The 71,810-nt window shown below is 35.1% G+C and overlaps 7 protein-coding genes and 3 pseudogenes across 8 annotated transcripts in view; 4 read left to right on the forward strand and 6 right to left on the reverse strand.

Annotated features, from left to right (window-relative positions):
* The window catches only part of LOC120206424, a 2,955-nt gene extending 2,784 nt beyond the window's left edge, over positions 1–171 (forward strand). Inside the window, exon 4 of the mRNA XM_039206075.1 lies at positions 1–171. This exon is cut by the window's left edge and continues 134 nt beyond it. The gene's annotated coding sequence lies outside the window, so the exon portion shown is untranslated.
* Positions 172–2,308: 2,137 nt separating this feature from the next.
* Positions 2,309–11,192, forward strand: LOC120206425 (annotated as a pseudogene).
* An 80-nt stretch (positions 11,193–11,272) lies between these two features.
* On the forward strand, positions 11,273–14,981 carry LOC120206412 (annotated as a pseudogene).
* A 614-nt stretch (positions 14,982–15,595) lies between these two features.
* Positions 15,596–17,098, reverse strand: LOC120206429 (transcription factor SPEECHLESS-like). The gene is made up of 3 exons (XM_039206080.1): positions 16,786–17,098; positions 16,153–16,680; positions 15,596–15,768 (listed from the first exon to the last, which is right to left on the reverse strand). Exons 1-3 carry the CDS (start codon positions 17,074–17,076, stop codon positions 15,697–15,699), a joined length of 891 nt encoding a protein of 296 aa, XP_039062011.1. The 5' UTR covers positions 17,077–17,098; the 3' UTR covers positions 15,596–15,696.
* Positions 17,099–26,551: 9,453 nt separating this feature from the next.
* On the reverse strand, positions 26,552–28,752 carry LOC120206413 (mitochondrial carrier protein MTM1-like). Its single transcript, XM_039206071.1, has 5 exons — positions 28,537–28,752; positions 28,275–28,424; positions 27,974–28,032; positions 27,431–27,548; positions 26,552–26,608 (listed from the first exon to the last, which is right to left on the reverse strand). Exons 1-5 carry the CDS (start codon positions 28,693–28,695, stop codon positions 26,552–26,554), a joined length of 543 nt encoding a protein of 180 aa, XP_039062002.1. The 5' UTR covers positions 28,696–28,752.
* An 891-nt stretch (positions 28,753–29,643) lies between these two features.
* Positions 29,644–32,350, forward strand: LOC120206428 (plastid division protein PDV1-like). 2 transcript variants are annotated; one of them, XM_039206079.1, is made up of 3 exons: positions 29,644–30,086; positions 31,407–31,923; positions 32,098–32,350. In XM_039206079.1, the coding sequence occupies exons 1-2, from the start codon at positions 29,679–29,681 to the stop codon at positions 31,920–31,922; spliced, it is 924 nt and encodes a 307-aa protein (XP_039062010.1). In that variant the 5' UTR covers positions 29,644–29,678; the 3' UTR covers position 31,923; positions 32,098–32,350. The 2 variants fall into 2 exon arrangements, with proteins under 2 accessions (XP_039062010.1, XP_039062009.1); XM_039206078.1 differs by lacking the exon at positions 32,098–32,350 and having other exon boundaries at positions 29,645–30,086; positions 31,407–31,934.
* Positions 32,351–36,934: 4,584 nt separating this feature from the next.
* Positions 36,935–38,508, reverse strand: LOC120206427 (ethylene-responsive transcription factor CRF4-like). Its single transcript, XM_039206077.1, has one exon. The coding sequence runs from the start codon at positions 38,206–38,208 to the stop codon at positions 37,174–37,176; it is 1,035 nt and encodes a 344-aa protein (XP_039062008.1). The 5' UTR covers positions 38,209–38,508; the 3' UTR covers positions 36,935–37,173.
* Positions 38,509–40,688: 2,180 nt separating this feature from the next.
* LOC120206430 (ubiquitin-conjugating enzyme E2-17 kDa-like) lies at positions 40,689–43,506 on the reverse strand. The gene is made up of 5 exons (XM_039206081.1): positions 43,426–43,506; positions 43,265–43,342; positions 41,824–41,951; positions 41,276–41,380; positions 40,689–41,116 (listed from the first exon to the last, which is right to left on the reverse strand). The coding sequence occupies exons 2-5, from the start codon at positions 43,332–43,334 to the stop codon at positions 40,973–40,975; spliced, it is 447 nt and encodes a 148-aa protein (XP_039062012.1). The 5' UTR covers positions 43,335–43,342; positions 43,426–43,506; the 3' UTR covers positions 40,689–40,972.
* A 4,987-nt stretch (positions 43,507–48,493) lies between these two features.
* Positions 48,494–51,011, reverse strand: LOC120206414 (annotated as a pseudogene).
* A 2,724-nt stretch (positions 51,012–53,735) lies between these two features.
* Positions 53,736–55,903, reverse strand: LOC120206431 (probable inactive receptor kinase At4g23740). The gene is made up of 2 exons (XM_039206082.1): positions 54,566–55,903; positions 53,736–54,456 (listed from the first exon to the last, which is right to left on the reverse strand). The coding sequence occupies exons 1-2, from the start codon at positions 55,779–55,781 to the stop codon at positions 53,789–53,791; spliced, it is 1,884 nt and encodes a 627-aa protein (XP_039062013.1). The 5' UTR covers positions 55,782–55,903; the 3' UTR covers positions 53,736–53,788.
* Between the last annotated feature and the right edge of the window lie 15,907 nt (positions 55,904–71,810).

Genomic DNA, 71,810 nt, shown 5'->3' on the forward strand with positions numbered 1-71,810 from the left:
AGTTGCTAGGTCCAACGAGGTGACGGAAAACGAGTAGTGGCGGAAATCGTAGACAGGTAATTTTGAAATAAGCCATAAACCAGCTCTCGAGTAATAGTTTCACGTTTTTATCTGTATTTGCTGCTGTAATAAGTTCCTTTGTAAGGATGCATGTAGTGTTTGTTGAAATAGACTGGCAAAGCTGAAATCTGTACTTCTTCATATGTAGTAAAAAAACGGTGTTTGCAAATATTTTTCCATTCTGCAATGAGTTCATCTGACAATCTTATAGCACAAGTGGAAAGTGTGTGTATATAATATACATATTCCTATCAAGTGGCCGTTTTCTTTTTGATTAGGTCTTTGATGTCTCATTGCCAAAGCTTTTAGTAGTTTATTCAATGAAAATATTATTACTTTTTTTTGTTTGGAAAAATATTCATCATTAATGTCCCACTATTCTTTGATACCATAATTCTTACTTTGGACAAACACAGTACAACTTGATAGCAGGTTGACGAATGGCTCAGTGTCGGGTATATTTTAAGGCTCGACTAGATAGATGCCATTGAAAAACATGACACAAATACACCATATTCAATAAATAGAAAAATGATATGTGAGAAAATAATAACCCTTTTTGGCATATCTCTTGAATATATATGCCCACCAAAAGGATGATATTTTATCCCACGTTATCATTCACACGTGGATTATCATATTTTTTTTTTAATTTAAGGTGATTATAAGCGATAGTATTTGTTCTAAAGTTTCTCGATCAATTAAAATTGAAAGTTTAAAAATCCTACATTTGTTAGTGTTCGAACTCGAGACTTCTAGGAACAACAATTATTCTTTTAATCACTGAGATCACTTGATTTGTACACATGAGAATTATCGTATTAACATAATTATTTGTAATATTTTAACTGTAAATGATGATTTTTATCGATCAAAAGATAATATTAATACAATTAAAAAAATTTGGAAGGTTAAATCTACAGTTAAAGCAGTAGAACATTGTTGATGCTTTTGATCAAAAGTTTGGGTTTCTACTAATACAATCCCTGTTATGGTGTTGAGGCCCAAAGAGGCAAATAGAGTAATACATGCCCATGCCCATGTCATGAGATTAGTAGCCATAGAAAGGGTTTTGCAGACAGAATATAAGCTTTGATCTGAATATTCTACGAAACTGAAATCTTAAACTTTGTCATTCTGTAAGAAATCACACAAAATAGCCTTTGTTAGGTTAAGTTTTGACATGAAAACGGATCAAAAACCAACCAAAAAGGAGTTTGGATCATTTCTTGAACTGACTTTTGTGTTATAAAGTAGGGATATGTCTTTGCCTTCGGGTCATGGATGCCTACATGAGCATCAAAGTCTCTCTCCTTTAGGCAAGTCATTTAAAATTGATTGACAGAGAATTCCAAATTATGTACACCAAAAAAGGAAAGCCCTAAATATCTTAGATCCTTGCAAGTTTAACAAGCTTTTGTAAGGCATCGTAAGGACCCAATAAAAAGTCTCCTCTTTTTCCTCTTTCAACTCGAACTGCTGACAGTATCCATTTCATTTTGCCACCCAAGTTTCTTGTTAGATAACATGTTATTCTTACACGACATTGATGATTTCTGAATAACTTGTTTGTTGGCCGTCATGTCCTTCGAATTCTGGTAAAAAAAAAAAAAGATTGAGAAAGACGCGAGAAGCAGCAGCCCATATATCAGTCATTCCAAGAATATGGGGCTAAAATTCAAGAAAAACAGAATAAAACACCCGACCATGGAAGATCGGCCAAGGTGCCTTCGTTTCATTTGCAGACAGGTCAACGACATCATCTCGGCTATTTACTCGTCTATGATCAAACTAAACAAAATTTCCACGCATGATTCGAACGCTTGAATGAAACCCATGGCATCGAATTACCATTCCAAGCAAAATCCTGGAGTTCAGAAGGTGCCACAATTTATCAGACATAATTTCAAACCCCTTGGAAAATAAAGACCCAAATTCCGTTGCAACAAAATATACATACATAAAACCAATTTCAGGCATGGTGGAAGTCTAGAACTACAAATTTGACACCAACTAAAAACCCAATCTAAAAATAGATTCCCAGTTTCTTGGAATCATCATCACCGTGCTGAGAAAATCAAAGGAAAAAGAAGAAGAAGAAAGCTTTGAACTTTTTGATGTTACTTGTTGTTACAGCCATAACCAGATTGGTGAGTGAGTAATACGAATCGGAAGGAAGGAGAAAATCGAACCCACCAAACATTATAAGAAATGGCCCGATGCACAAATGATCTAATCCCCCCTTCCACATTGTACGCAAAATCACCCAACCCACGTATTCACGAGCTCAATACAATAACACAAATATTACTGCTCTTTCTCTCTCTTCTCTCTCTTTCTATTCTGCCTTTGCTTTCGCAAGTTATATAACGCCGACCCTTTCCTTTTTCTTCCTTCTCTCTGTCTCTCAACTCTCTCAACACAACGAAATTCCCAGAAAGTCTTTCAATCTCGGCACCATCGTCTTCAATGAAAAAATAAAGCTTTGATTACGTTTGTAATTCAGGAATTTGTAGGAAGTTTTATGGTTTTGGGTGTTTGACCCCTTTTTTTAAATAATGTTTTGGGAAATTTAATTCAATGGTATTGTCTTATCTTTCCTTCTCCATGCTCTGAAACAGTTTTAGAGTGAGAAAGCTCAATCTGAAACGAATCTCTGTTCCATTGCATTCAATCCACCCCACCCAATTTTTCTCTTCTTCTTCCGATTCGTCATCGATCTCTCTTCGATTCCTCTGTTTGTCTCGGAGAAGGAAAACTCGGAGATAGAAAGTATAGGTGCTAGTCCAATTTCTTTTTTTTTGGGTGGGGAATTGGGTTTGCAATTAGGGTTTATGGGTGTTTTGGGAATTGGGTTTCCACTTTAAGATCGATGCTGATTCGAAGTTTTCCCCTTTATGTCTATTAGGAGGGATTGATTAATTAGAGCAGATATGATAATCAAGCGCAACCTCAAATCGCAAATGCCGAGTCTGAAACGGTGCAAACTCGGTGATTCAGTAGGTGAAGATGAAGATAACTTGGGTAGAACTCGCAAGAAGCGGAAAATCAATGACTATTATCCTCTGGCTCTTCTCGGGGAGGTCGCCACTGGCATAATTCCGTTCGGCCTCCATCGTATCATTGCCTCTGAGGCTGATAAAGGTTTCTCTGCTTCATGGTGCGCCGATGTGTCGTACTCCCCTGATGAAGTTGAATCCAAAACCAAGGGCTTAGATTCATCCAATGGCAAGAACCGTACTGTGGAGATTTCTCGGCCACCACTTGTGAGGACCTCCAGAGGGCGAGTTCAGGTACTTCCTTCGCGATTCAATGATTCTGTAATTGAGAATTGGAAGAAAGAAAGTAAAACTAGCTTGCCCGATTGTAGCTTAGATGATGGTGATGACGATGAGGATTATGACTTTGAATGCAAAAAGGATAAATCTAGTTTTAAGAAACCTAAGAATTGTAAGCAGAACATGAAAAATTGTCGAAGTGAAGAGAAGAATGGTTATAAAGGGAAAAAATATACTAATTTGTGTGAGGAAGATGAAGGAGAAGCAGGGTATGGTAAGACTTTTAATAATAGGAAGTACTTGAGTTCCCGAACCTCGTTAATACGTGAGCAGTTCGTCAAGGAGAATGAGAAATATGTCAGTGGGGTTGACATTGTTGATTTAACAACAGTGAAGCAGGCTTCACTTGAGAATGGTGTGAGGAAAGATGGGTTGTATGGGCCGGAGGATTTTTATGCAGGGGATATAGTTTGGGCAAGGCCAGGGAAGAGGGAACCATTTTGGCCTGCTATTGTTATCGATCCAATGACGCAAGCACCTGAGCTGGTTTTGAGGTCTTGTATGCCTGAGGCAGCTTGTGTAATGTTCTTCGGACATTCTAGGAATGAGGGCCAAAGGGTATGGATACATTCTTTATTGAATTTATGTTTGTGAACTTGTTTGTTGTGCGATGGAAGTTATAATTTAGTCATTAATTACGTTACTTTCAATGATTATGGGCAGGATTATGCCTGGGTTCGGCGGGGCATGATTTTCCCATTCATGGACTTTCTAGACAGGTGTTGTTTGTTTTGTTCAAAAGCTAAATGAACTTTCATTCGGAAATGTTAAGTGCTTAGGTAGTCTTCTTTATGTATAGGTTCCACGAGCAGCCAGAATTGCATAGGTGCAAGCCTAGCGATTTCCAGTTGGCAATGGAAGAGGCTTTTCTAGCAGAACAGGGTTTTACAGAGAAGTTGATACAGGATATAAACATCGCAGCTGGAAATACAACTTATGAAGAATCTGTTCTTAGATGGGTTCAGGAGGCTCCTGGTCCAAACCAGGATCACGATCATCGCCTTCTTAATCAGGCAAGTTGATGTAGAATTCACCATCTTGTTCACTCCTCTCTTGTTTCTTTGGATCCATGTTTATTGAATTTTCAAGTCTTCTCCTACCCCCACATTTTGAATCCCATCCACTAGCAGGGACGGGTGATTTTACTTTTTGTCTTTGTGTAATCTATGTGCCTTATCTTTACTGTAACCCGGGTTTCTTTTACCGGGGAGGGAGGGATGGGGGATTAGAAAGAATTTGAGCCTTCGATGCTTTAGAGAGATTTTGAGCTTTAAATGTTTTGCCCGGATTGTGTAAGATAGCATTTTCCGTATCTGTTTTGTATGCTTATCTAAAACAATAGGAACACAATGGTAATGTTCCCGATTTAAGTATATTTGCAGGGCTTCTTTGGAAAATATAAGGACACAAGACCTTGTGAAGGCTGTGGCATGAACCTCCAATTTAAAATGGGAAAGAAAATGAAAGCATCTGCTCCTGAAGGCCAATTTTTGTGTAAAACATGTGCTAGGGTCTGTTATAATGTCTTTTCTGTATCTTAAACTATTATTCCAATGTTTTATGTTTTTCTTGCTTTTCATAACAGCTTGCTTTTTTTTTATTGCAGTTAACTAAATCAAAACACTATTGTGGAATCTGTAAGAAGATTTGGAATCATTCAGATAGTGGAAGTTGGGTGAGGCGACCTAGAAGCTTTGGCTTTGTTTTGTTATCTTTCTGCTAAGGTGCAGCTTTTTCTTTTTACTAATTTATTGCTTCATTATATTCACGGAGTCAGGTGCGATGTGACGGTTGTAAAGTTTGGGTGCATGCAGAGTGTGACAAGATTCCCAGACATCATTTTAAGGTCTGTGCCATGTTGTCCGTCTCAATTCATTATTTTGTTCAACCTTCTAAATGAAGCCAATGATTCAAATTTTGGATTTCCCTGATCAAATCCTATTTGCTTCTCCAGGCTCTGGGGGCCACCGACTATTACTGTCCTACGTGCAAGGCAAAGTTTAATTTTGAATTATCGGATTCAGAGAAGTGGCGGCCAAAAATTAAGTCTGTTCTATTCTGAAATTGATAGTTTTGTCTTCAATGTGTATATTATGATTTACTTTGTTTTACAAAATTATTATGGCTGATTCTTTGTTCTTCACTTCAGTATTTCTAATGCTTGTAAAACCTTTTATGCAGATCAAAAACTAACAACTGTGAACTAGTTTTGCCTAAGAAGGTTACTGTTCTCTGCTGTGGTGTTGAAGGCTTATATTACCCAAGCCTCCACTTGTAAGGAATTTTTTTATTCGTGAATAAGTTTTTCTCCCCACTTGATACTTCTTAAAACATCTTCACTTCTTCAGTGTAGTTTGACTTCTGTCTGTTTTCCACATTTAAGCATATATATTTTTCATTCAAGAAAATTTGAGGCTACTTCATGTAAAATTTACATCTGCTAAGCAAGCAACGTTATAGTCTTCTTGCTGGGATTTATCTAAATCTATAAAAATAAAGTTTAATTTTCTCTAACAGACAATTAATCTTATGGTGCCTTCAGTGAATTATATTTTGAGTGGCATAACTATTCCCATCTGGGAAAAAGAATTTAGCTTTCTGTATTTTGACTGGGAATCTATTCATTATGACATCGTCTATCTATTCCAGAGTTGTTTGCAAGTGCGGGTCCTGTGGGTCTGAGAAGCAAGCACTTAGCGAGTGGGAAAGACACTGGTTCCAGAGAACGAAATTGGAGGATTAGCGTGAAGGTGAAAGGTTCCTTGCTGCCATTAGAACAATGGGTTTGTACAACTTTTGGACCTTTTTCTTTTCAGTTCTATATTTCTTATTTTTGCTCATAGTTTGCGTCTTTGAATGTAAAAGATGTTCTGTTAAAAAACTTATAGAATATGACGTGCTATTCTTTTTTTGTGTTTCTCATCTTCCTTTTCCTAATTGTTCGACTTTAAGTTGAACTTTAGCATGGAGGGGGATTATGTGAACCAAATTCTTAAACCCTTGTATCTGTTTCCCATTCTTTATATTAGTAAGGAGTCAACTTCTCAGAAGATACGACATTACTTCCTTTCATTAACCGTTTTGGCATTGTTTTGCTTCTAAGGATTTTTTTTCACTTGGTTCATGTCTAACCTTGCAGATGCTTCAGTTAGCAGAGTACCATGCAAATGCTATCACCTCTACCAAACCTCCTAAACGACCACCCATAAGAGAGAGGAAACAGAAGTTGCTTGCTTTTTGCAGGGTATTCTTCTAGGCATCAGATTAGAAATTTCATGATTCTGCCTTTCTTTTATTTTTTCCTTTTTCTCCATCACCTCTGGGTTATGCTAATTATTACACTTGTTGTAACAGAAAGATATGAACCAGTTCATGTGAAGTGGACAACCGAACGCTGTGCTGTATGTAGATGGGTCGAAGATTGGGACTACAATAAAATTATTATATGCAATAGGTAACTTTTTCAGTGTTTTCTTTATGAAAGACGAGATTTTTATGGATCCATCATTGGATGCACTTTCATCCACTGTTGTATATAAGCATTGAGTTTAGGTTATCTTGTTAACTTATACTTTTAAAGTCATCTTCTGGGTTTTGAATAACATTGATCTTTAAGGTAATTAAGTTTTAAGTGTATAAGGATTTTTTTTTCTTTTATATCTCTTTTGTATGGCCATGTGAGGTCTGCACTAGTTCTTTGTTGTCCATTCTCGACTTCATTTTTGGCAATGAATGTCATTTGATTCAAGAGTTATGAGCATGCTTGATAGGAAAAGTATGATCTTATTGTTGGTTATTATACTAGAACAAATCATATTTTTTATGATGTTGGTCTTTTCTTAATCAGGTGTCAAATTGCTGTGCATCAAGAATGTTATGGAGCAAGAAATGTTAAGGATTTCACTTCATGGGTTTGTAAAGCTTGTGAAACACCTGAAATTACAAGAGAATGTTGTCTTTGTCCTGTCAAAGGTATAGTCAGTTAATCATTTCTATTTCTTCTTGTTTGGTTAAAGCTTGTTCTTTGATTATCTTACTATGGGCGGTATATTTTCAATCTGGAAGTTAGTTTCGACATCTGTAATTATTCAATTCAGTTTATTTTTTTATAGTAACTTACATGGTTTCCCCCCACTTCAGGAGGTGCTTTGAAGCCAACTGATGTTGAGACATTGTGGGTTCATGTTACTTGTGCTTGGTTTCAACCGGAAGTATCTTTTGCAAGTGACGAAAAGATGGAACCTGCTCTTGGAATCTTGAGTATACCATCAAATTCCTTTGTGAAGGTAGAATTGCTCTTAGTCATCATTCAATCGTGAAGAGCTCTCCACTCTCCAGTCCTTGTAATCATGAAAATTTTATGATATCATTTCCTTAACTAAGATTCTGAGTAACACTGATTCTTGTTATTTTTGAGTGTCTGATTCCACTCATCTGCACATCATTTAACAATTCTTGTGGTGGACAATGGCTGTTGCATTGTGAGAAACTCAAGTATTTCTTGTCATGGAGAAATTATAGTTGATGCTCGATTAAATAGTCACCAGACTGGAACTTGGGGTTTTCCTTTTGGCATGGAGATTTAAGTGTAACGATTGATCAATAATATCAGTAGCGTGCTCTTTTATGAAATGACTAGTTCCTACTATGTTATCTTTGGGATAACAATTCTGCTAAAATATCCAAACTTTATTTGTGATTGTGCTAATTGTGGTTCTGTTTGTGTTTTGGGCCTGAAGATTCTTTATAGTTGGTTCCTATTGGTTATTTATGTGCTTATAACTGTGGCTTGTTTACATGAACTATAGATATGTGTTATTTGCAAACAATTTCACGGTTCTTGCACACAGGCTGCAAGTGTTCAACATATTACCATGCCATGTGTGCTTCAAGAGCTGGCTACCGCATGGAGGTAAGCTACTTTTAGCTAATCTTTCTACCTAATACTTGCATCACCATTTTATAACCAAAAAGATTCTCCCTCTTGGGCATCAACCTTCAATTTCCTTTTAATAATATGACGTCATTCAATTGAGTAAATATGAAATATTTAGTAAATTAAAATTTGATACTTGATCAACTCTGTACCTAAATGAGAGTGAAGCATGACTCACAGTTTTGAAGAGTGCAGGTGAGCATAGGAAAGTGATGGGCAGTGTACCCTATGCTAATGAAGCTCTTCAGTTTATTTGCACATTTATGGGATAGATCCAATCACATTAGAATTTAGAATGTTATATCATGGGTGGAAATAAAATAAACCTCAAGAGAGACTTGGAAATATTATGTGAGTTCTATATTCAGGCATGTCAAATGCTCTGCCCAAGTAGTATACTAATTTTGATTTACTTAGGATTTTACTTGCGAGGATCATCCAGTTGATCTCTGTTACCACTTAATTGCTTGATCTGTTCTGTTTAAATTGCAGTTGCATTGCTTGGAGAAAAATGGCAGACAAATGACAAAAATGGTTCATATTGTGCTTATCATCGGTATGCTTAATTATATCTGCTGTATTTCTGTTTCCGATCGATTTCATATGTGCTATTCTTTGGTTCTTGTTTGATTCCTATTTCAATCTTGTCCAGCACTCCAAATCCAGATACTGTTTTAATCATACAGACCCCTCTAGGGGTCTTCTCAGCCAAAAGCCTTGGTCAAAAGAAGAAGAAGACTGGGTCAAGGCTAATTTCATCAAGCAGACTGAAAATTGAAGAGGCTCCAACTGTGGAAACTACCGAGGTTGAGCCATTTTCTGCTGCTAGGTGCCGAGTCTTCAAAAGATCAAATAATAATAGAAAGGTAAGCTTACATGAAGTCTGAAATGTTTTTACATATTCTTTCAGGGTATTTGTTTGCCTAAATTTGTTCCTGGTATAAGTTTTTGCCAGATGATTCTTGGCTCCTTTTCCTTTACCCAGTGAGATGAGCTGAAAATCTGTTGGTTTATGAGTTAAAAACTTTAAAGCTGCATTCTGTTTTTAATGTAAAGGGAAAAGGGGAAGGTGGAAGGAAAGAAAAACATCGGATTTGGCTTCCTTTCCTTGTCAACTCTTCTCCTTCATGTATCTTTTCTTTCTGAATCATGAGAAATGATTCAAGCCTCTGTCTCTCCAAATTATTTTATTCTCAGTAATATTCTTTCTTTACCTAGAGAACTGAAGATGAGGCCATGCCCCACCGGTTAATAAGACCTTGCCATCATCCTTTAAGCACTATACAAAGTTTGAATGCATTCAGAGTAAATTTCTCTCCTTTCTACAATCTGAGTTTTTTTAAGTTTTTGTCCTCTGAATTGAATTCCAATAGAAAATAATCCTTTTCTTGCATCCATGATTGATTTCGTTCAATCTAACAGATAGTAGAGGAGCCTAAAGATTTTTCATCTTTCAAAGAACGACTCCAGCACTTACAGGCAAATCTCCATCCCTTTTCCCTTTTGAGAACTTGATTTTCGCATCAGTTTGCTAAACAATATTTACGTACATACCAAATGCAGAGAACTGAACATGACCGAGTTTGCTTCGGTAGATCTGGAATACATGGGTGGGGCCTCTTTGCCCGAAAAAACATCCAAGAAGGAGATATGGTATTTTTGTGTTTAAGTTCTTTCGACTTAGAATACTATTTTCTCAGATTTCCCTTGAACAGGGATGTTGGATAAACTTGGTGTAGGGCATTGACATTTTGCAAACTTTGTGTTTCTGAATGATGGAATATCAACCTTTTCTGATTCACGACAACTTGAATAAGTTTTTACATGGAGTGAGAAGCTTTTGTTTGTCTTCAGGTTCTTGAATACCGCGGGGAACAAGTGAGGGGAAGTATTGCTGATCTAAGAGAAGCACGCTACCGACAAGAAGGAAAAGACTGCTATGTAAGCGATTTATTTCTTTTAAGTCATATAAATTTGCCAATGTTTAGATTGAGCAGAATTGTTAAAGTCGTTGTATTTTGAAGCATTTGAAAGTGCACTTCCTTCGGTCCTTGCATGTTCCTTTCCCTCTCTCTCTCTCTTTGTTAATTGGTTTTATGGATGGATAAGACAGATCACAAATCAACAACCTATTTCTTCATTCGGCCAAAAGTTTCAGTTAGCAACATATTTTGTTTGCAGCTGTTCAAGATCAGTGAAGAAGTCGTGGTGGACGCCACCGACAAAGGGAATATAGCGCGCTTAATCAATCATTCGGTAAGCAAGCATCTTGTTGACGAGAAAAATTATGACAGGATTAACCGTGCTGAATATCACTCATAATTAATGTTCTCGTCTTGGTCTCATTCAGTGCATGCCCAACTGTTATGCGAGGATTATGAGCGTTGCGGATGATGAGAGTCGGATTGTTCTTATTGCCAAGACTAACGTCTCTGCTGGAGATGAGCTAACGTACCTCTCCATCTCTCTTGCTCTCTGTTATTGATGTTGGTCAAACTTCGTAATGCTGATTTGATGATCGGTTGCCAGGTATGACTACTTGTTCGATCCCGATGAGCCGGAGGAGTTCAAAGTCCCGTGTTTATGTAAAGCTCCAAATTGTCGGCAATTCATGAATTAGGAATTATACGCACAGAGCATAGCCATTGCTTCTCTGCAAGGAAGGTGACCAACCCAATTGCCCTGTGCAAGAGGTGGAATCTCAAAGTCGATCTACGCACCCTGATTTGTATTTCCCCCCCCCCCCCCAGAAAAGAAGAAATGAAAATGCATCTTCCCTCCCTTTTATTTTTTTCTTTTTCTTCTTTTTTCGACGAACTTGATGGTTAATAAAATGATTAGGATTTCCCAGTTGCTCTTGGAGCATTCGTGTATGTATATCTGTTAACAATCACGTTCATGATCTTTTACTTGAATGCTAACCCATTCTTTGTTAAACATGAACACTGATATTGTGAACTTGAATTTTCCGTTGATCTAAGCCATCCATTTGGACATTAAGTACCAATTTAAATCTAACAATTTGTGGTGGAACTTGGAGATAAGTTCGGGGTCTATTTAAAACTTTAAAAAAAATAAAAAAAAATTCAGAAGTTCAAATTAAAATTTTCAAACATTTTGAATGGTTTAATTTATTTATATATTTTTTCCAAAAAAGTATGATTTACTAAATTTTTTGAAATTTTGAGACTTGATAATAATTTTTTAATCATGGGAGTGGATTTAACTAAGAACATTAAAAAAATTTAAAACTTAATTTGAATTTCTAAAAGTTTTGGGGATTCAAATTAATTTTTTTTTTAAAAATTTAAAGAATCTAAACTATAATTTTTCTAAATTTTAGGAGGACCATGACCCATTAGCCCTTTCTATATTCCGCCGTTGGTTACACTTACACAACATAGTAAAAACACATTGGATTTAACGTCAAGTACTATAAATTAGAATTAATGTTTAAAGTAGTTAATTAAATAGAATAAATATCTGATTTTCGAAAATATATGGACTAAATTTCAAAGTTCAAGAAGTAAGGAGACCGAAGGCAAAATTAGAGCGAAACACAATTAACAAACAAAAGCCAAAATCATAAGGGAGAGTATTGGATAAGACACATATGTCAACCAATCACAAGCAGAGAAGGGAATTGAAAAAAGGTGACGTGGCGAGCAGCAAGATGATCAACCGGATATAATGTAAAATAATTTAGGGTAAAATATAATAGAGGACATTGAACTAATTAAAAACAATCTTTATGGTAAGTGATCTTTCAAATATTACAAAATAGTCATTATACTTCCTAAATGGTTTCAAAAATATCCCTGTAATGTTAAAATATAAATAAAATTTTTACAAGTTTAAATAAGATCACTTTATTATAATATTTAAAAGATTACTAGTTAATAAGATCATTTTTACTCACGTCGCCATCCGCAAGACACTGCAAATTACTAGTTAATAAGACCATTTTTACTATATGGATTCGCTTTGAATCCGTGTTTAGAAAGGGTTGAAGTTTGTCAATTCAATGCCAATTTGTCGACTACACTGATTAGGCCCAGGTGTTTGCGGTTAAATCAGAAGCCAGCTTGTTCCGTCAGGAGAAAGTTACATGGAGTCAGATGTTCATCCGTAAGTAAACCAGCTTCGTCCAAGGAATCACAAGGGAATTATTCGGTTTCTAAAACGACTTCTCCCGGTGAAGAAGAACCGAGGCATGTCACGAGGTTTGAGATGTCGGATTTTATGGTTCTCGATCGTGTTAGCGTTGGACTAGCTGGCCGGGTATGTGAAGCACATATGGCTGTTGGTTTTGTTTTTGAATTTCCTTTTTGTAGTACTAGTTTGAATTAGTTATCTTTAACTTCGTATAGGCAGATGAGGTCATTTTTGAAGCTATAGTGAAGGATTAGAGCAGGTTTGTCTTTTTTATTTAGTAATGATCTTAATACGATGATATTAGCTTAACATTTGGCGTTAATGAAATTGCAGTCCTTTGTATAACTAGAGAGTTGTGCTTCGACAACTTTCTAGTGTTCAAGCTCAACGCAGAGGAAGGCGTGCGATTGAGGTCTGTGGACCGTGTGCAGCAATCGGTGTGACTTTTTACCCCAAAGCTCAGTCACTTTTTGTGTTGAAAGTTGACGCCTTGTGTTTGAATATACTGCAGGTGTTGAAAAAGCTTGTTGGTCGCAGAATCCTCTACCATTCTTACTCCATGCAAGTTTATGGTTATGTCACATCACATGAAAGTGGTAGTCATAACTCATTCACTCTGGTCCATGGGGTATGCCCTTTATATCCATTTAATTCTTTGGTACTATTCTTTTTCATATGTACTGCATCATCTATCCACGCTTCCTCCTTGACTCTGTACTCCTTCTGAGTGGATTAAAACTACTTTTTTTATGTTTTTATATATACATGTTTTGCAGTACCATGGTAGCTTTTCATTAAGACATGGGCTTCAGCAACCCAATTGGCTTCCAACTTTAGAAGCAACTCTTGCATTGGATGAAGAGTCTGTCAGGAGGGTAGGAGGTGACTCAGTTGGGAACCAGCAGTTTCTCGTCAGTTGAGGCTTATTAGAATATTAATGAGAGACCTTTTAATTGGAGTATGTTTCTTTCTTCTTTAATCCTAATTATTGCATCTGACAATTCTCAATGTTTGTCGTAAACTTGTGATCCATGTTTCTCAAAGAGTGGAGTTTGCTTTTGATATTTATCTTTTTCAGGTAAACTACTTGCATTGCCATGGGATTGCGCATACGGGGTTAAATGTGCATATAAGTCCTGTTGATATAGACATGTCAAGGTATTTATAAATCTTTTTAATGATAATTGAGGAGGATTGTGTAAGGGATGTACAGAATTCTAATCTTGCTTAGCACAATGCCACGGTTCAAATGATCATTTTGGTCCCTGAACTTTCAAAAGTTGTAAAATGGTCATTAACTTTTATCAAACTTTCTACATTTATTATAACGTTGCAATGACTATTTTGTAACAGTTCGATAAAATTTAATGATCATTTTGTAACTTTTGAAAGTTTGCTGACCAAAACGATCTACATAGTTTAGTGACCTGACCTCTGGTGTACTTTACCCTAACTTTTTTCCCCCTGATAACATAGAATCCAAAATGAAAAGTTCATATAAAGGTCTGTAGCTTTCTGAGTTTCTTAATGCATAGTGAGTTTCTTTATTTGTTGCCGTTGCTTAGATGCTCTTAGGCATCCATTTTTATGTGGACCGAGATGGCGTGTGGTCCCATCCATGGATATTATCAGATGGGGTCTCGGGTCAACTGCAGTGAGAATTGCAGAAGAGTATATCTATCGCAAAAGCTCAGGTAATTATAATATACTTCTGTAGTTTCATCAAAGGTTAAATAATTCGCCGTATTTCTTCTGAAACCAAAGCACATGATACGGAAGGTTTCATATCATAATATGCTGTGTCCTTATTACACTATTTTAATCCATGTTTCAAATTTGGATAGGTGAGCTAACTTGTTATTTTTCATATTACAGCGTCGCAGGCTTGCCCATTTTATTGAATTAATGGAGATGTTGAATCCCCATTCAAGGCCCAATGTGAAACCTTGGTTCTCTCTCTTTTCGAGTTGTGTAGGTTTTCTTGTCCCGAAAGCTACTCGAGTTCGATTCGAAATAACTTCGGCTCATATATCGTCGACTTGAACTCGAGTTATTGCAGCGAGCTGAAATTCAAACATGAGCTTCTTCCAGTTTGAGCTCGGTTACACTTGATTCCACCCTACTGCTTCTTCTGCTAATTAGCTGTTTTATTTGTCTTTATTTGGAACATGCAGAACTGGTTGGAATTTCTGCCTGGGAAATGGCGTCTGTTATACTCTACCGGAAGGCACATAGGTTTAACTCTTTGACAACCTCCCGTTCGTGTGCTCATCGGCAACACATACCTAACGATTGAAAGAACTTCCAAGTCGAACACGAGCCTTCCGGTAACATCTGAAATTGGATTCACAATCCGTGACAAAAGTGGGATCAAGGGGAAACTGCAAGTGAACTCTTCATCTCGTTTAAGATCCGTGAAGCGACTATATCTTAATGAGGCGGCAATGGAAGAATTCACTTTGGTACAGCCCAGACCGATTAACATTGTGTGATGAGCCGCCACCATTTATCATATGCTTTTATTTTACTTTAATAGGAGCAGCCCACTTCCAATCTGAACCATGGGTTCAGAAACCATAATTAATTTCTGATTCCTTTCTTCTGAATTTGAGCAGCTGAGAAAATGATTTTATTAGGTGGTCCAAACCTCGAGTAGAAATATGAGACAAAAGTTTAAAAATAAATAGATAAATTGAAACTTTAATATTTTTTCCAGTGGTCCCTAATATATTAATACTAAGCCTCTTTAAGGCATTCATGCAAATGTTTGGGCCTCCCTGCCTGCTACGATACTGATGAAAGATCATGTTTAGATTGCATGCATGGGACCACTGTCATCCCATAACAAATCATATATAGTATTGATTTAAATTATATTATAAATCTTTTGTTTACATTAATATAAATTTAGATAATATATTAGAAAAGAAAGGCAAGAGCCAAAGAAAAGAGATCGATTGAACTCAAAACAAATGGATATTAATAATGGTATGTTCCCTACATGCAAATATGCAAAAAAAAAAGTAATTAAACTTTGACCTAAGTGACTACAAAAATTACAAGGATGTGTTACACGTACTCTTAACACTGTACTACTATCAGCTAATGCATGCAAGCCATGATAATTAACATTACTAATCTACAATTACTCGTAAGTTATCAAACCTAAATGAAAAAGTAAATGCCATTTTTCCCGGAGAGTAAACCCTAGCAATGGCTGAATGTTTGCTGGATTTGGTGGGCGAGTTCTTCAGCACTCAACTGGCATTCAACCCCAATCTGCTCATCCAAAAAAACACAAGAAAATTAGTGCATAACATAAATTTGTGCATTAAAATGACGGTAAAGATGCCATTGCTTTCAGGGTTAGGCTTATACGGTTGTGTTTTCTGAGAGTTGTAAGTAAATTTGTTTGCTTCTTTTACAGTAAGTACCGTTGCAGTACTCCGATGTCAGTTTTACTGTCCATCAAAAACCCTCAGTGAAAGTTAACGATGGATTTTACTTCCCTAAATGCTCTGATGTTGTCAATGATGAAAGAAATCATTCATAATCAAAGTGCAGTTATGAGAAAAACAACAAAATCAAGGGACATTGTTGAGTCCGATGATGTTTTGCTTTTTAAAAAAAATATGTAGGGTAGAGAGTTTTCAGGTTTTTTACCTTGATTGTGAAGGAATTAAGCATGATTTCATCAACGGTGTTAATGTTGACATTGAGGATTTCGAGTGGGAGTTCCTCAAGAGCCGAGATTATTTTCAGAGCTTGACCGGGAATCCGAGGAGATACCGTCTTCAAAACGAGGTTCGGGCCTGAAAATTTCACTTCGACGTCGGCGATCGGGGAGTTTGAGTTCGCTACGAGCTCGATGTTGTCGACCGAGGAAGCGGAGGAAGCCGGTGACGGTTCAAGCGAAGTACTAGCCACAGTCGCAGACAGATAACCCTTTTGCAACCTCGGTTTGTAAGGGCTACCGGGCGGTGGGGTTCTCGGGCTTATCGGCAAGTTTAGCCTCGGACTTAGAGGCGTCTTCTGAGGGCTGAGAGCCGACTGTCTCGGACTCAAAACCAACCTCGGACTCAACACTTCACTGTAAACTTTCCTTTGTTTCTTGGCCTCTAGAGATTGTAGAACTTGTTGCAGCTCATTGATGTAATCCACCACGCCCCCAATAATCGACGCTTGATCCCCCTAAGACATAAAACACACGATATTATTTACATATAAACTATAGACGTAATTGTTCGAATCCGACTCTTTAAAAAATAACGATAAGTAAAGAAAAAAAAAACTTACTCTTTTGACGTAGAAGTAAGGCATCAACGATCTGAGCACGGCTAAATGCTCGTTCATCTGCTTCCTCCGGTTGCGTTCGACGTTAATATGCGACACCCTTTGAGGACCATCGAGGTTCGTCGTTGTTTCCTCGAAGGAAACCACCTTCTGCCTCTTGCTTTTGGGTGAAGTTTCCTCGGTCTCGGACTCCATTTGAGCACTCGATGAAGCAGATTTTTTGTGTCCAATTACCAGCACCACCCATTCCTTCAAACGGAGTGGAAGGAAACTGAAACGACTCAGTGAGTCCATCTAAGCTCTCAAAATTACCGAACAAATCATCATCCCCGACTAACTCAGGTTCTTCCCAAAACCCACACAGATTATCATCCATTGGGGGGAAAAGGGTTCAGAAAACTCGGTATTTTCTCGGGAAAAAGCAGTGGAAAAAAGAAAGGGTTTGCTACGAAAAGGAGTAAATACAATATGAAACTATCACCATCAAGTGATCTTCCTTTTAGGATGGGAATCTAAAAACAGAAAAACTCTCGAGCCTTGTATATTTGCCGTAGTTGGATGCTGCTACTGTTTTACAGGGAATCGAAAGTGAAGGAAACAGTTGGAATAAAAACTGTTGAGGGAGAACGTAGAAGCGAACTTTGAACTCAAAAATGGAAAATGGGAAGGAGCTGATAGATGGTAATAAATAAGGTAGATAAATGGGGAATTAAATGATACTCGACTCGGATCGATATATGATGGAGTTTTCCTCAGCATTATTAATATTAGTATTTCTTTACGTACTATAATGTGATGAAATTTAAATAAATTAAAAATATTTTTGGTTATTTATTTATTATCCATTTAATTTTTTTAATTAATTGTCTCAAAAAATGATGATAAAATAAATCTTAAATTTTAATATATATATATATATGAGTTAAAATCCATTTACACCGTGTAAAACTCTTTTAGTTTTATATATTTTTAAGATCATTGCATTGAGGGAAATCAAATACTGATATTAACTCTTTCTTTTTTTCAGTGAATATCTTTGTATTTTTTACTGGTAATGTGTGTGAGTCATTTTAAACCTTTTAAAATTTCAAAATTTTTACCTAAAAAGGTGAAATTACATTTTGGCCCCCAAAAGAATAATAAACTTTTAATTTTAATCTCTAAAATCTTACAAAGTTATGAACTAATTCTAAAACTGCATTTTAACTCTTCATCCCTAAATATTACCAGACTTGTTAACAATAATAACATCTGAGGATAGAGGAAATTCGTTCTTTCTCTTTGATTTTATAATGATGTTTCAATCGTTGTTATTTTTCTATATTATTCTCGGATTAAGGTGATTTTTCTAACAAATATCTCCTTCCAGTCGTCCATATCTTATTATTATATATATAATTGCTCAAAAAAAGATTTGAAACTGCTAACGATCATGTTGCATGACGTGTGTTATTAACAATTAAGAACGATTTTGAACATATATACTATATTATAATCACCTAGACTAATAAAAAAAGATTGGACTAATATGATTTTTAAATAGAAAGTATTAAATTTATTAGATCGTTTTAAATTGTAATCAAATTGATAGAATATATAAGTTTTAGAAACTAAATTATCCTTATATCACGCCACATTGTTATTCTCTGTGTGTGTAATCAAACATGGGTATACAGAAGAGAGTAGTAAATAACAGTGTGATTTATTACAGCATTGATAACACGACAAAGAGAAGATAACTGTGGGTAAACTTTGAGAGAGAGAGAGAGAGAGTTAATGAGGATGAGAAGGGAGAGTAGTAGCCATGGCCATGGGGCAAAAGCCTGCAACTTGTGTCTGTCTGTGTTTTAAATATCTTTTTTCCTCGTGTTATAAAGAAGCTAAGGGGGCTAAGTATATAGGGTTTAAGTCTAGCTTTCAATGTCCACACACGGCATCTTCGTGTCTACGATTATGCTCTTTTCATGTCATCCCTGTTCTTGTCTACCTGTTTAGTTTATATATATATATATATCTATATCTATATATATACACACTTGATGATATTCATCTTGGTTTTCTGTTTATTTATGTACAAAGATAGACGTGGAATTTATACCATATTGCAGAGATGGGGATTTAAAGTGCAGGCCGGCTGCAGGGATCTTGTTGGCAGTCCAGCGTTTAATTGTTTAAGTCATTCGTTTTATTTAATTTTCTTAAATTTTGATAAATATTAAGATTTAATTTCAATTAATAATTACATTTACAAAATGGTAACTTGAGATACAATAAAATATAATCCAAAATCGTTTGAATTGTATTTTATGGATCAGTTCCCCATTGACATTATGTCGTCGATCTAGTGCTTAAAACATTATGTTGTCTCCCTAGTGCTTGAAAGCAACGATGGTACCGGTAGATATCATTAAAATATAAATTTTTTACATATCCTAATTAGTAAGTTAACGTCCAGCTTAGACGACCAATAATTTTTATAACACAAAATGACAAGTTTTGAACATATGAATAGTTGAGTGACTTAACAAAACAACACCCTATATTCGAGATACCATCTTATAATTTTCAATAATTGAAAGACTCAACGAAATAACACTCTATAATTTTCTATCTATTCATGTTTATCCAATAACTATTTCAATCACCATCAATTCTCACATCTACCATCCTCAATAACCACCCATCCCTCTCTTACATGACAAAAACCAATCAACTTTCAGTTACATTTAATTCCTCTTTCAAATTTGATAATTATTTTTCTTAGTACAACGTGAAAAAAGCATTTTTGAAATCATTGGAACCATCATGAGAACACTTTGATTCCCTTGCTTTTCATGTCTACCTTCTCTCTCTCTCTCTATAAGCCAAAGTATAACAATATATCATTAGTGGATCAATAAATTAAAATATCGATGGTTAAATAAAATTATATATCGAACATCGACCCTTATATGTATGTATATATATATATATATATATGCGTGCATGAAACTATTTTAGGTATGTATATAAATATCTTTTTTGTAACACAATAACGTATAGGCATGGTTTTTAGAACCGGACCGGTTAGCGAATTGATCATGCTACCGGTTTACTTGTTCAACCGGACGATGTCATAATTATTTAAAAAAATTAAATAAAAATACCAAAAATATTTAATAAAAAATAATTTTTTAAATCACAAGTCATATTCAAAGCAAGTCATAACATATATATATAAGTTAAAAACCATAAAATCAAGTGAAACAAAATGATTCAAATTAACTACAACATAATATTTAAGGTAAAACATATTAAATAATAAATATAATTATAATTAAAAAATAAATTTGGGGTTAAAAAATCATAACAAAATGATATTGTTTGGTTTAATTTAAAAAAAAAAACAATCTCACATGGCTAAGAAACATAGAAGAGCATCCCAAAAGTCTAAAGAGTAAAAATATGAGAACAAAACAATCTCACATTGCTAAGAAACATAGAAGAGCATCACAACTAACTTCTATAAATAATAGAGATAATTTGACATTTAAAATCATTGAGCCTTTTGGTGAGCATTGAGTGAACTATTCTTTCACTTCAATCAAGCTCGAATTTTAGGCTTCAATCGAGCTTCTAAATTTTTTTTTTAGTTCAAGCCTTTTTGAGTTCAAGTTTCAATATTTATATTTTGAGTTTGAGTTGAACTTGATAATTATTAGCTTGTGAGTTTGAGTCGAGTTGAGCTTACTTTTAAAGTTTTCAAGTTTGAGTCGAGCTCAGCAATACTCGAGTTCGACTTGGCTCGTTTAACAAACGACGTTGTTTGGTTTAATTTTTTTTAAAAAAAATAAAATTTCCGATTTTTCCGGGGTTTTTTTTTATTTTTTAGCCGATCCGGTTCGAACGGTTCAGCGGTTCTAATCGGTTCACTAGTAGTGGTTCAACAGATTTAAATTGAACCGGACTAACACACGGTTCCCGATTGAACCGGCCGATCCGATCCGGTTTTTAAAACAATGCGTACAGGGACAAACATTAGATGAAGATCTAATCGATTGTTTGACATCACATGTCACATTGATGCACAAATTCTATGAGCATAACCCTAATGTATCACACGATAATAATATATCAAAATTGATTTAATTTTTTATTTAATGATTAAAGTAATTTAATTTATCGGCTTAAAATTTTAATTGAATTATAAAGAAAATTTTAATTCAAAATATGATCATCATTTTAAATTAGTCTCTAAACTTTTAAATGTTTTATTTCATCCATAAGATATGTTTATCATTCTAAAAAAATCCTCAAACTTTTGAACATTTCAATTTCATTCCAAACTATGACCTTCATTCTAAATCAGTCCCCAAATTTTTTAACATTCCAATTTCATACCAAACTACATGCATATACTAATCACGCCCCTTGTTAATAAAATCGTTAGGCCAAGTCATATTATTATATGTATGAGAAAAAAAATTTAGGTTAAACCATGGTGAAACTAATTACATATTTGGATGAATTCAAGGATGAAATTGGAATATTCAAAAGTTTGGGGCCCAATTTACAAAGATGGTCATAGTTAAGAAATGTTCAAAAGTTCAAGGACTGATTTAGAATGAGAGTCATAGCTTGGGATCAAATTGGAATATTCAAAAGTTTAAGGACTAATTCAAATAAATATTATAATTTGAGGACATGTGATGCAATTAACTCTTAATAAAATGCTCTTAATTATAAATTAAAAGGCATGGAACTAAGTTATCTTTTTTTATAATTTATGAGCCCAATGCAGAGATAAAAAGAGACAAAATGGGACAAAATTTGAAATCAAAACTGCAAATAAAAATGGAGTAAATGAGAGAGGGGGCCTCTACTCAGCTTCATTTACTTCCCAATCTGAAACACATCATTTGTTAGCACACACGAAATATACGCGCTCAACATTACTCCATTCCTCCCCCTCCCCTCTCTCTCTTCTACAAATATAATAAGGGTAAATTATTACTAACTGAACTTTATTCTCTTTCATATTTTTTCGCTGTACTTTAAATATTTTCAATTTCCTCACTGAACTTAACATAAACTTAACACAATGGATTTTTTGGTCACTCGACCGTTAAATAGTTAAAATCGTTAAAATGTGTTGTTATATTATTATATGATGTAGAACTACATTGTTTTGGTGAAAATTTTGTTTTTTAAAATGGTGTCGTTTTTAATTTCGTTAACTATTTAACGGTAGAGTGACAAAAAATAGGATAAAGAGTAAAGTCCAATGACCAAAAAACCTAATGTATTAAGTTCAATGAGGAAATTGAAAGCTTTTAAAGTTCAGTGAGTAAAATAAGAGAGAGTAAAATTAGGTGATGCAATTTGTAGTTTACCCATATAATAAAGGTTCTCCTTAACGAATTTTAGAGGGGGAAAAAGATAGATAAACTATTATGGATTTACTTCATTTGCATCGATAGACCTTATTTAAACTTTAAATATTATTTATTATCTAAAAAAATGTATGAAATTGTAAGTGTGGGATCTTGCGGTTGAGATTGGATTGAGGAGCGACAATGGATCCCGCAAGCCAATCATATCTTAATTTCAATTTCGTTTCCTTTTTAATGTTATGTCCACATCCCCAACACCTATAAACATTAGGACTAAGTTTTGGGGGGGGGGGGAAGCATAATAATAAAATTATTCTTTAACATTTATATAAATTATTACTTTGTCTTTTATCTCTTTTTTAGAGTATTTTAGGCCTAACGTTTTATTTTGGAGTACAATGTTGGATAAAAATTGTTAGTTTGACTAATTGTCAATATTTCATTATGAACGTGATAAGTCTATGTGTGATGTCACTTCAGTAAAAAAATATTTTTTAAATAAATAATAATAATAATAATTAATTACACATACACTTATAAAAATATATTTAAATATAATTTTAAAATATTTTTGATGACGTGATATCACAAATTGACATGCCACATCAATAGGAAGTTGTGACCATTAGTCAACTAACGATTTACATTTATCAAATAATATTCTACTCTAAAATAAACATTGATGGTGAAAATGCTAAAAAAAAGATAGATAACAAAATGATTATTTATTTGAAACATTGGGTAACACTGTTATTATGCCCAAAAAAATAAACATTAAGACGGTTTCCTCGCCAATGTAGGGCGTTGGAAAAAAAAAATTTCCCATATAGGACTCTACCTAAATTATTTATTGAATTAAGGTGTTTGCCACAGTGATCTCATTGGTCGCCAAATGCTCCATAAGTCGCCAAGTGCTCCTTGCGACAAAGCCTCATATATTGCAGTAACTCTTTTCTCTTCCCTCGCTGTTGCAGCTCCATAGGTCGCCAAGTGCTTCATAGGTCGTCGTGTGCTCTTGGAGACCTATGGTGGTCACTATAACAATCACTCTACTTAAACAAATAATTGTTCGACTGCACTATATGAAGAATTTTTTTTATTGTATTATTCAAACACTTTTGCCGTTCTTGTTATGTTATTTATGTTTATGTTATTTTCTAAAATTTATAGATTTCGAAAATCGAACAAATTTAATGATTGAATTGAATTCAAGTACAGTTGTAGTTAACCGAGTAAATTAGAAAGGGATAAAGTATGTTGTAGTCATTGGATTTGATAACGTTTCTTAATTTAACCTATTGAACTTTCTCATTTGTGTACATTAGTCCTTGAATTTGACAATTTTTCTCATTTTTCGTCTTTGGGAATTGTGATGATATGACACGCCATCACATCGTAATGATCGAAAATCTAAGTTTAGGGATTAATGTGAACAACAAATGTTAAGGGTTAAATTAGAAAAACTTACTGAGTTGAGGGACCAAAAGTCTTTTATCCCATTTGGAAACTTAATTCATCATAGTTCAAATAAATCTAATAAAATATGGTAATATAAATATTCAAATATTAATTCAAAAATTTTAAATACGAACGATATAATTATAAATTTGATCTATTTATTTTACGGAAATTCAAGAGTTAATCTATTTTCTAAAAATGATAAAACGATATAATGCTAAAGTGTTATATCATCATCTACTCAATAACGTTATAGAAAAGGTTAATGTGTTCGACGGAATACAAGTTCGATGTTAAAGGCTTAATGTGAGATAAAAAAAAAAAAACTAAGGGACCAATGTGAGAGGAGGGTAGAATTTCATGGCCAAACATAGAATTAAGCCAAATGAAAAATACCCCATTGTTTAATTGAACCGGCGGACAAATAAGCGGCGACCGGGGTGTTGGAAAAAAAATTCTCAATATAGGGTTCTACCCAAATTATTTCTTGAACTGGGGTGTTTGCTACAGTGACCTCGCCAAGTGCTCTTTGCGACAAAGCCTCTTCTGTTGCAGCAATTCTTCTCTCTTCCTTCGCTGTTGCAGCTCCATAGGTTGTCAAGTGCTCCATAGGTCGTCGTGTGCTCTTGGAAACCTATGGAGGTCGTCATGTGTTCTTAGAGACCTATGGTGGTTACTGTAGCAATCACCCTACTTAAGCAAATAATTGTTCGAATGCACTATGTGAAGAATTTTTTTTTCCATTGCATCATTCAAACACTTTTGGGGCACAAGGTTCTTAACCTTGAGGTCGTGGGATCGAGTCCCACGGAGGGCATTTCATAATTCGAAGGTCTCTTATGGAAACTGCTCTTAACCTGGTGTTGGGGCAGTCTACTATCTTACCTCCCCCTTACCCCATACATATGGGAAAAAGGGACAGCCATTTTATTCCCTAAAACTGTCTATAAGCACCAATTTTTTTTGTCGCCGATGAAAATTTAATTTAATAATAATTTATGCATATCTCTGCCACTTAATTAATAGATTTTTTTTAATAAAAATGATGGAATTTGTCAATAATGAGGTCACTATAACAAACACCTTAGTTCAAGAAATAATGTGGATAGAGCCCTATATGGGAAAATTGTTTTTCCAACGCCCTACATAGGTGAGGAAGCCCCGTAAGAACATGTCTACATGCATACAAAATATAGGATAACATACACTAGAGGTCATCACATTATGGCCAAATAATACTTTTAGCTACTAAACTTTTAAAATTATAAAACAATTATTAACTTTTTGAACATTAATAAAATAGTCATTAAATTTATCAAATTATTAGAGAATGGAAATTAAATTTATCAATCTGTTACAAAATAGTTGTTAAATTTTATCAAAATGTTTACAATTAATTATAACATAGTAGTGACCATTTTGTAATAATTCGATAAAAAAATATTATTTTGTAACTTTTAAAAATTTAGTAAAAAATGATTTTTTAAAAAAAATATTTCAATGACCTCTGATGTACTTTATCCTAAAAATAAAAACAAAACAAAAAGAACAGAGAAAGGTATTGAACAAACAGTGAAGTTTGAAAGAAAAAAAGAAGAAGCAAACTACAATACAAATGCGAGCAGCGTAATTTCCCTATCACAATTCACTCTGATACGTCGGGGAACTGTTGGGGGATGTAATGTCAGTGTCACCATAAGCTCAATATTGAGACTAAAATTCTTAAGTTTATTCGAGAAATAAAATTAAATTTATTCGAAAAATGGAGTAATTATACGGACTGGCCACTTAAATTTCTTTCTTTTTTATTTTGTCTAATATAAGTAAAAGGTAATACCTATTCGGAGATAACTTTCAACCATTTGACATTGAATACTAACACCCCTTTTGACATTGAACACTAACACCCCTATCATTCTTAGCGCTCGAATTCAGGACCTCAAGAAATAACAACAATTTATTTACCACAGGGGTCGTTTGGTTCGTGCAACCGCTTAAATTCTGAGTATCGGAAAATGGGGTTCCAAGGTTTAAAGAAGTGGAGCCTATATTTCTGGTTGTTGTCTCCTTTTGCCTTTTCCACGCATGTTTTTAGTTAGCTTGAAGAGCTTTCATGGAGATTACGTAAAATTATGGGATTGAGATGTCTCGAGAAACCAGGCTTTAATGCCATGGCTGGCGCGCCCTTTCGGCCTGTTTGTATGCACTTGAAGACCTAAAAACAAAAAGTAGATGCACCCTTGGAGTTTGGTTTTTCGTATAGGGTGATGGTGACCCATGCAATCGATCTTAATGATGGGTTGTGGGCAGGGAAAGGCCCACATGAGGTCTTTGATCCTTTGGTCGTTGCTAATTGTAATGTAGAAAACGATCATAATAGGTGGAAATGACATAAACATAACATTAATTGAGTGATCTTTGCTCTTTGCGAGTAAATAAAATGCTATTCTATCTTAAGGTCCTAATTTTAAGAAACTGAGTGTGTGCACTATGACTATAAATATATAATATCATATAATCATCTTTAACTATTAAAATTTCCATCCTAAATTATTAATTTATATTAATCATATCCCTATTGATAAAACCATTATAAAAAATACTACTAACATGTAAACATTTTTTTTGGATAATCAAGATTTTATTACCCAAAAATAGCAGCAAGCTGCTAACAATACAGTCTAATCAATATAACAAGAACTGGGATCAATTTACAGCAAAATTAGATTATACCCCAGTGGTTACAAAGAGTTGAATTTATACTATCTAATCTATTAATATTCCTATTACTTAGAATAGATCTAACTATCTCCTTAATAGTATTAATAATTCTCTCTTCGGTTCTGCAAGTTTCTTTGAATATCCTGCGATTCCTTTCCTCCCAAATGGTGTAATTAAAGGCGCACCATGATAGCTTCAGGATGCAAGTGATCAATGAATTACCTTTCCATGTAAATGTCGCCCAATCCAGCAGGTTTGGCCAAGTCGATAATTGTCTGCTCAAACCAGAAAGTTGAATGATTGATCTCCAAATGGGAACTGTCTTCGAGCACTCGGCGAAGAGATGGTTTTTAGTTTCTTTTGCTTCCGAACAGAAGATGCAGAGATCGTTGGTAATAAGGCCAAAGCGTTGTAGTCTGTCCTTAGTGGGTAACCGATCCAGAATAACAAACCAGGAAATTAAGCTATGCTTCGGTACATGAAGGGAAAACTATATTAATTTATGCCATGGGACTTTAATATCTTTAGGACGAATATCGTTCAAAATATCCTTTATGGTTTTTGCTGCTGTTATAAGCATTGTTTGGGCAACTCTTTTGATTTTTAGCATAATTGTTTGGGCAACTCTTCTGATTTTCAGCATACGCTTGAAGCTCCAGCTTGCGCTTTGATATGTATTATGTTAGTAATTAAAATAAAAGAAATTAAACAAACTAATAAAATAAAAAAATAAAAGTCAATTTTTTTATTTTGTTTTAAATAATGATTTTGGAGATGTAATGTTATATTAATTATAATCCATATCACGTTATATCATATACAACACACATCAATATTAAGGTAAGGGTAAACTACATTATATACCACAAATCTTTAGACGTTATATCGTTTATACTACCGAACTTTCAATTTTGTCAATTATAGCATTTAACTTTAATTTTCGTTTCAATTATACAACAAAACTGTTAAATCGTTAACAATCAGATAAAAACAACGTCGTTTTGATAAGGTGTATACGCCAACAGTTGTCAACCACATCATCGTAACATTAATGATTTAATAGTATAATTGAAACGAATATCAAAATTCAGTGTTACAATTGACAAAATTAAAAGTTGAGTGATATAAGCGAACGAAACCACAATCCCAACGGAAGGGCCAGCACGGCCTACACGAGGGCCCACTCCTGTAAAAAGTGCCCTCATTCCTCCATCCCTATACCAAATAAAATATAGTTTGTAAGTAACGACTCAAATCCGGATTATACGAAGCTAGCTTCGACTCAAATCTATCAACACGATCGGCTCTTATGGCAATCAAAATATGGAAGCATAAACACTCCGGGTAGAAGCAACAAACATATAGAACTCAATCTCCATGAACACAAAATTTAATGCTTAATGCTACCCAAGTTCGATACTTCAGAAAGCAATAACAGATTAGAATATGATATAGTTTGATTTCATTCCTATCAACACAAAGTCGTTTCTCAAACATGTGGCTGCCTAAGAAAGCTTATTAAAAAAAATCCTTAAAGGTCTTGGGGAAAGTTTGAGACTTGGAAAATTGGAACCATGTAATACACATTACCATCTCCATCAAAGATGCTTAATTCAATTAGCAGTGAGTTAGGAAGATACCTCCAAACTTCCGTCAGTGTCTGCCGAGTGGTCATTCGCAATGCCCTGACAGGGTCCTTCTGAAAATCGAGACAGAGACAGCAGATTAGAATTAAAAAATGATTTTTTTACAAAAAAAAAAAAGAATTAAAACAGGATTTAAGAGCAAGTTGGTTGATTTACTTTGTACTTCCTGGGGTTAAACTAAAACCACTGGATAAATACCAAAAGTAATTACTAATTGGGTAAACATGCTACGCAAGTTCAACTTCAACATGCAGCAATATTAAGAATTATCCATTAGCTTTTGAAGGAGAAAAAACTCTATCTGCCTTCGAGTTTTTGCAACATCTAGAGGACAGGTAGCAGCAGCGCCAAGGCTCCCAGCCAAAAACCCAGCAGAAAAAATCGCCCCAAGGACAGTAAATACATCGGATTCTTCCCCAACCAAACCAAGAAGTTTTCTCCTGATCTGCAAAATTAGGTAGAATAATCAACAAATTCAGTTGTTGCAATGGGTTTCTTGAACAATATCCATGGTCACCGGGGTACAACTATAGGAGTTCTAAGAAATGGGAACTCACAGGCTCAAGGGTTGACCAACAAATTCCAGAGAAAGGAGCATCACGAGCAAGTTGTGCTCCCATGCCTGTCCATAAGACGCGATACCCTTGTACTGTCAAAGGAAACATCAGAAAAGCATGCTTAGAATTGTGGGGGGAAAGATTTGTCATCTGCATCATGACAGCAAAAATGAATGTGAATATGTACTTTTTGATGCAAAGGACGTAGAAAGTAGAAAGGCAAGGGGAAAAAACATTATTCCCAATAGGCTAAACTTAAAATGCTAAAAAAAGTAAGAATTACCAGAAACAGGTAGAGTGGAGATTAACTTACAAGTGCAATTTTTAGGGACTCTGATGGGTTCGTGCTGGCAGGTCGGGCTAAATACATCGACGGTCCGCGTAATGCTAGTTACGTTGAAGCTCATGCAGTCTGGTTTGGGATCCGGTTTGCAGCTGAATTCGGTTACTCTCGCATAATAATAGAGAATGGCTCAAGTATTGTGGTTCGGTAATTATTACATCATGAGTCCGACTAGTCTTCGCTCCGTTTCATTCTATCAGAGATTCAGAGGTTCGACAAATTTTGGACAATAAACCAAAATTCACTATTCAACCGATTCCCCGATCCGCAAATGAAATAGCACATAGTTTGGCCAGCCTTACGTCCACAATCCACATCTTCAGATTCAGTATCTTTTCAATATGAGTATCCTTTGTGTTTAGCTGATAATATTGTACAAAACGCTATTTTTGGTTAATGGTAATGGCCACTCTTTTCTCCTTTGTAGGTATAGAAGAGGCTTTTATCGAGATCCAATTTAAATAAAAAAATATTTAATTCAAAATAAATGTCTAAATTATACCATTTTTTTTAAACATGTGTCTAAATTATTTTTGACTCATCTAGTGCTTAACGTTACTAACGTTATTCATTTAGGTGCCCAGATCATCAACGACGTTAATTTTCTCTGTTAAGTGATATGTGTCAAAATATGATATTTTGAGACTTACTTTTTATTAAAAATAACAAAATTATTATTATATTTATAAAAAAAACCTAATTTCTTAATTTATAAGAAATTAACAGCAACCGAAAAAGTCAAATCTGCGAATGTCTAGAATAACAGAAATCGTGTGGTCAATCAAACCCTAGAAGAAAAATGATGGTTCAGATATTTTCATTTGTCATACCAAAAAAAGAAAATCATTTTCCCCAGAAAGGGCGAAATTCTCTGGCTTTTACCCTCTCCTCTGAAATGAAATGGGATATGGAGATCGAGGAAATCGAGGCGGTTCTCGAGAAAATCTGTGACTTACACGACAAGCTTAGCGACGCCATTCACTCCATTTCGCGAGCCCACTTCATTAATTCCATCAAAGCCCTCAGAAATTTCGAAAATAAGAAGCTCTTCAACGATGTCGTCGGAGGCGACGATAATCGGACCGGCTTTGTTTTCGTCAAGGAATTTAGAGTCGACGATGGTGACTCCGCAATTCAAGAGGCCAAGAGTCTTAATGCTATCCGAACCGCTCTCGAGAATCTCGAGGACCAGCTGGAAGTTTTCCATGTCAGTTTTTAACTCGCTTTCTTTTCGAATTCGTTTTTTTTCCTTTACTGATATTGCCTGATGATTTTGATTGACTTCCGTTAAATTAATTTCTAAAGTTGATATACGGATGATTGTGAAAATGGCTTTATACGAAGAAATGAAAGGAGCTGTAATTCTTTTATGGGAATTGAATTTCCAATGTTTGCTTCTATTCTTGCAAACTTTTACTTGAATTTCTGTTATATAGGGAGTGAAAATGCAATAAGCTAGTCAATTATTCAATAGATTCAAACTCGAGTTTTGTTATATAGGGAACTGAGAGCCTACTTTTTATGTTTGATATGATGGTATGCATGCCATTGTGAGTAAAAAAGCAATCAGCTAGGCAGTTAATATATGTTGCTCTTACTCTCATTTTTACTTAACCATGTGCCATGTTTAACACTTGTCCCTGATGCATAACAGGGAAGGGTGCAGAAATTCATGTTGGGGCTGCGAATTTGAGAAGTTATATTAAAAAATTTAGTGGGTGTGAAATTATATAACCAATAGAAAATACGAAGAAAGGAAATTCGAAAATTTTAGGGGATGCGACCACACCCCCCTCGAAAATGCGTGTGGAGATACGAGTATACAAGGGTTTCAAAAAATGGTCCGCAACCGTGATTTCGTCCGCGATATAGCGGTTTCGCCGCTGTCCGAGTTACCCGCGACGACCGCAATCACGGTAAATCCGAAATAATCGAAAACGTGACCGCGACTGCGATTTGAAACCCTGTATACGACCCTCTCAGAATATGGGGAAAAATGAATATACCCGTGTGAGAATGTGCAAGCTTTATCCGAAATGAAGCTGCTTTAGTTTTGTGAATTCAAAAATTTTAGGGGATGTGACAGCACCCCCTCGGTCCATCCCTGTCCTAAAATGCGTGTGGAGATGCGAGTATACGACCCTCTCAGAATATGGGGAAAAAATGAATATACCCGTGTGAGAATGTGCGAGCTTTATCCGAAATGAAGTTGCTTTAGTTTTGTGGATTCTGTTCTCTTTGGAGAATGGTGAGATGATGAAGAGGTTTATTAGGATTTAGAGTAGCATTAGAAGATGGCAATACAACTATTGTATGGGGTGAATCCTGATTTATTTCTTCATAATCCCAATTGAAAAATTCTGGGTTTGGATTCATAGGTTTTTTAGGTGCTGTGGTCATTTTGACCAACTTTTCTCTGTTTCTGACCTTACCTGTTTGCTTTTACCTTTCATGTATGCCACTGTTTTTTTCAGAATATTACCAAGTAGCATGGCACATGGATCACTTATACATGTTCCTTTTACAGACAGTACAAATGCAGCAGCGGGTTGAGAGAGATGCCGCCATTGCACGATTGGAACAAAGCCGGATAATTCTCGCATTGAGATTGGCCGAGCATCATGGAAAGAAGTACAAAGTAATCGATGAAGCTCTAGCTTTTGTGGGAGATGTACATGATGCTAGCCGTTATGTCTCAGCCGAAAACCTTTACTGCACGCCAAACAGTCCATCCGGAGAGAATGTTGCATCACACGAAGGGAAGCGCTCTAACACGCTAACCAAGATTCTTGTTTCCAGCTTCAATTGTGCAAAGAAATCCCTGAATTTCGACCATACGGGTGGGATGCTAACCAATGCAGCTATATTCACGGTCAGCATGATAGCGATGATGTATCTGCAACGGATTGCTCTTTCAGAACATTCAGGGAGACGAGAAGATAACATCGACAACCGCAGGAACACGAAAAAGAATTCCCGACTCGAAGGGTCATCATCCTATGATCATTCGAGCCACTTAGATGTGTATTTAGCCCGGGGTTAAGGTGAGGACATACTACTATGATCATTCGCTGAGCATGTTACCAAAGAATACGATCCTTTGTTTTATCTTATTATATTGATCTGTAGTTACTAGTAGAGTTGTTGTCAAAAATGCTGATTGCTCTTGCTGGTATTTGGTTGAAAATGAACGTCTAATCCACGTGTCTCATGATTAGGCATGTTAAGACTTGATCCTGATGTCCACGTGGCTATAAATAATAAACAACAAGAAGAAGAGCAATTGCTTGAGTTGACTGGGGCTGCGATTCGGTACAGAACTCCCCATACAAACTTCACGTGTTCATCACATGGTTGCGTATTTGTCCCATTCATTTTCTTATTTCTTGTACGGTCTGGATCCACCTTATAAAACCAGATGTCTCGGAGTCTAAGTAAGCATGCGAATGTGATCAGAACCTGATTTAGTGGACCAATGTGGTCGCAATGGATTGCTGTCGTACACTCTACATATGGTAAACTTAATCATTTCAGCTAACTAATAGTCAGGAAATTAAATGGTAATATTTTGGTTTTAATCCTTTTAAATTTTAAAGTTTTAAACTAAATGATAAAATTGTATTTTTATCCCATAAATGATAAACTTTAACGCTGCCCATGCATGGTTGTGGTTTCGGCCATTTTGCCCCTTAAATAGGGAAATCAATAATTTTCTTCTTTAATTTGCAAAAAGGAACATGGTGAGAAATAGTTCATGTAAATGTAGAGAAAAAAAATATCAGTTTTGAAACTAAATTAGCATCTCACGTGAGGGATGATGATTTACAAACTCGACAATTGACTAAAGAAATCAAAAGGGTAATTATAATGAAGTTCTCTATATCATGCAATTTTATAGATTTGAAATTTATTTTTCCGCCTTGAAATATATATATTTTTAATTTTCATACGACGTTGTTTCGATCAAGAAACATACGGTGGTGGAGCATATGTGTTTCTGAAATCTTTAACTTTTTATATAATTTAGATATCTTCTTTATGCGTTTTATTAATAATTTTATATCATTTAAATTTCTACTATAAATTTTTAAAAATCTACAATCCTAACATAAAATCTTCGACCATCCTTAATATAATCGTCTAGTTGTACCACATCTAGGGGTAGACCTAGAGGAGGCTAGATGAGGACAGTCACTTCCTAAAAATTTTAAATTCATATATATTTTATATATTTTCTTTATATTTTTATTGAAAATATGTTTTCGCTCTTTTAGAATTATATAAATTTTTTCTTTCTTAAAATTTTATAAATTCACCATTTAACATAACATATTTTGTCATCCCTAATCATGCCAAGAGTTAGTGATATGTCTCAAAACATCCCCACAATAAAAAGAGACACTAGAAAATAACAAAAACTATATCACGTGAAGTCCAAGTCTCAAAATAAAAAATAAAAAAAATGAAGCAGGAAAAAGTAGCCAGATCAAGTGAGATTCATTAACCTCAACGAAGCCATCGGAAGCCTCTTTCTTATGCAAAACGAGATCACATCGTAACTAAGGACGGATAAAAGATTTTATGACACACAGTGAATTTGAGCTTATAAAATTTCAAGAGACGAAGTTAAACTTTAAAATTCTAGGGACAAAAATAAATTTTCAATAAAAAATACAAAGAAAGAATCTAACAAATGTAATAATTTTAAATTTTCAAAGGGATCACCTCACATGCCTCCATCTAGGTTCCCTGATAGTAATTCTGTCTAATCTTCACACGAGATTTATTTTCTTCGATCCGGTTTCTATTAATGAACTCCATTTTCTCAGCCGCCGTCACATTTTTTTCTTGTTTCAGCAACAAATCCATCTCTTCATGTCTGGTTTGAATCTGACCAAGTACCAACACTTCAACAAGGAACAAACAGAGAGACATGACCGAGTAAAATATGAAGTCCAGTGGCCAAAAAAACATTGACAGAAGGCCGATAAGATGTTCGTCTTCCCTCTCCTTGAGCTTACCGAATTCGATTCGGTTCGAATGTGGAGTGGGATAATAAGTTGTGGAAAGTGATCCATAGGTACCGTGGACTTCAAAGGATTAAAATCGACAAAATCAACGAGATAATGCGTTGATTTTTTTTTTTCACGAGATAGTGCCCTCGCCAGATTAATTGCTCAGATGAGGTGATCTCTACAGTCCCCAGGGTAGGTCGCCATGCACGCCCAGCGACCTAGGTAGGTCGCCATGCAATCCATGCAGCCCCCAAAAGTCGCCATGCAGTCCATGCTTGGCAAATGCCTGAACAATGTTGGTGGTTTAGACATGGCCCTTTCCTTCTACCCTGAGTGTGCAAATGATCCCAAAACCCAAAGTGGTGGGACCATTTACATTGCGCCATGTCTCATTACAAATTCGTCCTCGCAATTGAAAATACTGTTACAGAGAGCTATGTGACCGAGAAGCTATTTTACGCTCTGGACTCTGGTGCAGTACCTATCTATTTTACAGCAAAATGAGTGTTGGACTGCATGGCGACCTTTGGGGACTGTATGGACTGCATGGCGACTTACCCCATCTCACAGGGACGTCGTCCGGAGCACCTGACGACCTATATGGGGACTGTAGATATCACCCATCTGAGCAATTAATCTGACGAGGACACTATCTCGTGAAAAAAAAAATTCAGCGCATTATCTCGTTGATTTTGCCGATTAAAATCTTCCTTTGGCTGGTGTGCACTAATAAGGTTATTAATAGTTTCATACCGTATTAATAATTATAAATCATCCACGTATCGTATGTGAAATAAAATTAAAATATGATAAAAAAATTATCGTTAATTTATAATAAATTTTAAGTATCATAATTCGAATAATTTATAAACATCAAGCTGTGAAATGCACGATTAAGGTCTACCAATAATAACAAGTCAAATTAAAATAATTTTTTTATTGATTCAAATTTAATCTTATAATATTATAATAAAATTTTGGAAGAGGTCAATAACAATAAATATGATATTGGTGGGTCGTCAAACATAAGAGGTTCATGTCTTAAGCGTCAAAATTACGTTGAATACTTACATTTTCCACGACATTAATTCTTTACGTTAATTTTCTAAAAATTCTTGCTACATTCTTGTCTATTTTCCCTCATCTCAAGCAACGATTTAATAATTAATACATAAACAGGTCCTTATATTTTAAATCTGAAAAAATTAGGGTTTCCGGAAAGAAGAAGACTTTAACATATGACATCAATTTTTCTTAATGACAACTTATGACAATAATAATAACGAAAGCAAATTAAAAATTTAAATATTGTATTGTAAATTTTAAAAGTAAGGTAACTAAAATGCATCTGCCATACAAATTCAAGGACCATTTATATAATTTTCCTTAATTCTACTTATGTGTACTAATAGTACCATATTAATGAGATTTATATATTTGTTATTAAACATGAGTTTTGAATTCAGCGACTACAAATCAGATTTGTTTGTATTTATCTTTGTTCGAGTTTTTTTTGGTTAGGTTTTAGTCTTTTATTGCATGATCTTTATGTGATTATAGGAAAATATCCTAATCACACGCTTAACTTACGGTTAAGATTATAAATCTTCATTGTAATTTGAAATATTTTCTATTTTAAATAAAATTAACAACTTTTATCGGGGAACTCAACAACTACAAAATGAGCATAAATTCCGTTGATATTATTGTTATTGCAAGGTTTAAAGAGTTGTAAATGTAAATACATTTAAATGTAATATTTTTAATATAAAAATTAAAATATTGTAAATAATTTAGGTATTATAATTTACATAAAAAAAACAACATCAAATACCATGAAAATGTAATAAATAGAAAAATATGAAGATTTGTTAATATAAAAAATATTCATATCACTAATATTTGTTAAATCTTCCATATAAATAGTAATATAAAAATATATAATACTAAATCAAACTCATATATATTTTTGTGCACTAATATCTTTTAAAAAAAATCTCATATAATTAGTATACAAATATACATATCAGATGCGATATAAATCATATAATATCGAATAGTATGTCAATAAGATATTATTTTAATTAAAATATTAAGAAATTTAAGACCTTAAATTCAAGTATTGTTGTATAAATAGTTTAATGATATTATTGATACAAATATACATACTTATATACCAAAACAAATCTTAATAAAACTTGTCTAACATTACACCGTATCTAACTAATACCATAAAGTTTTCCTTTTTAAAAACGGTAAATTATGCGTTTAGTATTAAAACTATTATTTTTGATCATTTTTAATACCTAAACTTTAAATTTTTTAAAAGTTATATCTAACGTTTAGTTTTTTCTCTTCATTTTAGTACCTCGTTGTTAACTGACATTTTTTATTGGGTAAATTACATCATTTATCACTCAATTATCTTCTCACTCCTATTTTGATACTAAAACTTAAAAATTTTCAATTTAAAAATTGTTCATGTTTTAATTATTCTAATTTATTTTATTAATACTTTTTTTGTGACATTACATTTTTATTATTATTTTATTAATATATAATTGAAAAATTAAGAAAATAAAATTGAAAGTCGGATTGATTAAATTAGGAGTAATTTAAAAGTTAAGTAATTAAATAAAAAAAATTAAACTTTAGTGACAAAAATAAGAGTAAGAAGATAGTTGAATGATAAAATATATAATTAGCCCATAAAAAGCGTCATGTGATCACCTGTTAAATTTTTAACTGCAAAATATTAAAACAAAATAAAAATTAAATGTTATGTATGATTAAAAAAATAAAAATTAAAGTATTAAAAAAATCAAAATCAAAATTGATAATTTAATTATTAAATGCGTAAATTTTCAAATTAAAAGTTAAGAGGAAAAAATTAGACCGCGCGGTTTTCAGAAATGAGCGGCACGACTCGGAGTCACTTGACCGGCCATAACCGTGAATTACGGCACAGTGTATGGGGTGCAAAAAGAATGCCACCATGGCATATTTTAACTCTGCCACGTCATAATGACATCAATAAATGAAAAAGTTTTTAATGTTTTATTTCACCCTCAAAACTATAAATACAGTTTTCCACAACAGCCTAATCATTAAATAAAAATATCAGCAAAACTCCACTCAATTCTCCGTTTATTTTAACGGAGAGACTAACATTAAAAACGTTAAGACCAAAAAAGCTATTCTAAAACATGTATATGTCGCCGCCGATACAAAATCTGCCGGAAAATCGACAAGCAAAACAGCGACGACATGAACTCTGTTTCATAATGTCACTAAAGGATCTGAAAAGAACACATCATCGATGTCTGCAAAATGATCAGCTACTTGACACATAGTCGACGAAGATGAGGATGATGAGCAGCCAAAATCATCACTGAAAACAGTACCATCTGGTAAAAGCATCGCAGCATCATCGAAAACCGACAGCCCCGACACTGACATGTCGAAAAGCTCGTCGACCGAAGGGAAATCGAGCGGCAAATCGAACACCGAAATGTCGGAGAAGTTGGTTTCGGTTTCGCCTTGACATTCGTTAAGAACCGATTGCTTCTGCGGCGGCGGTTTTCTCTCTTCTTCTTGGTATTCGGGAGCTTGTTTCTTCGGTTTGACCGGCGTTTCTTCACTCGACTGAGTTCGGAAGTTGAGAACCGAGGTTGGGGATGAAAGATTGTGAATTGACTCGTCGCCGGATTCGTAACCGGAAACCGAACTGACGTTGATTGTTTCGGGTTTTTCATCGTTTTCTTCCTTAGTAGGCGGAGTAACGAAGTTGGTCAAAGCGTCGGGTCCTCGGAGCTTGATCGCCGCATTATCATAAACCATGGCTGCTTCTTCAGCAGTATCGTAAGTGCCCAACCACAGCCGTACACGTCGAGCGGGATCACGAATCTCCGCCGCCCATTTCCCCCACGGTCTTTGCCGTACTCCCCTGAACTTCATTCCATTCCCTTTCACCGAACAAACCTTAATCCGCCCACGACATCCATTCGTGACGTCAGCTCCCGCCGCCTTCCTTTTCCGGTTAGAAACGGTGCCGAAGGCAGCGACAACCTCGATATTGATCTCGTTGACATAACGTTTCACTCTCTGACGACCAAAGAACTTAGCTTCCTCGTCGCTGGAAGAGTCCGTCGCGTCATGGTCCGTAACAGATACCCGAACGATCCTCGGAACATCAGCAACAGCGCCGCCGTGAGTACGGACATGATCGGAAGCTCTTTTTTCCGGTTTTCTGAACTTGCGAGTAATACTTTTGTGTTCGGTGTATTTGCTCATACATATGACGCTTTCCTCCATATCTGATTGCTTCCTTTTATTTTTCCGAGTCTCTCAGATTCTACCAGTAAGCATCGACTCAGTAAAAAGCAATAAAGCAGCAAAAAAGGCAAAGCAACCGTGAAAGTGAAGCTTAAAACGACGAAAACAAGAACAACGGTGAACCCAGAAATCTGACAAAAGGGTGTTCAAAAAAAGAGACAGGCCTTTCAACAACACGAATCCGCCATGGGAGGGGCTGAAACGGAGATAAAAAAAGGGGGGAGCAACTGAAGTGAAGATACACAAAAAGGAAAGTGAGCAACTGTTTGCCTTATAAAAAGAGACGCAGGTAAGCACAACGAAGTTTCTATACTTGTCACTGTTCTGTTCTTTGAAGATTTCGCTGATGAGATCCACTCGACCAATGAAACCCATAATCACTCATTTTACCGTTTTATAGGATCCCAACAGCCCAAATAGGAAAATAAATAAATCCTCGATAGACTACCATCCCTAATACCAATCCAAGTATTGTTTTATGTAATGGTCAAATTGTGATTCAGGTCCCTATATTATGTTAAAGAAAAATTTCCTTTTCGCCTTATACTAGCGTAATTTGGCCATTTTACTTCTATAATCATATCTATTAATCCAAGTTGCTAGTATCGTTGCCAATGCGGTTCAAATAACATGTTTATTTTGGTCACTTATTAAGTTTCAAGGGGTTTAATATTTTATGGTAAAAATTATAGTATGAGCTTTTAACAACTAGATTGAACGTGGCGGGCAACCTTGAATTCTACCTCATACTGATTTTTATTTTTTATTTCATTTTAGTACCCAATGTTAAAAACCTAACGTGTTTATTATGTAAGTGGTTCGTGTGTGTATATATATGTATCACATCAGGAGGCATTCCCACCGAGAGAGGTTGTGATCAGACATGTTTAAAGATCCCATGTCTTAGAGTCACGGAGAATCATATATATAATATATGGATTAGCAAAGACATTATTGAAAAAAGCTTGAGCTGCTTCCTTGGAGTTTGGCCCTCATTTCAAATTGATTATACCCCGAACCCCCAAATAAGGTAAACTACTTAGTTGATCATTTAACTATTTAGCCTTTTTACTTTTTCCATCAATCTTTTAACTTTTTCCATCAATCTTTTAATTTTTTCAATCACACCACATAACTATTTATTTATTTTTCAATCAAGCCACTAGCCGTTAACTGTTGACAGAAATGATGATGTGGTAGTTAAAAGGAATTGACATAATTATAGTTATGTGGCTTGATTGAAACAATTAAATAGTTAAGTGGTCAACTGAGTAGTGGCTTTAACTGCCACACCATCATTTCCTTTAACGTTAGTGGCTAGTGGTTTGATTGAAACAATTAAAAAGTTATGTGGTGTGATTGAAAAAATTGAAAGATCAATGGAAAAAGTAAAATGGCTAAATAGTTAATTGGTAAACCGAGTAGTTTACCCAAAAAAACCATTCAGAGAAAGGGACAGCCAGTGTAAATAAATACACCAAAATCGGGGGGGGGGGGGAATTGAGTCTACCGAACCCAGAAAAAATTAGTATACACAATTCCTATTCTTATTAATTATCCATCTTAGCTTCATTGTTTAATTAATTAAATAAATAATAAATTGATTTTCCTGTTCTGCTGCTGCACAAAAATCAAACAGATCGGCCGCACTATTTTCTTTAATGACAAATTCAGTGCGTTGAACAATGGCGGTAGCACGAACCTGCGAACTTCTTATTTTGAACAGCATAGAATAAGAGATTGTAATTAGTTCACATTTCTTCTCCCATTTTCTATTTCTCCCACATTATATAATACAAATGGAAAAATCTAAATTCATTAACATCGTGTTTTTAAATTATAATATCTTTTGAAACTTATACATAGGTTAGATGATTATGCTTATTTAAATTATTGATGGTAAGTAGAAGTGTGAGTGTTTGGGGGAAGTCGCCACTCGGCAGTTTATGATTCCCTCAATCTTGTGAATTTGTCTTAATGGAGACGACGTGGGCTCTATCAAACTAAGATATAGTTTCTTTATATATATATAATCTTTAAAAAATAAACAATGGAAGCTGATTTTCAGGGACCATGCTGGCCTCCACTCGTGGTCACGACCATTAGCCATACGTTTTGAATAATAATGAAACAAGAAAATATCGGCCCAATATTAAAATACTCGACAAGGAATTCTATCAATAATTTTTTTTCTCTTGGTTGATTTTGCGATGTTCTTAAATATAATAATTAATTAAGAAAAACTTATATCCTCGATAACATATAGACAATTTTTAAATTCTTTTTGCTTATATGCTTACTAAAAATTTGAGAGCAGTACTTTTGATTACTAAAAATTTTCTATATCAATCGAGTGCGTAAACTACGACTATTCAGTATTCATTTCGGTTCTATATCGTTAGTATAAAGTAACGTTTAAATATAAACTAAAACAAGCTTTTGGTATAACATTATTTAAATTGTGATATAATTGCCAATATTAGTGTTTGAATGCCCATTTTAGGGAGAACAATGAACAATTTCAGATTCAGGAGCATAAGCTTCTCTGTTTAAAAGTTGCATTATCCAGACAACAAAACAAAAGCAGCTTTTGCATTCTTCTTTAACCAAGGCCGTGTTGTGGACATCCTCGGTCCGGTTTTAGCCTTGGGTATTAAAATAGATAGAACTGAAAACCCAAAATAAATATGATATACTTCTAAGAAAAAGATAGGCCTACCCCCTCGCACCGCCGAAGCTTGTTTTAACCCATAGCATACTTCTGGGTCCAGCTCCTTGCAGTTGTCTCATACTTGGCTTTGTCCGTCTTGTACATGTGAGCAATCTCCGGCACCAAAGGATCGTCGGGATTTGGGTCCGTAAGCAAAGAACAGATTGACAGCAATACCTGAGAGAACAAAATCATAAAGAAGAAAAGTGTTAAACCAATTAGAGGGATGAAACGTAATTCGTAAATACGATTTGGTTGTTACAACAATGGCTGGATCCATTTTTATCATCTGCTGATAACCCGAACAAGAATATGAGATGGTTAGAAAATAATGACCTTGGAAATCGTTAGTGCAGGACTCCACTGCTCCTTCAAGATGTCTAGGCAAATGCTTCCGTTGCTATTGATATTGGGGTGGAATACCTTTGTTTTAAATGCCACCTACGAAATCCAATATCATATGAAAAATCTTTGAGACAGACAGTAGCAAGAGGGAAGGCAGCAAACACCAAGTGGTCATGTATTTTAATTTTCATTTTCCACATTCGAGCCATCAGGTAGACACAATCGATGCATATATTATAAACTACCTCGATATACAATCAATGTCGTATGAAACAAAAAAAAATCAAGAAGGATTATCCAATAAAAAGCATAATCCTTAATTTCTTCAAATATAGATAAACTGGAGATAGAGAAATGAAGGTGGGAGGGCATTTCAAATAGTGTAGTTATGCAACTGAATAATAGAGGTTGCTGTCCCACACAGAATAGAAGTGAATTGTCAAAGTTTTATAGCATTGAAACAACAGAGAAATTTTGCATGCACTTGCGGATGTCAAAGACCTGCTTCTATGTTCAACAAAAATTGCAAAAGAAAGTACCTTGGGAGGCTTAAAGGGATAATCAGGAGGAAAATGAATGGTCACAAGGAAAACACCCCCAGCATAAGGACTATCCGGTGGACCCATGATTGTGGCCTGCCAATGAAACATGTCTTCAGCAACAGGGCCTGCAAATTTATCAGATAAACATTAACCAATACATGTAAGTAATAAAGCTCAAACATACTCAAGAACTTGTGAATACAACCAATTGCTGAAAACATGAGCATAAGAAGCATATGAAAATAATAAGCAATGTTATGATCAGGCAGATAAGAGACTCGATATCAAAAATGTGATGACAAGCAAAATGGTGATATGATCACAGTGCTTGAAATATACATTCATAAAACGAGAAAATTAGTATACTGCCATTCAGAGTCAGACAATTGTTACTACAAAGAAGCACATATACAATGAAAATTGCTTTGGAATTCTCATGAAGGGAAGCCCCAATCAATTAGATCTGGTTTTAAAACTGCAATTTATCAACTTGATTTACAATCCATAAATTAAAACATTTGCACCTGAATATGACCATATACTACATTGATAATGCCACCACATGATGAAGTGCAATCTAAATTATCAATGTCTAAGCATGATAAAATGTGTCAAAAACATTTTCGACATTAATTGAGAACATAATAGACAATATATACATTTAGAAGGGTCAAGAACAATCCATGGACTAGACATGCTATACACTATGAGACTCTGATCGAATATGAAAAATAAGGAGCACTTCCAAGTTTAACACCCATTTAATCCAAGAAGAGCTTCATTTGAGCATAATGAATTGCAAAACCATTTTATCAACGCTTAACATTTTCCAGTTATACTTTTTTGTATGCTATAGTTGTACTGGCTCATAACAGAACATGATTTGCCAAACAGATGCCACGGCGAAAAGGAATACAAACTTAGCTCAGCCATCCTATTCCAAATGTTGCACACGAAACTACAATAATTTAAAAATTATCACCAATGAACATAACTAATTATAAAACATTATTGTTGCAAAAATTACTAAAATTATATTAAAAAAACATGAAACTACAATCATTTCCAAATAATCACATATAAACGATAGTAATAACTTTGATTATATTTTTTGTCAAAAATTACCATTAACGTCATAAATATATACGGAGAATTCTATCTTCTTACACGAAGATAAACGCATTAATAAATGAGAAAGATGATAAAAAGAAAGAAAGAAAAAACAACTCGAGATTAAGATCATTTTCTCTTGCAACAATCACAGATAAATCATATCAGACTGATACTTTTTGATCCTCGATTTAAACACTAACACATATACACATACAGATCTAGCAATTGATCTACACGGGCTAAACAAAAACACGTCAATATAAAAACATAATAAATTAAAAATAACGAAAATGATGAATTCATAGAGAGAGCATATATATTATACCAGCGCTGCATGATGTAGGAGGATCCTTCTGCAAATCCTTCAATTCCTTCAAGATCCGCTTCGATGCCATCGCCAAACCTGCAATTTATTCAGCATAAATTAAAAAACTAAATCAAAACAAGAGAAATAATGATAACAATAAGAATGATTTGAGATCTAACCTCAAAAGATGCTTGCGATTCAAACTATTTTATATAAATTGTGTTTTCGAATGCCTGAAGGAAAATTAGGAGGGGAGAAAATGAAATACACGATGGAAGTAGAAAAGCCTAATATGAGAAGAAAATAAATAAGAAAAAATTACGAAGGAGAAGAGAATTAAAGATCGGGTGTGGAGGCGGTCTTTTATAAAGGGGTGGAGCGGCCCTTAATTGAGGTCTGTGATTGGTGGTTAAAGTAATTGTGAGTGGGTCCCATTGATTTTTGTCACCCGGTTTTTGCCTAAAGTTGCCGCCAGCAACAAGTCCGTTTATTGTTTATTTATTTATTACTATTATTAGGGTAAAGTACATTAAAAATCAATTAATCATTTTATTTTTTAAAGGCTTTATATAAAATTAAATGTCTAAATTATACTCAAAATTATTTTTTGGTGTCTAAAGAAATTTTTGTTAAAAATACGTGTCTCAAGTTTTATCTATTACACTTTTAGCTGCATACCGTTAAAAAATGTTAAATGACATGTTGCACGTCTAATTTTTTAAAATATTTTTAAATAATATTTTATTTTAAAAATATTTGGACGTAACGTGTTATTTAACTTGTTTTAACGGTAGGGACCTAAAAATATAACTGAAAAACTTTAAACACATATTTTTTAACTAAAATTCTTTAGAACTAAAATGTTTTTGATGCATTCTTTATGCACTTATTTTTTTATTAGCCTTTTTTAAAGTTATAAGATAATTATTAAATTTATTAAAATATTACAAAATATATATTAAATTTTTAAAATTATTTATTTATAAAAAATTGATTAATTTGATATAAGTACAATGTATTATCTGTTCATAGATAATTATCTATCATTTGACATTGAACGCTCACATCTCTGACATTCCTATTGCTCGAACCTGAGACTTCAAGAATAACAACAATTTATATCACCCGAATTGTTTGGTTTGTGATACTTATCCAAAATTTTATAATTAACAATTATAGTGATTATTTATAATAATTTGATAAATTTAATAGTCAATTATATATATATATATAAAAAATTAATGACTAATGTGTTAATTACATATTAATTTCTCAAGATTTAGAGTTTTAACTTTAATACTACAAACAATGTAAACTTATAATATTTAATATGAATTAAAATAAATAATTTATTTTTATTAATACGAGGTAAGTAAAATGTAATATCGATTAAAGATAACTCTCAATCATTTGACACTAAACGTTTGTTTCCATGATATATCTAGTGTTGAAATTCGAGCCTCAAATAATAACAACAATTCATTGACTACTGAGGTCAATTGATTCGTGCAATTAATAAATAAGTTAAAAATCAAAGAAAATACTAAAATTATTAGTTTATTCTGATTTTTTCTTTTTTCCTTTTGAGATTCTTTAGCTTGAACGCGTTGCCCGTGGTCGTTCGAGGAAAATACGAAACGCACTCGCAGCGTCGTTTTTCTTATGTTGTGGTGTGCTCGGTGCGGGGTATTATGGTGTTGCTTTTTGGGTTTATGATTGGGTCCGCTGTGGAACGAACGCGTTTGTCAATTTGAGTTGGCTTGGTCCTGGCTGGCCGTCCGCGTTTGGGTCAAAACTCAAAACCTGCGAGGTCATCATCAATTACAACATAAGTTCCTCACTGACGCCTGATGTAAATGACATAATGGACAAAAAGTCCACAACATTCATCACCTATTCATTTGCATCCTCAAAGTTTTTCTTTGGTAATGTTAACTCTTAAAGTTTTATGTTTTTCAAATAAGTCCTTTTGAATATTCAATTGAAAGCTAACAATTTGTTGGTCTGACATGACAAAGTTAAGAGTGTAGTCGAAAAATAATAAATACCAGATATTTCCACCATTATGTATTTTCAGTTTTGATTTATAATTGCTTTCATGTTTACAGTTTTCACCAATTGACATTTCATAATTCGGAGGTCTTAACCTTGGGATCGTGGGATCGAGTCCCATGGAGGGCATTTCATAATTCGGAGGTCTCCTACGGAAGCTGCTCTCAATCTGGCGTTGGGGGCAGCCTACTATCCTACCTCCCCTTACCCCCATTACATATGGGAATAAGGGTCGGCTAAGTTTTTTTATTCTTCATGTTTCATCAACTTTGACATTCTTGAACCAGTAAGCCGAACTCTTAAGGTATCTTACTCAAGTTGTTCTTGTAGTCGATGTACGCGAACCCGAACCGGAGAGTGTATCCGGAAGTCCATTCGAAATCATCGGAAAACGCCCACATATATTAACCCTTTACGTTAACACCCTCCCTGCCAAAAGGTTAAAAAAAATTGGATTTAGGCAACAAGTTGAGCTGAAGCTGAACTTTGTTTATGGATTAAGTACTCTCCGGATTGCTTTCAAAAGGGACCTTAAGTGTCCGTCAAGGTACCTAATCCTAGTGCTATCTTTAAGGGCTTCTTCTATTGTCACTGAAGCATTATTTGCTTCAGCCTCCCCTGCAGAAAACAAAAGGCAAATGAAATTCAGGTTATTGGCTTCAAATGCATGGAACTTAAGCATTGTAACCGAGGACCGAAGACTCCAGCGATCCGGCTAACCGTTCTCCGTAATGTAAATGAGTGGATTGTTGTATTTGTTCTTTATGTATAGCATTAGATCTCTCAATCCCTTTGGATAAATGAAAAGTCAGCTCACATCAGTCTGCGAAATTGTTAACACTGATATTTGTTCATCAAATGGGCGTTTGAAGAAGGGAAGATCAGAAAAGAAGAAGAAAGAGCTAAGAAATTACCGATGTGCCTATCGGAACTCCATTCTTCTCGGCTGTGAGAACGAAACGGTACGTTAATAATAATGCTAGGCTTTTTCGGGTCTGAATAGAATGAGATCATTAGCATACTAAGCTAATCCAAAAACCTTCAAGATTTTCACGAAGTTCAAAATAACAAAAAAAAAATTAGACAAAAGAAGTAATACACAACAAGAATAAAATAATTCAAAATTCTTTCACTCTATTCTTGCTTTTAAGAATAAGAGATACACCATTCGTGTTCTTATTGATGGTAATGGTAACAGATTAGAATCCTACGATGATATGGCAAATGAAATTATCAATTTTTTTCTCTAATATGCTTGGTTCTACTGACAACAGAGTCAAATCCACTGATCCTGATACTCTCAAACTATTGCTTGATTTTTTTTCTGTCATCAGAAGCTTCTTCTAGCCTTGTTAAGGACATTACTGCTAGAGAAATTCAGGAAGCTATTTTCTGCAAGGTGACGACAAAGCCCCTGGGCCAGATGGCTTCTCTCCTAATTTCTTCAAGAAATCTTGGTCTATTGTGGGGATGATGTTACTGCTGCTGTCAAGTATTTCTTCACTTATTCTTACATGATTCCAGCCTTTAACTCTACTGTCATAGCTCTAGTTCCTAAAGTCCCTAATCCTGGAACTGTTAAAGATTTTCATCCCATTTCTTGTTGTTCTGTAATTTACAAAACTATAACAAAAATTCTGGTTAAAAGATTGTCAGATCTTCTCCCAAACATTATCTCTTTAAACCAGACAACTTTTATCAACGGTAGGAGTATTATTGATAATACCCTTCTTGCTCAAGAATTGGTCAAAGGCTATGGTAGGAAATCAATCTCCCCTAGATGCTCCTTGAAAATTGATCTTCACAAGGCTTTCGATTCAATTCATTGGGGTTTCATTTCTTCTATTCTTAATGCACTTAGCCTTCTTCCAACATTCATTGCATGGATTGAATCTTGTTTCACTCAAGCAAGGTACTCCATCTCATTCAATGGTTCCCTTATTGGCTATTTTAAGGGTGTTAGAGGTTTAAGACAAGGAGATCCTCTTTCTCCAACTTTGTTTGTCCTTGTAATGCACGTTTTCTCCAAAATGCTGAACTTGGCTGCTGATAAAGGTGTGTTTAGCTATCACCCAAAATGTAAGAAGACTAGGCTTACTCACCTTTCTTTTACAGATGATCTTATGATATTTTGCAAAGGCAATGTTGATTCTATTATGGGTGTCTTAAGTGTTCTTGAACAGTTTTCTGAAATTTCTGGGCTTCACCTAAATTCTGCTAAGTGCGAATTTTTCGATGCTGGTTGTTCTTCAAGAGCTTTGGATTTCTTTAAACATATCTCTGGTTTTAAAAAAGGCTGTCTACCTGTGAGATACTTAGGTATTCCCCTAGTTACTCGAAAACTAACTGAGAAGGACTGTGAAGTGCTTATTGATAAAATTAAACAAAGGCTTCACCATTGGTCTAACAGAAATCTGAGTTATGCTGGCAGACTTGAACTCATTCGTTTAGTCCTGTTCAGTGTCTCAAACTACTGGTGTAGACAACCTATTCTTCCCCAATCGATCTTATTAAAGATTAATCAACTCTGTTCCAGATTTTTCTGGAAAGGCGAAGACAAGCAGCTGCAGGTGCTAGAGTCAGTTGGGACTCTATTTGCTTTTCAAAATCTGAAGGAGGCCTCGGCCTAAAAAACATTAACATCTGGAACAAGCATGCCTTATTGATCTCATTAGGAAAATCATTGTGAAAGATGGTTCTCTTTAGGTTGCTTGGCTATATGATTATATTCTTAAGGATCTTGATTTTTGGGATTATAATGTAGGTTCTAACTTGAGCTACACTGTTTGCAGAATATTAAAAATGCGTGCTACTGCTTATCCTATTATTTCTTCTTCTGGTTCTTTAAAGCTTTCTGATATCTGGGAAGCTATCCGAATCAAAGGGGAAAAAGTTCCTTGGCACAAATTAATCCGGTTTCCTTTGCACATTCCTAAATTCAGCTTAATTTCTTGGATGGCTTTGCTGAATAGACTTCCTACTAGAGACAGTTACTCAAAATGGGAATCATCTTGGAAGGGGCTTGTGTTAATTGCAATATTGAGCAAGAGACAAGAAATCATATTTTCTCAAATTGTCCGCTTGTTGTTCAGCTTTGGAACTCTATACTGTCTCTAAGTCGACTGCGGAAGGCTTACTTATCTTGGGATGAAATGGTTATTCGGGCTACTACAACATGGAAAGGGAAATCTTTACTCACCACTGTTCTGAAGATCTCATGGACTGCTTATATCTACACACTGTGGGAGGAAAGAAATCACCGAGAACCTGTTAAAGGTTATTAAAGAAGCAGTGAGGATTCAACTTAAGGATATAAATATTAATAGAACTGATAGTATTAATGATCACCTATGTAAAGCTTGGGGAATTGACTAACCAATCTAAGTTTTTGTAAGTAGGTTGATTATTGTTCTTTTGTTATAGATTGGTTGATTGTTTTGTAGTTGAACACTACTCTTTGGATAATAAAATTTGATTTATCCAAAAAAAATAATAATTCAAAACACTACTCGCCATCCAAAACTAAAATCCAGTTCCCTGAAAGCTGCCTCTCGGTCTTCAGCTGTATCATATTTCGGTACGCACCAAAAGGGTACTAAGCTAATCCCAATTTCTCCCTTTTGAGATGCCTGCACATTCATCAATCGTCACCATAACACATGCGAATTTTTATTCAGATTTGTTCTAATTATATAAAGACATTGTTCGGGATTACTCCGGTCGAATTCGAGTATCGAAAACCGATTCGAACCTGCCACTTCTCTTTGTAGAGAAGGAAGTGACGGGATAAGATGTAAGAGTCGTTTGCTGGAGTGACAATGCCCATGCTCCACCCATTTGGTTCATTCATAGTCACCCACTGCTTGACTGGACCCCCAAATGTTTTAAAGAAGAAAATCAGCATGCTCAAAGAAGTCATCCCTCTCAGTGAAATAAACAGATTAAATCTTTTCTAGAACATACATTCATATTCATATTACGTGTTCAAATATACGCCGGACACGAATACTTTAAGATCAGTTGATAAATCCGAGTCAATCGTAAAACTTACAAAATTTTGGGACCTGAAAATGCACCGTATTTTCATCTTCGAGAGCTTGGGGATGATCAAATTGGAGTAAAGACACAAAGGGAATTAAGCCATTGGCAAGGAGGTGGTCGATCAGATTGTTGTAAAATTGGACACCCAGTGGGTTCACTCCACCACTAAGTTTGCCCTCTGTAGAATAGAGACCCTAAACTTCAATTTCTGTGCAAAATTCATCAACTATTTGGACTATTATTAAAACTAAAAATTAATGGACTTTCTGGGAAAAATTCTAGACCATGAAATGGAGAATCTGAAGGAATCCAAACCAGTCTTTTTCATAAGCATTATATCCTCCCGTGGATCATTAAATTAATTACTTAATTTAATGATAAGAATGTTTTATGGATATGCATAGGATGAGTAATTGATGTATATAGTTAGTGCATCAAATATTAGTCTATGAAAATAATTAACCAATAGATAACTAACCTTGTAACGATGATAAAAATCGATTGCTACATTTCCTGTACTCCCATCAATAATCCTTTCTGTCAATATATCATATTTCGAGTTAACTTAGAATTTTTGAAATATCATATTTATTTTTTATTTTAATATAAACAGTATAACTAATTAATAAAAAATTGAAATTTAAACCTCTTATGCAATATCATAAATTCAAATATTGGTATTATGAATAAAAATTTCGAATTATAAACGTATGCAATACTTAATTCAAATTAATTATAAACCAAATATTATAATTATAAAAAAATTATTAATTATTTCCTTGAGTTGGGTTTATTTCTCTTTTAATATGAGATATATAAAATAATAAAGGGTAAATTATGCATTTAGTAGTTAAACTATCATTTTTGATCTATTTTAGTACCCAAACTTTCATTTCTTTCAAAACCATGCCCAATGTTCAATTTTCATTTCATTTTAGTACTCGTCGTTAAAAACTTAATGTGTTTAGTACCTAAACTACCAATTTTAGTACCTAAAATTTCATTTTTTTTCAAAAAATAATGTTAAATTTTGAACGGGTATTAAATGAAACAAAAACTAAAGTTTTTAACGGGATACTAAAATGAAACAAAAACTAAACTTTAGATATGATTTTAAGAAATTAAAAGTTTAAGTACTAAAATAGATCAAAACTGATAGTTTATATACTAATCTCATAATTTACCAAAAATAAATTAACATAGATATTTTCTAACGAAATTGTTCCAGAAAATTCGGTACTTTCCCATCTTAGAGAGTTGCTCCTTCGATCTGTAGTAGAGCCGCAAGTCAACAATAATAATATTAAGGGTAAATTAGATATTTAGTCACTTGACTATTTATATAGTTATGATGTGATATTATTTTATGATAACAAATCAATATCATTGTTATTTTTTAACGGTGAATGACTAAAACGAAATGAAAACCCATCATGCAATATGCTTTAGAAAAGAAATAATTTAATAACTAAAACGAAACTACGAAAATAAGTAGATTGACTAAATACATAGTTCACCCTCATATTAATAACTAAAAGGAGAAGATAGGTACCTGGTAAGCAGGTGATCCAGCTCCGAAAATAAAACCATTAGGAAAGTAGCCGCGGTTAAATGGCGTATGTGTAGCCGTTGCACCCGAAGGTCCAGCAGCGCCCAGGGCGGCTAGCACCATTAGCATGCTCAACAATAAAAGCCCGCTATAAATGAGACGAGACAGATCGTGAGCTACTCGAGATCAACTTGGTCAAAGCTCGATAAATACTCGGATCGAATAATTCGACTCGAGCTCGACTAGAATTCTTAACGAGCCGAAACGAGCTGCTTGATACTCGACTCGAAAAGCTCGTGAGCAACTCGAAAATAATATATTAAGATTTTATTTTTAAAAAAAAATTATTAATAATATTAATATTATGTATTGATTTTTTTTAAAATTAAATAATTTTATGTATTTAAGATTCAGGTTCGAGTTCGAGTTTGAAACTTCAATCTAGTTAAGTTTAAGATTTTTTTTTCATTTCGAGCCTTTTTGAGCTGCTCACGAGCTTCAGTTCAGGATTTCGAGTTCGAGTCGAGCTTAAAAATTTTAAGCTCGCGAGTTTTCGAATCGAGTCGAGCTTCATTTCAAGTTTTCAAGTCAAATCGAACTCGACTCAGTTTTAGACCCTCTATATATACACTCTTTCCCTATATATACAAATGGCCGTCCATGTTTAAATAAAAACAAGTTGGTATTAAATTAAAATTGTGCAATCAATTATGAAGATGACTGGATAGCTCGTATCCATTGGCACATTATCTTCTTTTATATAAATAAGTACTAAAATTATTGTTAATCATATGTGAGCTGACTTGATCTTCCATGTAATAAAGACACCACAACTTCTTACTATGAAACGAAGTGAACTGTATCATTTAGGGGTGAGCAAAACCGGCTGATTCAAATTTTTTTAACAAATTTAATTTTAAATTATTCGAGTTAACTCGAATTATAAATTTGGTTTTCGAGTTGAGTTGAAATTTTGAAATTTTGAGTTATTAAAAAAAATTGAAATTTTGAATAAGTATTTTACAGTTTTACGATTTCGTCCTTGATTTCATTATTCCTTCAATTCTCCTTCACCATTTTTCACCAAATTTTAATCACATGCTCATAAACCATGATAATAAATTTTTATTTTTCAATTTAGTCCTTAATTTTTCATAATTTCGTTATTTAGTCAATACATCATTTATTTTAAGTCCTTTTTACCAAATTTGAACACATGCTCATATACCACAATAGAATACCTATGTAACTTCAATTCATCTTTTTGATAATAATTTTTTATTTTTCAATTTAGTCCCTCAATTTTTTATAATTTCTTATTTCTTCAATTCATCCTTTATTTTAAGTTTGTTCTTTTACCAAATTTGAACCACATGCTCATATGACACAATAGAATACCTATGTAACTTCAATTCCTCTTTTTAACAATAGTTTTTTATTTTTCAATTTAGTCCCTCAATTTTTCATAATTTCCTTATTTATTCAATTCATCATTTATTTTCAGTACGGTTTTTTACCAAATTTGAACCACATGCTCATATACCACAATAGAATATTATGTAACTTCAATTTCTACTTTTTTTAAAAAAATTACTCTCTATTCTTTTATTTAGTCCCTTAACTTTGTATTTTACTCAATGTTGTCTTTTGACTACAATTCCTTTATACTCTCATCAATATTTTACCCTCAAAATATTTTCTCTGAGATATAATATTATGAATATATTTTATAATTTTAGATTTTATTTATATATTAAATAATATTATAATATGAAACGAATATATATATATATATATAGAAAAAGTCAAAAGATTGAAACAAATCCTTGATATAATACTATAAATAATCATAATAAAATTAGTATAGAAACTCGAGTAACTCGACTCGAGAAAATTTCAAGTTAAGTTCGAGTTGTAAAATATGACTGATTAACTCGAATAACTCAAAAAATTTTGACTAGACTCGATCCAATGTTCACTCCTAATATCATTATATGATAAAAAAACAAATAAAATTGGCAACTTGTTCTTTCTGAAGGTCTTGCATTTAAATTGTTATTATGTCTACGGATGTGTGTGCAATATCAGTGATTAAAAAAATTTGACCATACATTACTTTATAATCATTCTAAACTATTTCTTTTTAAAATGTATATAGTTAAAAATGTACAACATATGTCAAATATAACTTTTGTTATGTGATGAGACATTATTTTTATGTATATTTTACGATTTAATTATATTTAATTATTGAGATTAATAAAGGCCATTTAACCCGAATTTGATGAGTCTTGACTAGATTGATAGAGTCATTTTTCTTTTAAAAAGTCGGGTTTAAGTTGGGTCGAGGGTTTAAAGAAGGGGTCGGATTCGGATTTAAGATGAAAAAAACTTATTCGACCCGACTCGAGAAAATAATATAATTATCTCTTATATTTAAGGATGATTGTAAAATACACATCTCTATGTATTTTCTTTTCAATTAGATCTCTATTTTATCTAATGATAAAAATATTTTTTTAAATATACGTGTTAGATCAAATCAAGCATAAGTTTTTATCTCAAAAATTAAATCTAATTATGCGTTAGATTGAATCTCTCTAAACCTGAATCATGTGCAAATGGAGGAGTATAAATTTTGGGTCGAGTCCGGATAGGGGGGGAAACCACAAGCCATGACCATCTCCGGGATAATGAGCTGAAAATCATTGATTATGATCGATTGAACCACAAATCTGTGTTAAAGAGATATAACGAGACATTGACTAAGCAAAATCACATTGTTTAAATGATAAAACAGCTTAAATAGCTAAACTAATTAATAACTTAAATAATCCGAAACCCTTATCCATCTTGTAAAAGAAAAAAATTATAGTGATTCATAATTCTAAATGAATCTCTCATGGTGGAACTATTGAAGAAGAAACTGTTTCAGCTCCTATACGTGGGAATGTTGAGCCTGAGGTTTCTGATGTAGTTTCAAAAGACTGTTGGTTCCCATAATTAGCTCGCCGGATTTCCTCCACCGTCTTTGCTAGGTCGGCCGTTTTCGGTCTCTGCTCCGGCACCCTCACCACACAACTCATTGCAACTTGTAGCATCTCCACCATTTCCTCCTCATTCAGAAAACGTAAGAGTTCGACGTCAAAAACTTCGGCCGTCCACTCTTCCCGAACCACCGAGTGCACCCACCTCACCAAGTGAACGATCTCCTCGCCACCGGTGGCGTGTATCGGTGATCTCCCGGTTAGAAGCTCAAGTAAAAACACCCCGAAACTGTATACATCAGATGCTTGAGTCGCTTTCCTTGTGTCTGTTACTTCTGGCGCACGGTAACCAGCAGCATGCGTTATGGGCGGGGGCATTGAACTCATTGCCGATGCTAAACCGATATCGGAGACGCAACCGTATTGTTCTGAGTTGATGAAAATGTTGGAGGCTTTTATGTTTCCATGTACGAGCTTGCCATTGTTTTGTGAGTGGATATAAGCAAGGCCTCTTGCAGCACCAATTGCAATCTTAAGCCTAGTTTCCCAGTCCAAAGGTGTCCTGCTTTCACCCCTTTTACCTGAAAATGCAGACACATGTATATAGGCACACACACATAGATTAAGGATCAAAGAACAGATTATATTAAATAAAACGGACCCGAATTCGAGTATATCTAGTTAGTTTACCATGTAGCAAAGCAGAGACACTTCCCAGATCATAGTAATCATGAACCACAAGCTTCTCATCTTTTGAATAATATGCTCTTAGTGCAGACACATTCTCGTGCCTGATATGGCCAATGACCTCCATTTGTTGTTCGAACTCCCGTTTAGCCGATGCGACCTCTTTCAACCTCTTCACCGCCACGGTTGTCGAATCCTCCAAGGCCGCTTTATACGTCACCCCAAATGTTCCCTTCCCAAGCACCTCAGCAGAAGAACTCAACAAGTCCTCAAGATCAAATGCAAGATGACACCCCTCAAAGAACACAAGCCTGTTGTTGTTATCATGATTCTCGGAAGCCATTTTCTTGAATTTGATCTCTTTCTTCGGGATGTTTTCCGGGAATTCTCGTTGTGGATTTCGTCTCTTGGACCGACGACAGATTATCAAAAGGGAAATCAAAACACACAGCAGGACACAAGCTCCGATTATTACCCCCAAGAGTGCCGGTTCACCGAGTTTTCGAGCTTTCTTGGATGCTTGAGCATTAGTTGGTTGGCCTGGAAGAGTGGTGGTGGTTGATGAAAGGTTAGTATTACCAGAAAATACCGAGATTGGGAATCTTCCAAGGGACTTGGGGATAATGCCAATGAGATCATTGTTGGACAAATCAAGCTGTTGCAAGCCGGGGATATTGATATCCGGGATATCACCCGAAAGCGAGTTATTCGAAAGATTCAAAGCTACCAAGTGACGGGATTTCGACACCGATGGAGGAATGCTTCCGTTGAAGCCATTGTTCGAAAGATCAACAATGGTAAGATTATTCCAAAGAGACAAATCAGGTAACGAACCAGATAACTCATTGAATTGTAGATAAAGTGTAGTGAGTGTCTTGAGCTCGACAAAATCGAAAGGAAACGAACCCGAGATGGCATTGGATCTAAGGCTCAAGACCTCAAGAGCTGATAACCTACTGAGAGTGTTGGGTGGAATAGGGCCTCGAAATCCCATTCCAGGCAAATGCAGACCAACAACCCTGGACTTATCACGGTTGCACGCCACACCGATCCAGCTGCTGCAAACAGAGGCTTCTTTGTTCCAGTTGAAAGACCTTGAGTGATGAATATGTTCAACGAAATCTAATAAAGCTTGTTTATCTTCAACTGGGACTGCCTGGATAGATAAGAAAATTGCCCCCATGATGAACATGAACAATGGGTTCATTTTCTTGAACATTTTCCCAGTTGCCAAACACCCCAATGAATCAACCAGAAATCTCAGCAGTACTTTGGCCACATCGACATGAATTTGAATGACACACCAAAGATATCAGAAAGTCAGACACAATCATTAAAGAATCTGTTTGTAAGCTATAATCGCTAGTATCATTGACTAAAAAGACATGATTTTAGGCGGAAATTTTTCAAAAGCAGCAGTTTTAGGTGAGTTAGGTCCATCAATTTTTTGACTTTTTCTAACCGGTGTCCACCTTTTCTCTATTTGGCTACTGTGTAAAATGTTTTAAAAAAAAATTCATTATCCCGATTTTAGTTAAACGCGGCTGCTAATGGGTATATAAGTTTTAATATTTTTCAAGAATCAAAGTAGAATAACAACATTCAGATTTTTTCTCCTATTCTCTTTCATTTTCTCGACAACCAAACAGTTAATATGCAAACACCAGAGAATAGAAAGACCAAGGAGAACAAACCTACTTGAGGAGAAACCCAGAGCCCAGATCAAATGAAAAATGGAAAAGCTTCAGAATTGATTAAAATTCAAGAACATGAAACAAATAAAACAAAAAGCATATTATCCAAGAATCAAATAAGCTACTCCATTAGATAATCATTTGAGAGAAAGAAGCCGCAGTCCCCACATGCTAATATTTTACGTTTTATTAATTTCAGCTTACGAAGAATGATATGTAATTAAGTAGGTGCTGTGGGTCTGGGGTACACTGCACGTATGCACGTAGGGATCCATGCATGGATATTCTTACTTCATTGATGATTGCTTTATTAAACTGGTGCCGGTGATAAGCGGCGGAACCACCGTTTGGTGAGGGTAGGCATGCGTCCACTTGAAATTTGAATTTTTTTTATTAATTATTTATTTTATTGATGAATTCATGTTAAAATTTTTCATATCTACCTTAAAATTTATGTATTCTTTGATTAGTTACTTATTTTATTAACGGTGCTCGTCCTAAAATTTTATTTCTATGCACTCCATTTAAAAATTCATGTTAATATATGTAGGCTACTTTTAAAAATATTTCTAAATATATCACTATTAATGATTTCGATTTAAACAATATTACAAATAAAATATACGTAATTTTTATCTACTTGAGGTGTCGACATTTAGACGTTGACTTTTTACTCGGTGGTGTGACCTATTTAATATTTTTTTTACTATCAAAACGGACAAAGCGGAATCATTTAAGAGCGGGAACCATTTATGAACGGGGATGGTTTAGTTAAAAAAATATTATCTAAAATGTTAATAAATTTTTAATTTTTTTTTTAAAAAAGTGTTATCTAAAATATTGTTTTTTTATGAAAATGTTAATATTAAGCGTTATATAAAATGTTTAACACTTTCGGTAAAACGTTACTAAAATATTATTTTTTCTATCGAAAATTAATTAATGAAATTAATATTTTAAGTAAAAATAATAATGTTTTAGGTAACACTTTACCGAAAATATTAAAAAATATTAACATTTCCGGTAAGTCATTTCTTTAACTGTATATTAAGACTACAGTACAGCAGAACTACTCTTTAAGAGCGGGCATAATCCCCAATGAATTGCCCAAGCTTATTTAAATAAATTATTTTTCGGTTTAATCTTTTTGGATCATCGTGGACAATTAATTATTGTCTTTCACTTGTCATTTTTTACGATAAAATAATATTAAAATATTTATTTTTCTTTTCTTGTGATTTTTTAAAATAAAATTCACTCAAAATCGATTAAATTAAATAAAAGAATATATCATTTTTAAAAGTTTAGAGGCTTTCTTAGACGTGGATTTTATGTTGTTTGTTTGAAAATTCAAAAGCATTAATTTAAGAACACGAATAAAATACCTCAAAGCTAACCTTATTGGACGGTTATCGGGCTCGAATTATTAGTACATTGAGCCTTTAAATAATTTTTCGTCTATTTCAAGTAAGGATGGCAACAGACCGGGTTCGGACCGGGTATTGGTCCCCCTGTCCCCGTCCCCGTTTAAAAAACCCGTATCTATCCCCGTTTAAAAAACCGCGGGGATTTAAACGGGGATCTCCATCGGGTAATCGGAGAAATCGCAGGAAAACTGGTATCCCCGTTTAGCATAAACGGTTATTTAAACGGGTATCGGGCCGGGTATACATATTTAAATTAAATATATAAATACTATATATATTTTTTAAACTAAATTAAATTTATTATTATATATATATATATAATAATTATTTTTAATATTTATCGGGCCGGGTAATCGGATAATCGGGGCGGGGATTACTAAACCCGTCCCCGTCCCCGATTTTTCCCCATCCTCGTTTAATTCGGTTTTCGATTTTCCCCGTCGGGTTCAGGTTTTTTTACCATCCCTAATTTCAAGTGGGTTTTTATAAAAAATCAATCATAGGAGAAGAAATACGAGTGAATGCTAACATTTTAACATGGACCTTATTGAAAAAGATGATAGATGACGGTGGCAAAAAAAAAAAACTTAATATCAAAAACTGAACTTTCTTAAAATTTAGTGACAAAATTCATACATCCTTAAAGACCAGCGCTTTGAACGACATAACCACAATGACGAAAAGATCGGTTCATGTCATCCCAACATTCAAATTGAACAGCTCTTGATTGAAGTCAAAACCGAAACGTACTATTGTAATTGGAGAAACCAAAAAGATCCACACACCGCCTAAAATTCAACGATATATAATATAATTTATCCTATTTATTTTACCACTGCGGGCCCAAATTCACATTGTATCTAAATTTAGCGGCCCATGTTAGAGAAATATAAAATTCGGGCCACCAAGGTGTTCATTTGAGGCTCATACTTTAGTAACTGATTATTTTTATCAATGAAATTTCTATTGTTTTAAACTTTTTAATACGATAAAATTTGTTTAAAATTATTTAAGATTGGATTGCTAATGGATGTGAGAGAAGTCGACGTCTTCGGTCGATTATTACTATTATTATTTGATTAAGTTAAGATAATTATAAAATAATAAATGTTTCAAATACTTTTAATTAGTTGACAATTAACGCTCAATCATCTTGTTGTATCGTTGGTGCTCGAATCTATACTTTATATAAATAATAATAATAATTTTTTTAATGTTTCGGTCAAATATTAAAGTCAAGCTTATGGGCATGGTTTTAAATCTGGCGGGCCCAATAATTACAATAAAATCTATACATTGTCTATTATGTTCACTCCTTTTCGCCGGATATTACACCAATATGAATAATAAAAAGTGAAAGATATTTTCTAAAAATATTAATTATGTATACAAGTCGAAAAAGGTACGTGATGTGGACCGTCCGTGTTAAGAGTACACCAATCAACAAGGAAAGCCGATCCTTGCATCAATTCAGGACAAGTAGACATATATACAATTAATAATAGAGAAAATCGTCTCAGTGACCAAAATTTTCATATAATATACGATTTTAATCAATTTTTTTTTCCAGATTTATCAAAATGACCAACAAAATCGTAATGCGATCGCTAATTCGCAACGCGATCTCCATTATCGCAAATTCGCGTTGCATTTCGCGTTGCGATAGTTGAAAATCGCGTTGCGATGGTCTACAGTGTCGTTGCGATTTTCCCAATTCGCAATGCAAATAAGTAAATCGCAATGCGATACTGACTATCGCAATGCGATACTTACTATCGCAATGCGATAATACAAAATCACAACGAGATACTGACTTTCGCAACGCGATTCTGACTTTCGCAACACGATAATACATAATCGCAATGCGATTTTCAAAGCGCCATTAGTATCCTGGCCAAGTATTTTATTTTTAAATTCCAAACACGAATATTAATATATTGGAACACTGAACCGTCCAGAGTATATCCCGTAATCGCAACTCATAACCTAAAACCTAAAATCACAACTCAGTCCCATCTCCATCTCTCACTCTCTCACCCATCTCCGACGAAATCCGTCCCCATCTCCGGCGAAATCCATCTATCTCCATCTCTCAGAGCCACCCTCACAATCAGAAATGGAAAAACAACCAAATCAACTAACGAGGGTTAGTTTTTTTAATTATTTTCTTTTTGAAAATTTTGCATTATTATTAGGTTTTTCATATTGAAATTGATGATAAGTTTACTGGTAATTTCAATAATAGATTAACCATTTCACTTAGATTGCTTATTAAATCAACCGAGAATCGCAACGCGAAATGCAAATCGCAACGCGATTTTAGTTTCGCGTTGCGATAGTCAAATTCGCGTTGCGATAGTCATTTTCGTGTTGCGATTTTCATTTTCAGAAACTATTCTTCTTCTGCAAATTGAAACTTGAATGAATTGCATTACTTCAACCAAAAAACAAAGACAAATACGAAATTCACAGTGTTGCAAATTTAAGTTTGAAGAATAAACTACTACTCTTTATGTTTATTATTGTTTTTGGTATATCTTCACAGTGTAGTTTTTGGTATATCTAACTTAGTATGTTTATTGTTTTTGTAGAACTTTTATTCGGCTCAATTGACCTTAAGAAATAAAGTCAGCCTGGCCAAAACAATTGCGTCGAAGCTTTCACCTGCACAAAGAAAAATGTTTGAGGATACATGCTTCGGGCCATGGCTGAAAGTACAACATCCCGGTGGAGATGCGATGTTGACACACCTGTTTCTTCAAACCATGACTAGCGATCTACCAGAGACTATACAACGTCGTGATGAAGAGATATGGTTTGATTTTCCACCGGCGTATACGTGTTTGGGCGGGAGGAGTTTTGCTTAATCACCGGTCTACGCTTCGGACACGATGATGTAGGTCGGTACACTAGACACATTACCCGCCCATCATGGCTATCTCGGGTTTTTCTTGAGCTGGAGAGGCCGAATCTACACGTAGAAGACCTGACAAGATTGTTGAATAAGAAAGATGGTTTTACTCGGATGGATGACGTCGACGTTGTCCGAGTATGCCTTCTAATTCTTTTGCATACCGGTTTTTTAGGCAGAGAGGCCAGACAACCTATTCCAAATGATCTAATCAAATTGGTAGAAGACCTAAATGCGTGGAACCTGTTTCCGTGGGGCTCGTATTTATGGAAAGCTACATGGAATAAGTTATCGTCTGCCTTGGATGATCGAAAAAGTTTGCATGGCGATGGTTCCAAATACACTTTGACAGGCTTTATTTGGGCCTTTAAGGTAAGAATTTTTATATAATGTTTCCAAAATTATAAGTAATTATTTAACAATTACTAATGTTTGTTATTATATTGTTTGTAGATTTGGATATTTGAGGCCTTTCCCGCCATGAAGACATATGCAATAAAAACTTCAAATGATATTCTCAGGGCTATTTCCTGGAAGAGGAAACGGACCTTGCAATGGGAAGATTTACTACGGTATACGACAATAAATAATGTAAGTTAACATAAATACTACCATATGTTTATAAACAAGTTATTACTAGTACACGTTTAACTTTGTTTGAGCTTTTATATTGTTAGGAGGCCAACACTCCTCTACAGAGGTTGACACCCACGGAAGCTGAGCTTGCCACTGATTGGTGGCAAGCTAGTAAGCGTTTTTTTGATGGAACGATTGATGAGCAGCCTCCACTTCGGGAGCCATCACCTCGCCCAGAGCTATCACCTCACCCAGAGCCATCATCTGATCGACCCGACTATACACCTCCACAACGACAACCATCACCTATTCTGTCACATCATCGAGCCTCTTCTCCACCATCACCGCAAGATAGGCGACCGGCAAAGATGCCACGACGTTTATCTCCCTGTTCTCCACCTCCACCTCAACGGGATGAGTTAGGGGAGTTACGTGATTAGGTCAATGCCTTGCGTGAGGAGGTCGATACTTTACGCAAAGGCGATGGTGCATGGCGTGTTGAGGTGTCTACATTACGCGGTGAGGTAGCCGCTCTACGTGAGATGGTAGCATCATTGCAGAATGAGGTTCATACTCTACGCAACGAGGTAAGTTTATGATTTTTCATACTCGTAATTCATTCGGTTGCTGCCAATACTGCTAAACTGTTTTTGTTAGTATTTGTTTTTGGTTTTGTTTTTATCTTTTGGTTGAAGTAATGCAATCCATTCAAGTTTCAATTTGCAGAAGAAGAATAGTTTACTTTCGCAACACGAAAATGACTATCGCAACGCGGAAATGGCTATCGCAATGCGAAATGAAAATCGCAATGCGATTTGTGTTTCGCGTTGCGATTTTGTCGTTGCGATTTCATTTCGCATTGTGATTTTGTCATTGCGATTTTCATTTCGCATTGCGATTTTGTCGTTGCGATTTTCATTTCACATTGCGATAGCCATTTTCGCGTTGCGATAGTCATTTTCGCGTTGCAATTTTAAGTTTCGTGTTGCGAAAGTAAACTATTCTTCTTCTGGAATATTTATATATATTGTCCTTTTAAATGTTTATATAAGTGCTTACTTCTGGAATGTTATCTGAGCATTTTGTGAACTATGATAGAATAATGACTTGGGTGAATACAATGCTAGTTTGAAACATATTTGTCTTTGTTTAATATCATGTATGTTTATTTACTGATTTATGTATTAATTTTTTTTAGCGGCCCGATAAGGTGGATGCTTTACGTCGGGTTTTCCTTGCACGACGGAGTTCACGCATCAGACGGCGTGGACGTGCTATTACGTCTCCGTTCACCCCAATGGTGCGAAGACTCCGCAAGAAGAAGCCCGACTCACCTGTCATCCCTCAAGAGTCCCCTCCAATCGTTCAAGAGGCCCCTATCCTCCCTCAAGAGTCCCCCCCACCGTTCAAGAGGCCACTGTCATCGTTGAAGAGGTCCCTCCCACCATTTCAGAGTCCGATTCACATGGGGTAATATATCGAAGTATTGAGAAACCCCCCCGGTTCCGGACATGATGGATGAGAGTTGGCTCTCGTATGAGTTACCGGCTAGTACCCTTCCGGTATCTGAAGTGGAGAGGAGACAACTACCGGAAACAATTGTGGATAATACCCTTTGGGCTAAGACCGCAGTTGATTTTTATCTACATGAGCGGAGCCAAGGGTGTTACACTGACATAAGCAAACTCAACGATGAAATGTTTTTGTTGCTTGATCGGTCTTGGTGGGGTGTGCTATTAGGGGTTGAAGACAGTGGCTATTTCGATGGGGAGGTAAGTCTTATATTTGTCTTATATATGATTTTGATTAATTTTTTTAAAAAATTAATGTAATTCACTAATATATGTATTTTTTTTGTAAAACAGCATATCGATGCGTGGGTGTCACGTCTACTAATAATAAGGAAGCTTAGGAAAAATAAAAAAAAAATCATGATATACAATAATGCCGGCGGCTTTTCACGCAGTTCACTTGAAGAATCAACGAGATGAATCATTTTCGTTGGGCAATGGACAAGCTAAACTTTATCCTGCATGGTGGGAGGTTGATAAGGTTAGTGTTTATTTTTTAAATTTTTTAAAGGTGTTCATAAATAAGTGCGCAAATAAATGAATTATTACTTATGATTGCAGGTGTTTATCCCTGTTTTGGAACGTCGTCATTGGCTTCTCGTCCAACTTCAGCTCCCATCCCTGAAGATAATAGTGTATGACAGCATGATAAATTACATATCACTGTCTGATTTGAGAGATATGATCAAGGGATGGAGCTCTCATTTGGCTAAATTCTTGGATGGGATTAATTATTGGACTCATTCTGGACACAAGAAGCCAAAGAAGTTCAATGTCACAGTTGTCAGAGACGAGACCGCGCCACAATAATCGCCGGGAGCCAGAGGGGATTGTGGTCCTCTCGTATGCTTGTGCTTGGCGCGTTTGACGACGGGAAGCATAGAGTTTCTACCTCCCACCGATAGAGATAGAGCTGCAGTAGGCTTGTGGTTTCGGCATTATATGGCTAGAGCAATATATTCGAGACGCTGCCTACCTGCATCCGCCTTATGAAAGTGTCCATTGTTAATTGGTAAGTCAAATGCAAGTTTTGTTAACATATATACTCCTTTTGGTTTGAAAATGTTTGGTTAAGTACCTATAATTCAATAATTTGCTGTTTGTAGGTTTTAGATGTGTAGGAAGTCTTGTTTGAGCAAATGTTTGGTTTCTGCAGGTTAATCCTTAAGTGAGTTGCGTGAAATGGATGTACGGGGTCACAAAGTTGTTGATTCATTGATTCAATTATTTATGAAGAAATAAGAATTATTATTATTTTTTGATTGTTTAATTGATTTGTAAAAGATGATTTGTAAATGTTGATTTGTTTAATTGATGTGTACATAATTCTTATTTGTGCTTGTTTAATTGATTGAAATGTAATAGTTGATTTGTTGATTTTCAATCTGCATTACTGACTATCGCAACAAGAAAATCACAATGCGAAATGAAAATCGCAACGAGAAAATCGTAATGCGATTTTCATTTCGCATTGCGATTTTCTAGTTGCGATAGCCATTTTCGCGTTGCGATTTTTCATTTCGAATTGCGATAGCCATTTTCGCGTTGCGATAGCCATTTTCGCGTTGCGATTTCCCCGTTACGATAGTCAAATGAATGTCTAATAAGTGATAACAACTGAACAGATCATAACAATGTTCAAACTCAAGTTACTAATACATGCCTAATTGAAAATGTTAAAAGTGTACACATAAAATACACATAATACAACGTTTGCATTTAAAAATCACCTAAGTTAACAGTCTCAAAAGGTGAAGCCGGTTGTGATTGGGATTTTGAAGATAATTGCGATTTTCAGAATCTCGTTGCGAAAGTCAGAATCTCGTTGCGATTTTGTATTATCTCGTTGCGATAGTCAGTATCGCATTGCGATTTTCCAAATTCGCATTGCGATTTACTTATTCACATTGCGAATTAGGAAAATCGCAACGCGATACTTACTTTCGCAACGAGATAATACAGAATCGCAATGCGATTTTCAAAGTTCGCAATAGGTTTTAGTTTCGCAACACAAATTTTTTGTGTATATATCTACGCAGAAGCAACAACTCATAACCTAAATCCCTAAATCGCAACTCATTCCATCTCCATCTATCACTCTCTCCGGCGACATCCGTTCCTATATCCGTTCCTACATCCTTCCCCATCCGGCAACAGGTCTTAGTTTCGCAGCTCGTTTGTTTAGTAAATTAATTTACAACCATGAAATCATCTAATGTTGATCATGTTTGGATAGATTTGTGTTTTGGAGGGTCATGGGAGAATGTTCATGGTGTTTTACAATATATGCCTTTACCCATGAATCTTCAACTAAAACTGTCATTAAAAAAGTTAACTTATGAAACTCTAATGTTACGTCAAAGAAATTGAATTTAGAGCCCCTAAGTGGATTTAGGTTATCTTATCAGAGGAATGGTAAAGTTTATTTGTTAACCGACAATGAAGATGTTGAACGATTCATTGCTTATATTAGTGTTTCAAGTGATGATGTTACATTGTATGTTGTTGAACCTAGAAGTAGTATTGTTGGGTCAGTAGAGGGTAGTAATCAACTAAGTTTTTTCTCAAAACCCACAACCTTTCTCTAATCCAAATCCCAATCAACTTTTAGCACCAAATTTCGGTTTTCGTATTGACCAATTAGACGATGATGAGCCAAGAGAAAAAATTGTGAGTACTAGTCAGTATTCGAAATTTGATCTTGGTCAATACCTGGACTTTGATATTGGTCAATACTCGGATTTTGATGATGTTTCAGAAGAAGAAACACAGACCCTGCGTGTAATGATTTTGATATTGGTCAATACCCGAATTTTGATGATGAAACAACCGTTGCCGAGGAAGATGTTGTTGATGATAATGAGGAGGAAGTGGAGGCTGTGAATGAACATGTTGAACATCCATTCTGTAATTCATATAATCCTGAAGAAGAAAAAGAAGAAGAAAAAGTCCCCGAAGAAAAGAAAATGCCACGGGAGTATAACTGGAATATGCCAGAATTACTTCAGATACCGGAAGAAGAGTTGGTAAAGAAAGCAGTTGATTGTTACACAAAAGTTATTCGTATCAAGAAAGATGATTGTTTTGATACAAAGGAAGACTTGAAGATAGCTTTGTATACGAAATGTGTGGAATGTGGCTATCAACTAAAAGTTAACAAATCAAGCAAAGATCGTTTCGAAACAAGGTGTATGATTGACAAAAACTGTACGTGGCGTATGATTGCAAAGAGGATAAAAGATTGCGAAATGTTTCAAGTTAGGAATTTTATTGATAAACATACATGTTCAAGAACCCAAGTTTTTCCTAACCATAGACAGGCAAACAAAAAGGTGTTGGGTGGTTTTCTGGCTGAGTTAATGTTTTTGAATGGCAGGGTATATCGGGGACATGAAATTATGACTGACATGAATGCTCGGTTCAAGATTAGTATATCATATTCTCAAGCTTGGAGAGTTGGAATTGTTGAGGGGGTCGCCAGAAGCATCGTTTGCCCAACTGCCGGCTTATTGTCACAATTTAAAGCTGAAAAATCCTGGGTCGGTAACTCATATCAAAACAGATAGAGATGGATGCTTTGAGTTGTTGTTTATCGCCATTGGTGCTGCGGTTAGTAAATCAATATAATTCTGTTGACTCATTTCTGTTAGTTACATGCATTTCACATTTAAATGATTATATTTCTTGTGTATATTATTTTGTAGATTCGTTCGTTTATTACTTGCATGCGCCCAGTTATTATAGTTGACGGAGCACATTTGAAAGGTCGATACCTTGGAGTAAACTTATTAGCAGTAGCCATGGATGCTAACAATGGGATATTGCCAATAGCTTACGGGGTTGGAAAATCTGAAACCTCTGATTCATGGACATGGTTTATGGGGCATCTTAGGGATTGTATAGGTCCTATTAGCAATCTGACAATCATATCCGATAGGGCAAACTCAATTGACAACGCTGTTAGAAGGTGTTTCCCAGATGCTTTTCATGGACTTTGTGGTGTTCATTTGTATAGAAATCTAAAATCAAGGTATGATGGTATAAAAAAGCACAAATGGACATACTGGAAGGCTGTAAAGGCTTATCGGGAAGTGGATTTCAATAAGCATATAAACTGTTTAAGACGTGTTTTGTCTCAGTGTGCTCAAACACTAGAAGATGTCGGGTTTGAAAGATGGTCAAGAGTACATCAACTTGGAGAAAGATATGGTTTCATGACGTCTAATAGTGCAGAATCAATCAACGCTCTAAGTCGTCATTCCCGGAAATTACCCATTACTATGTTAATGGAGTTTTTTCGAGCCTCTATTCAACAGTGGTACTACAAGAAAAGAAACCATGCAGGTATTATTTCTTTGAATTCGTAACTTATCATATATTTTACTAAGTATTATTTATTTAAATTTACAGGAACATTGGAACATCGTGTTACACCATGGACTGAAAAAAAGATAACGAAACGTGTCGTGAAGTCAACGTCATGGAGAGTTGAACCATGTTCAAACACTTTGTTTGAAGTAATGGATAATAACTTAAATGTGCTTGTCGATCTAAATGCAAGGACGTGTAGTTGTATGAAATGACAAACATCTGGTTATCCGTGTGGCCATGTTATAAAAGTTGCTCTTCATCTAAACTAAGATGATTCAAGCACATACGCTATGGATTGCTACACTACAGAAGTATATCGACAGACTTATGCCGAGATTGTCTACCCTATTCCACATCCTTCTGAGTGGGACATATCAGATGACTTACAAACAGTTTTGCCACCAGCCATGGACAGAAGGCTACCTGGCCGACCAAAAAGTCACGATCGTATACCGTCTAAGGGTGAAGAGAAGAAGAGATCGACATGTAGTCGGTGCAAGGAAAGTGGTCATACAAGGTTGACATGTGGATCGCCAGTGCCATCACAATCATCTTTTCCTCTACCAAAATATGGATCATCATCAAAATTCAAAGCTCATATGGTGTCAAGAAAAAGGCAATCAAAATCACAATTATCTTTAAAATCCCAATCACAACTGGCTTCACCTTTTGGACTGTTAACTTAGGTGATTTTTAAATGCAAACGTTGTATTATGTAGATTTTATGTGTGAACTTTTAACATTTTCAGTTAGGCATGTATTAGTAACTTGAGTTTGAAAATTGCTATGATATGTTCAGTTGTTATCACTTAATAGGCAATCATCTTAATGTCTATCGCAACGCGGAAATTACTATCGCAATGCGAAATGAAAATTGCAACGAGAGAAACGCAATGCGAAATGAAAATCGCAACGCTAATTTTGCAATGCGAAATGAAAATCGCAACGAGGGAATCGCAATGCGAAATGAAAATCGCAACGCGAATTTAATTTCGCGTTGCGATTCTCTCGTTGCGATTTTCATTTCGCGATACGATTTTCATTTCGCATTGCGATAGTACTTTTTGCCTTCAACATAATGCAGATTGAAATCAACAAAATCAACCATTACATTTCAATCAATTAAACAAGCACAAATAAGAATTATGTTAACATCAATTAAACAAATCAACTTTTACAAATCACCTTTTACAAATCAATTAAACAATAAAAAAATAAGCAATAATTATTAGAGAAAATAACACTTCTACTATTGAATCAACTTTTGCAGCCATACATCATTTTCACGCAGCTCACTTCTGAGATTAACCTGCATAAACCAAACATTTGCTCAAACAACACTTTCTACACATCTAAAACCTACAAACAGCAAATTATTGAATTCTAGGTACTTAACCAAACATTTTCAAACCACAAGCCTATAAACATACCAATTGTTTATGGACATTTTTATATCGTGGATGCAGGTAGGCAGCGTCTCGTATATATCGATCTAGCCATATAATGTCGAAACCACAAGCCTACTGCAGCTCTATCTATATCGGTGGGAGGTAGATACTTTATACTTCCTGTGATCAAACGGTCCAACGCCAAGCATACGAGAGGACCACAATCCCCTCTGGGTCCTTTCGTTTGTTGTGGTGCGGTCTCGTCTCTGCTAACTGTAATATTGAGCTTCTTTGGCTTCTTGTTTCCAGAACGAGTCCAATAATTTATCGCATCCTAGAATTTAGCCAAATAAGAGCTCCATCCCTTAATAATATCTGTTAAATCAGCCAATGATATGTAATTTATCATGCTGTCATATACTATTGCCTTAAGGGATGGGATCTGAAGCTCGACGAGAAGCCAATGGTTACGTTCCAAAATAGGGATAAACACCTGCAATCATAAGTAATAATTCATTCATTTGCGCACTTATTTATGAATACTTTTAAACTCAATCTAAAATAAACACTAACCTTATCGACCTCCCACCATGCAGGATAAAGTTTAGCTTGTCCATTGCCCAACGCAAATGATTCATCTCGTTGATTCTTCAAGTGAACAGCGTTAAAAGACGTCGGCATAATTGTATATCGTGTATTTCTTTTATTTTCCTTAAGTTTCCTAATTATTAGAAGACGTGACACCCACTCATCGATATGCTGTTTTACAAAAAAAGACATATATTAGTAACTTACATAAATTTACAAAAAAATAATCAAATTAAAATATAAGAAAAATATAAGACTTACCCCTCCATCGAAATAGCCATTTTCTTCGACCCCTAATAATACGCCCCATCAAGATTGATCAAGCAACAAATAGATATCATCATTGAGCTTGCATATGTCAGTGAAACACCCCTGGCTTCGCTCATGTAGATAAAAATCAACTGCGGTCTTAGCCCAAAGGGTGTTATCCAGAATTGTGTCCGGTAGTTGTTTCCTCTCCACTTCAGATACTGGTATGGTACTGGCCGGTAACTCATACGAGAGCCAACTTGAATCCATCATGTCCGGCACGTCAGAGGGTTTCTCAAGAATCCTACATATGACGCCATGTGAATTGGGCTCTTGAATGGTGGGAATGACCTCTTCAACGATGACAGTGGCCTCTTGAACGGTGGGAGGGGACTCTCGAGGAATGATAGGGGCCTCTTCAACGATAGGAGTGGACTCTTGAGGGATGACAATGGCCTCTTGAACGGTGGGAGGGGACTCTCGAGGAATGATAGGGGCCTCTTCAACGATAGGAGTGGACTCTTGAGGGATGACAGGCGAGTCAGTCTTCTTCTTGTGGTGTTTTCGCACTATTGGGGTATACGGAGACTTAATAGCACGTGCACGCCGTCTGATGCGTGAACTCTGTCATGCAAGAAAAACCCGACGTAAAGCATCCACCTTATCGGTCCGCTAAATAATTAAATACAAATATCAGTAAATAAACAGACATGATATTTAAACAGTGAAAACAAAGACAAATATATTTCAAACTTTCAACCAAAAGACAAAACAAAGACAAATACTAACTTCACAGTGTTAAAGAATACACAGTTTAGCAGAATTGGCAGCAACCGAATAAATTTACTTCAACCAAAAGACAAAACAAAAAGACAAATACTAACTTCACAGTGTTAATAAACAGTTTAGCAGTATTGGCAGCAACCGAATAAATTTACTAAGCAATCTAAGTGAAATGGTTAATTTAAGTGAAATTACGAGTAAATTTATCATCAAGTTAAATATGGAAAATCTTAAACTTACCTCGTTGCGTAGAGTATGAACCTCATTCTGCAACGATACTACCATCTCACGTAGAGCGGCAACCTCACCACGTAAAGTAGACACCTCCACACGCAATGCACCATCGTTATCGAGTAGAGTATCGATCTCCTCACGCAAGGCATTGACCTCATCACGTAACTCCCTTGACTCATCCCGTGGAGGTGGAGAACAGGAAGATAGAAGTCGTGGCATCTTTGTCGGTCGCCTATCATGAGGTGATGGTGGAGAAGAGGCTCGATGATGTGACGGGATAGGTGATGGCTCTCGTTGTAGAGGTGTATAGTCGGGTCGATCAGGTGATGGCTCTGGGTGAGGTGATGGCTCTCGAAGTGGAGGAAGTGGAGGCTACTCATCATTCGTGCCATCAAGAAAACGCTGACTAGCTTGCCACCAATCAGTGGCAAGCTCAGCCTCCGTGGGTGTCAGTCTAATTAATGGAATGTTGGCCTCCTAAAAATCTAAAAACTCAAACAAAGTTAAACGTCTACTATTAATAACTTGTTTATATATGATAGTATTTGTGTTAACTTACATTATTTATTGTCGCATATGGTATTAAGTCTTCCCAATCCAACAGACGTTTCCTCTTCCAGGAAATAGCCCTGGGAATATCATTTGAAGTTTTTATTGCATATGTCTTCATGGCGGGAAATGCCTCGAATATCCAAATCTACAAACAATATAATAACAAACATTAGTAATTGTTAAATAATTAATTATAATTTTGAAAACATTATATAGAAATTCTTACCTTAAAGGCCCAAACAAAGCCTGACAAAGTGTATTTCGACCCATCGCCCCGCAAACTTTTGCGGTCATCAAAGGCAGACGACAACTTAGTCCAAGTAGCTTTCCATATATACGAACCCCACGGAAACAGATTCCATGCATTTAGGTCCTCTACCAATAATATTAGCTCCTGAGGAATAGGTTGTATGGCCTCTCTGCCTAAAAAGCCGGCATAAAAAAGTAGTAGAAGGCATACTCGGACAACATCGACGTCATTCATCCGAGTAAAACCATCTTTCTTATTAAACAATTTCTTCATGTCGTCGACGTGTAAGTTCGGCTTCTCTATTGACTCATCAGGAAAAACCCTGGATAACCATGATGGGCGGGTGATATGACGAGTGTACCGGCCTACATCATCGTGTCCAAAATCGTAGACCAGTGATTAAGCAGAACTCCTTCCGCCCAAAACAAGTATACGCCGGTGGAAAATGAAACCATATCTCTTCCTCACCACGTTGTATACTGTCGGGTAGATCCCTAGTCATGGTCTGAAGCTACAAATGGGTCAAATTAGCATCTCCACCCGGATGCTGTACTCTTAGCCATGGCCCGAAGTAGGTTTCTTCAAATAATTTTCTTTGTGCAGGTGAAAGCTTCGAAGCAATTGTAGTGGCTAGGCTAACTTTATTCCTTAATG

Source organism: Hibiscus syriacus, unplaced genomic scaffold (genome assembly GCF_006381635.1).
Source record: "Hibiscus syriacus cultivar Baekdansim isolate YM2019G1 unplaced genomic scaffold, ASM638163v2 tig00013773_pilon, whole genome shotgun sequence".
Taxonomy (NCBI): Eukaryota; Viridiplantae; Streptophyta; class Magnoliopsida; order Malvales; family Malvaceae; genus Hibiscus; species Hibiscus syriacus.

Bases quoted from the DNA above. Each gene is read 5' to 3' on its own strand.
- LOC120206428 (XM_039206079.1), top strand. From the start codon at position 29,679: ATGATGGTTCAGATATTTTCATTTGTCATACCAAAAAAAGAAAATCAT. The intron at 30,087-31,406 runs GTCAGTTTTTAA...TTCCTTTTACAG, and splicing joins ACCAGCTGGAAGTTTTCCAT to ACAGTACAAATGCAGCAGCG.
- LOC120206413 (XM_039206071.1), bottom strand. From the start codon at position 28,695: ATGATGCAGATGACAAATCTTTCCCCCCACAATTCTAAGCATGCTTTT. The intron at 28,033-28,274 runs TTTTTTCTCCTT...CTCGATTTTCAG, and splicing joins AAACTCGAAGGCAGATAGAG to AAGGACCCTGTCAGGGCATT. The intron at 26,609-27,430 runs GTAACACTGAAT...TGGTTTGAGCAG, and splicing joins AACTTTTAATTTTGTCAATT to ACAATTATCGACTTGGCCAA.
- LOC120206431 (XM_039206082.1), bottom strand. From the start codon at position 55,781: ATGTTCAAGAAAATGAACCCATTGTTCATGTTCATCATGGGGGCAATT. The intron at 54,457-54,565 runs GTAAACTAACTA...CTGCATTTTCAG, and splicing joins TGTCTCTGCTTTGCTACATG to GTAAAAGGGGTGAAAGCAGG.
- LOC120206430 (XM_039206081.1), bottom strand. From the start codon at position 43,334: ATGGCATCGAAGCGGATCTTGAAGGAATTGAAGGATTTGCAGAAGGAT. The intron at 41,952-43,264 runs GTATAATATATA...ATAAATTTGCAG, and splicing joins TCCTACATCATGCAGCGCTG to GCCCTGTTGCTGAAGACATG. The intron at 41,117-41,275 runs GTCATTATTTTC...TTGTTCTCTCAG, and splicing joins CTGCACTAACGATTTCCAAG to GTATTGCTGTCAATCTGTTC.
- LOC120206427 (XM_039206077.1), bottom strand. From the start codon at position 38,208: ATGGAGGAAAGCGTCATATGTATGAGCAAATACACCGAACACAAAAGT.
- LOC120206429 (XM_039206080.1), bottom strand. From the start codon at position 17,076: ATGGACTCACTGAGTCGTTTCAGTTTCCTTCCACTCCGTTTGAAGGAA. The intron at 16,681-16,785 runs GTAAGTTTTTTT...TTTATGTCTTAG, and splicing joins CTTACTTCTACGTCAAAAGA to GGGGATCAAGCGTCGATTAT. The intron at 15,769-16,152 runs GTAAAAAACCTG...TTGGATGAGCAG, and splicing joins TTAATTCCTTCACAATCAAG to ATTGGGGTTGAATGCCAGTT.